At 47.3% G+C, this 60,948-nt stretch overlaps 1 protein-coding gene across 7 annotated transcripts; it reads right to left on the bottom strand.

Annotated features, from left to right (window-relative positions):
- Positions 1–8,360: 8,360 nt before the first annotated feature.
- Positions 8,361–25,010, bottom strand: LOC116938925 (uncharacterized). 7 transcript variants are annotated; one of them, XR_012934496.1, is made up of 9 exons: positions 23,927–25,009; positions 22,687–22,770; positions 20,969–21,141; positions 18,459–18,660; positions 16,543–16,669; positions 14,293–14,346; positions 13,728–13,758; positions 9,529–12,132; positions 8,361–8,444 (listed from the first exon to the last, which is right to left on the bottom strand). XR_012934496.1 is itself a non-coding variant. In XM_076060777.1 (8 exons), exons 2-8 carry the CDS (start codon positions 22,760–22,762, stop codon positions 12,070–12,072), a joined length of 726 nt encoding a protein of 241 aa, XP_075916892.1. In that variant the 5' UTR covers positions 22,763–22,770; positions 24,268–25,010; the 3' UTR covers positions 8,361–12,069. The 7 variants fall into 7 exon arrangements, 6 of the variants coding, with proteins under 6 accessions (XP_075916892.1, XP_032802546.1, XP_032802547.1 ...); XM_076060777.1 differs by having other exon boundaries at positions 8,361–12,132; positions 24,268–25,010; XM_032946655.2 differs by having other exon boundaries at positions 8,361–12,132.
- Positions 25,011–60,948: the final 35,938 nt, after the last annotated feature.

The raw sequence follows: 60,948 nt of genomic DNA, 5'->3' as shown, positions 1-60,948 counted from the left end.
ACCTATCATAAGCACACTATCACCACACATAATCCATAACACACATAATTCGTAATGTTCAATCGAGAGTAATCGTGTCCTTATCGATAATACGGAATTAAAGAGCAGAGTCGAATCGACTCTCTCTCATTCACGCTCACAACGCCTGCGTCACTGCATACGATTAATTGCGTCATTCCAATTCATAACACAATCCTAGTCACCGAGGCTCGACCTGATAATCCATAACGACCTGCATTATCCTAACCACGCCCACTCGCATAAATTAATACGATTATCTCTCGAATCAGCATAATTATGCACATAATTACACTAATTAACATAATTTCGGATGAATTATGCAAATTTTAAATTTCATTTAATTTTCATTATTTTCATCAATTTTCATAACACCTATATATACAACATTGCCCACCACGTGCACGCGCTAAAAATATCTGTATGAATAACGCCGTGCGTACACGTGTGAGTCTACCGTCGCTCACCACGTGCACGCGCTAAAAGTAGCTGTATGAATAACCCCGTGCGTACCCGTGCGAGTCTATCGTCGCTCACCACGTGCACGCGCTAAAATTAGCGCAGTTACGGCGCGGGCGCTGGCACAGGTAACAAGTTACTGCGCAGCCTCACTCGCCACCACGCTCAATTTACTAGGTAATGTTCGCGCGTCAATCCTCAGTGCAAACGCGCATGGGCGAGCGCAAACACGTGGGTACAGGTGATCGTGTTGATGAGGATATTCGCGCGCTAATTCCCAGCACCAAGGCGAGCTATTGATGACAAAGCTCGCGCGTTAATCCGTTGCGCAAACGCGCGCGGTTAGCGCGGCACAAGCCCAACGACAATCGAATCGAGGGTAAGATTTGCGCGTTAATCCGTTGTTCACACCTGCACGCGAATGTCCGCGATCGTTTATCAGTGAATGCGCGCCGATCGTCACACTTATGCTCGTACCCACGCCACTCCCACGCTCTCTCCACACCCCCAAAAATCACGCAGCGTTGGTATTCTATGCTTGAGGTTATTACTGGCGCGAATGCAAGAAAACACTACGTGATCCGCAGTCGAAACCACCCAGCGAGCAGCGTCTCACCTGGCGGTTCCCAACCCTCCTGACCTACAGTGAGGGAAAAAACTATTTGATCCCCTGCTGATTTTGTGCGTTTGCCCACTGACAAAGAAATGATCAGTCTATAATTTAATGGTAGGTTTATATGAACAGCAAGAGACAGAATAACAACAACAAAATCCAGAAAAAAACGCATGTCAAAAATGTTATAAATTGATTTGCATTTTAATGAGGGAAATAAGTATTTAACCCCCTCTCAATCAGAGTTTTCTGGCTCAAGGTGTCGTTTATACAGGTAACGAGCTGAGATTAGGAGCACAATCTTAAAGGGAGTGCTCCTAATCTCAGTTTGTTACCTGTGTAGTGGAGTAGGAAGGTGTGCTGGGGAAACTGCGCGATTGTATTGATCACACGGACAGTGTGGGGTTTATCTGTGGTCAGCCTGAGGAGACGCCGTAAACAGTGGGGTCGTGTTAGGTCAGCCAGGTGAAGAGGCTGGGGTGATGAGGTAACGGTCGGGCCAATTAAGCCAGAAGGGCTGTGATTGGTTGGTGCTGTTGTTGGGGCCGAGGAGGCATTGAGGTGTCTGAAAAAAGGCAGGTGGTTGAAGACGCGAGGCGTGCGGAGGCACACAGACCAATTAATTCGCGATAATGAGAATGGGGATACATTGGGGGGAGACAGTGAGAGAAGGGGAGATTGGAATTAGGAGCTGTGCGGTGAAGACGTGGAGTTCGGAAACAGAGTTTAGAAGAGAGTTGGAGCATGGTCATAGCGAAGCTGAAGCAGTTAGCAGTGGAGCGAGCATAGTGATAACGAAGCTGAAGCAAGACGGAGCAGTTAGCAGTGGAGAGAGCATAGTAATAGAGGAGCTGGAGACGAGGTGTGTGGAGACAGAGAAGTGAGATTGGGTTTCGCTGTGTGCAACGACGCTGTATAGCGGAGGAGCTGAGGAGGATAGCCAGCAGTGGAGAGAGCGTAGGAATAGAGTTGAAGACGTGTGGGCGGAGCAGAGCGACGTGATACTGAGAACCAACGTGGTGAGCGAGATGGGCGAAGCACGGCGAGCGAGCGGGGTGTCCAGGATACAGTGGAGTGTGGAGAACGTGTTAACAATGAAAATAAAGAAGTGGTTGAAGAAAGACAAAAGTTGTTCGTATAAAGTTTAACCACTTCATTTGGTGTCAGAGTAGCTACGAACCACGCCGAGATGTCAAAGAAGGTGGAAAAGAGGAAGAACGTGCCGGTGGACTCGTGCGACGACAGCAACGATGAGTACGTGCTGCCCGTGTCCGGCCAAGTGGCCGATACTCCCCCAGCGGGTCTGGTCGACCGGGAAACAACAGAACGAGACGGCGGTTCGAGCGGGGCCGAAGGCCTGGGACCATCGGGGGATTGGAGAGTCCTCATGGCCCAGTAGGAGGCCAGGATGGCGACGCTGATGGAGGAGCTCCACCACTTTATGACATCGAACCGCATACAACCAACGGTGTCAAGTCGATCAGCAGAGGTTGCCATGGCATCGGAGTGATTGGAGGAATCCGACGACGAGGAAGCGCAGCCGTCGGGAATGGCACGGCGACTTCATGTGCAGCAGTTCGAGGCCAAAGTTGGGGATTTGACGGCGTTTACATGACGATTCCGTGCGGCTTATGAATCTCTGGAGTGGACTGAGAGTGCCGCGCTGCGGGCACTGCCGACGGCCCTCGACGATGACTCTTTGGCGACATTTAATGGGCTCCCTGCCGCCATCAGGTCAACACTGGATGGGGCACTTGCGGCAATGAGAAAGGTCTACGAGCCGCGGTCGGTCGCCAAATGTAGATTTCAGCAAAGGAAGCGGGAGGCCACGGAATTTCCTCTTGCGTTCCGAAGCGCCTTGTTGGCCCTCGCTCAAGTGGCATACCCGGCAGATGGACCAAGAGGCCCTGGATTCCTTACTGCAAGAGAAACTTTTGCAGTTGGCGAAGGAGCTAAGGATCGTCCTTTCGCTCCCGGACAGCAACGATGACGACGACATGTCATCTCTGCAGATCGCCAGGAACATCCAAGTCAACCTCGACCTCCGAGATGAACCAGCGGTGGTGGGTGTGCAGCCACTGCTGATGAGCGCTGCCGTGGCCGAGAGCGCGGTGGCGGTGAACGAGGCGCCGCCGATTGCAGCGGCGGCCGGGGTGCCACCCGCGGGCGTGCTGCGTCGTCCCGAGGTGTATGGAGGTGGCACACCGCGAATGTGCTACAAGTGCGGGCAGAGAGGACATCTTGCCTGCGACTGCTGGCGGCGCAGGGGCGGCCCTCCAAGGGCGCCAACCAGCTACGACCGGAGATTTTTCCAGGACCAAGGATTCCGGGTGAGTCGCGATACATTCAATATACGGCCGCTCTTTCCACGTCACCCATCCGCGTCATCTCACCCGTTCCAATCAAATTCATATGTTGAGTAAGGTCGAGACATGTGGGGCGCGTTGGTGCATCATGTGTTGGGCGCCGCACTGGGGTCGTCGGATGTGATGGCACGTATTAAAGGAGTAATGGTCAGGGTTATTGTTGATACAGGGGCTTCTGCGACCCTTATTTTGTTACAAACTTTTCGATCGCTGCCGACTTCACCCCGGACCCTGGAACCGGTAGATGGGCCATGCATAGCAGCAAACGGTGGCAGCCTTGGTATTATGGGTTGTATGGTCGCGACGATTCAAATTGGGGAAGTGAGCGTTACGGGGAATGTTTTGGTTTCCACGGCCTTGGCGGTACCGTGTTTGCTGGGCGCGGATTTTTTGCAAAGGATGCCGCTTAAAATTTCGATAGAAAAGGGGTGTTTGGAATTGTCATCGGGGAAATGTATGAAATTTTGGGGACGCCTTCTAAGTTCGCGGTTGCGAACGCTGTGGTGCAGGCCGTGGTGAGCCGCACCGTTCGCGTTCCGCCTGCGACTCAAATGCTGGTGCCGCTGCGCTTTAAGAAACAGTTGCCGTTCGAAGAGCAACAAGAAGGTATATTGTTGACGCCCTCAAATGCCGTATCTCGGATGCCCACCTTGGTAGGGGCTTTGACTATTGTACCGACAAATTGCGACCCTTTCGTACAAATTGTAAATGCGGGACACGAACCGGTTGTCATTCAGGAGGGGACCACGATAGCACATGCAACGGCAGCGTCGGGTCCAGAAGGGGAGGTGTGTTTTGCAATGGGACAGAATGAGATGTTGTTGGGGGATGAAGATGATCCGGACTGGTTATGAGATCTTTATATGCAAAACCCAGAATTAACGCCTGTGCAACGGTCGTATCTACATGGGTTGCTCGTGGAATTTAAAGATGTGTTCAGTTCAGTCAAATATGACGTGGGTCGAACGTCGCTGTTGCGGCATCACATTGACACTGGGAATGCACCCCCAATCAGATTAAATACCCATCGTGTAAGCCCGCTGGAGAAAGATTGTATTCGGCGAGCCGTTAATGAGATGTTGGAACAGGAGATCATTTCTCCATCGTCCAGTCCGTGGGGAGCTCCTATTATACTCATTAAAAAGCACGATGGGGCCATACGATTTTGTGTTGACTACCGGAAATTAAACAAGGTTTCTGTAGTGGAAGCGTATCCGCTCCCACGTATTGATGATTCGCTAGACGCCTTGTCCGGGTTGAACATTTTTTTCGACCCTCGATCTATTGTTGGGCTTTTGGCAATTGCCCCTGGATGAAGAGTCTAAACCTAAAACCGCTTTCGAACGCCACAAGGGTTGTTCCAATTCAATGTACTTCAGATGGGGCTCCACTCCGCGCTGGCCACCTTCCAACGATTGATGGAGCTCGTGTTGTCAGGACTGCAGTGGGAGTCATGCTTAATATATCTGGACGATGTGATTGTTTTCAGTAAGGATTTTGACGAGCATTTGCAATGGTTGCGTGCCGTTTTTGGCAGAGTGTGGCGCGCTGGATTGAAATTTAAACCCCAAAAGTACCATTTGTTAAGGACGTCGGTTAAATATTTGGGGCACGTTGTTAGCGCGTCTGGGGCGGCCCCTGATCCAGAGAAGACGAGTTGCATGCGAACGTGGCTGGTACCGAAAACAGTAGGGGAGGTGCGTAGCTTTGTGGGCTTCGCGTCATATTACCGGCGATTTGTTAAGGATTTTGCTACGATTGCGAGGCCGTTGCACACGCTCACCAGCAAGGGTGTGAAATTTCAGTGGGGAGATGTGGAACAACGATCGTTTGAAGCGTTGCGGGCCGCGTTGGCGGATGCACCGCCGCTTGGATACCCGGATTTTAAGAAAACCTTTATTCTTGACACAGATGCCAGTGATATGGGCATAGGCGCAGTGTTGTCACAAAGGGTTGACGGTGTTGAAAAGTTGTGGCATATGGCAGCCGGGTGTTGTCTCCGGCTGAACAGAAGTATTGTGTAACACGCAGGGAGTTGCTGGCAATCGTGCGCTTTGAGTTTTTGATCCGCACTGACCACGCGGCACTACAGTACTCGTTGCGAGTTGACCAGCCATCGGGACAGATGGCCCGTTGGCTCGAGACCCTCCAGGAGTACTCTTTCATGATCCAGCATTGGAAGGGGATGCGTCATGTTAACGCTGACGCCTTGTCAAGACTGCTGCAACCAACTGACTCGTGTCGGTGTGCGGAGGGCTCACTGCGTTGCGGTCCGCCACTGCAGGACGTTCCGTCAATGTTCGTTGCAGCGGATTCAATTAGGCCAGAAGCGATTCCTGCGGTAGAATCGGGTTTGCTGGGGTTGACGTTGGGTCATTGGAAATGATTGCAGGTGGATGACTCCTCCCTGACCAGGATGAGGCTGCGTGCCTCTCGCTAAAGGGGATCGGAATATCGCCCCTTTCTAAAACTTATCACTGGTCTCCTCGTTTGCTGGGATGTTGAAGCACATAAGTTTTTCATTGTTCCGATTGTGTTGCGCGGGAAACTCATTAGTGATACGCATGACAAGTTGATGCATTTGGGGGAGAAGAAGACCGCGTTGAATTTGGGAAAGGATTTTTATTGGCCGGGAATGTATAACGATGTTCAGCGATATGTAAAAGCATGCCATGAATGTGCGCGGAGGAAGGTGCCGGCACGACCCTATCGTGTACCGTTGCAATCGATACAGGTTTCAACGAAATTGTTGCCCAAGATATGTTGGGTCCGTTTTCTGTCACCCCCCGGGGGCATAGGTATCTGCTCGTCGGGGTGGAGTACCTTACTCACTGGCCTATGGCATGGCCACTGGTGGACCAATCCACGGCGTCAATCGCCGAGGCTTTCTTGCAAGGTTATGTTTTGGATAAGGGTGCCCCGGAGCATTTGCTCACTGATCAGGGCAGAAATTTTTCGTCACGATTGATTTAAGGAGGTGTGTGATTCATTGGGGACCAAAAAGATTCGAACATCCCCATACCACCCGCAAACTGACGGGATGGTCAAGCGCTTGCATAGGGCGCTGACGTCTATACTTTGCCACCAGGTTAATACTGCACAGGATGATTGAGACCTGCATGTTGCGGCGACGCTGGCCGCTTAAAGACTGACCCTGCATGCCTCGACGGGGTACTCACCATTTTATTTGATGTATGGGCGCGAACTGGAAGCGCCGACCATTGTTAAATTGGGTGTCTACAGAAACAAGGGAAGTCATCGACGGTGCCTGCTCCTATGCAGGTGTCATTGGACCGTCTGAGATAGGCCCGGGAGGCCGCGTTGAGTAACACGGCGCGACGACAAGCCACCAATGAACGGTTGCATGGAACGCAGCGGCCTCGAGAGCCGTGGTGTGTTGGGGATAAAGCGTGGTTACATTGCCCCATGGTACCGGTGGGAACGTCCCTAAAGTTCCATCGGGCCTGGCAGGGGCCCGTTGAGATTGTTGAGGTTCTCCGAGATCAAAGTATACGAATTTGATTTGGTCATCGGACATGGTATGTTCACCCGTTGCGCCTTAAGAAGTTTGTATTGCCGGATGATGCGTCATCTCCCATCCCAGAGCAGCCTGTATTGGATGTGTCCGAGCCTGTGAGGAGGTCGCATGTGTACGCGCCTCAGAAATCTGCCCCCCGTGTGCCTGCAGGACCATCCCTATTGACTCGATGAGGGGGTTCGGGCAGGATTGCTGGCCGCAACTTCGAAATGCTGTCTGGCCCGAGCATGGACGATGGACAGTCCCGCCAGCGGATGGTCGCTGGGACAGGGACGGGGGTGTGTTGATGACCAGGAGCGGCCCTCACTTAACGGAGGAGCGAGGCCCGCCCTTGCCCCACGGTGTTCCGTGTAGGGGAAATGGGCCGGCAGCTGGAACTCGCTCCCGAGGACGGACCTTCCATTGACTTTGCGTGTCGGGGTTCTTGTACAAAGTTGTGTTGTTCATTGTTATGTCCGCGGTACTCCACTCCCCCAGGTTCAAAATATCATTGTAGCCGGTACGGCTAGATTTTTTTTTATCACGGGGGGGGGGGGATGATGTGGAGTAGGAAGGTGTGCTGGGGAAACTGCGCGATTGTGTTGATCACACGGACAGTGTGGGGTTTATCTGGGGTTAGCCTGAGGAGACGCCGTAAACAGTGGGGTCGTGTTAGGACAGCCAGGTGAAGAGGCTGGGGTGATGCGGTAACGGTTGGGCCAATTAAGCCAGAAGGGCTGTGATTGGTTGGTGCTGTTGTTGGGGCCGAGGAGGCATTGAGGTGTCTGAAAAAAGGCAGGTGCTTGAAGACACGAGGTGTGCGGAGGCACGCGGACCAATTAATTAGTGATAATGAGAATAGGGATACATTGGGTGGAGACAGAGAGAGAAGGGGAGATTGGAGTTGGGAGCTGTGCGGTGAAGACGTGGAGTTCAGAAACAGAGTTTAGAAGAGAGTTGGAGCATGGTGATAGCGAAGCCGAAGCAGTTAGCAGTGGAGTGAGCATAGTGATAGCGATTTGTGTTAAAGTCTACTGCCCTATACTAGTGTCGATCAGGGTATTTTTGTAGTTTCATGGAACGTTGCATAGGTCTAGGATTAACGAGGCATCACCGTGACCCTCCGTTGTCTTCGAGTAGCTCTCGAGGGGGGGTGGGTGCGAACAAGAAAAAGACATTGCTCTCATTTCTGTCCTTTCAATATTCGTCTTGCACCTTTCAGGAACCCATCCCACCAATGTAAAACCGGGGTTTGACTGGACGATGGCAGTTCGTCCGGTGGGTAAAAGTGGACTGCCAGGCTCAGTAGGAGGGTTTGTCGATTTTTGCCACCATTGTTGGAGGGGAAGCGAGACGGTTTGGAAAGGAGCAACCCGCACAATGAGCATTCAAAACATGGCACCTCTTTATTTGAACGGTACACCAACGGATCTCCAGTGCTCCACTTGGCTTTGCATCCATGAAAACGTGCCTGTTAACATTAACACATATATTGCACATACTAGAATGTGTAATGTGATATTCATCCTAATTACCATGTATAATACAGGTGGTCCCCACTTTTACGACTCTGCAATGCATTCATATAAACCCCGTGGTAGTAAATCGGGTCCTTGTTAATCGGACCCGATGTTCCCATAGACAGTAGAATCATCACTTGCCCATGTGGTTTTTTCCTTCCAAAGTCACATCGGGAAGCAGACTGATCAAATGCGTTCGGAATCGTTTTGGAAGATGCGTCGTAAATCCAGCTCAATTGATCCATGCATTGTATAAACATCATAGACTGTCAGACTGTCCTAAACTGGAGACAGGCTCTAATACGGTTTTCCTCACCACTATTCATATTACTATGCTCATACTAACTATAATATGCAATACTATACCAGTACTATGATTTAAAATATTGCTGCCATCATAGTTATCACCTACATTGTTGATGAAACTCGATTCAAGAGCTTCTTAGCTCATATGGCAATTATAAATAAACTTTTCATCTGTTCAAAACTGCACATTACGAATATATCATATAGATTCTACAATTTTAAATAACAATACATAACACAACACATTATAGAGCAAGACTGGCTCTACTATGTATATAGGCCTCAATAATGGCGGCCAACTTTGACAATCTGCACCTGCAATTATCAATAATGATAATTAACATTTATTAGGCACAATTCATCAAGGGATCTCAGTGCGCCATGAACGAAGTCGACATATAAGTCCGTAGTCCACTGGTCATACATGGGAAGTGTAGGCCAAGCAAAACAGATGAGTTTTAAGAGAAGACGCAAATGGGCAAGTGGGCTCGCCTCTCTAACCACTGGTGTGGGAGGTCATTCCGTGGTCTTGGCACAACGCATGCAAAGGCTCGGTCACCCCAGGTGCAGATGATAAATCAGCGGATTGGAGAATTCGTGACGGTACGTGCAGGTAATCAGTTGTTGAATGTAAAAAAAAAATGTGCAAGGCTGTTTAAGACCTTTGTATCTGAAATGTAATTGGAGGCCAATGCAGATATTTTATTATAAGGGTGGCAATGTGCTTACGGGATGAGGTTTGCGTGAGCATCCTGGCAGCAAAATTCTGGACCAGCAGTAGTCGGCCCAAGTTCTTCGTCAGAACCCCGAGTAGTAACAAAGCACTGCAATACTCTCTCAGAATAAAAGTGGATACATGATCAATTTTTAGTTTAACCGACTTCACAGGAGAAGCAGCTGTTTTAGAGATCAGATTAACAACCATAACACCATAGATCAAATTGAGTTGTACCTGCGGTGACTGCTATATCGGGGAGACGAAACGACATATTTCTGACCGAATTTGCGAGCACAAATCAGATTTGAAACACGGCAGAACAAATTATTCGGTCGTAGCTGATCACTGTTTAAACACAGCGGGTTTTCATGATATTGTTTTCTCCGATACCAAAATACTCAGCAAACCTCCCGGATACTACCATAGATTTGTCCATGAAGCCATCCTGATATACAAACATAGACACAACTTCAACCGAGAGGATGGTTTTAAATTGAGCAATCATTGGAAATATGTCATCAACCAAGTCAAACTTTAGCTGCCTTATAATTGTACAGCCATTTCCATTTCTTCCAGTTGGCTGCGCTCGTCTTTGATCACCGCTCGCCATCGCCTTTCCGTCCCCCTCTCCCCCTGCAGCATAACAAAAGGCGGCTTAACTTAGCCCCCCCCACGGCCCTTCCTGGTTCCTCCCCCCCCTTAAACTGTATATAATCTCGGGTATCTTAGAGCTCTCTTAACTTGATACAGCAATTTTGCTGTGACGGTTTCCACCTGAAGACGGAAGCTTGTGTTGCCTCCGAAACGTCGTGATATAATTTAGTTTTCATTTTTTTTATTGTACCTACGTGACTTTACCGCAAAAAAAACAAAGAGTGAATCCTTGCAGTCACGAAAGCTTCAAATCTAGAAATATTGTTTTAAGTTCACCAGGTTCTTCCATATATTATAGAAAGTAAAGCAAGTGTTATTCTATAATTAAGGATGGCTAAAGATTAATGTTAACCTTTTAACAAATAAAATAACTAAAGTAACTATCAGTATCGATCCTCCCACAAGGCCATGCGGGCAGATGTGTGGCATAGTTTGGCGCCAGCTATCGTAGAGCGTGGTTCTCTGCGGTAAGTAACGTCTTTAAAAACGACGGCGCTACTATGCCTCTCTCAATAACATTGAAGCTGAAACGCTGCCTGCGTTCCGAGATTTAGCGGTGAACGGGACCCACTGAGGAACGGTGGTGTCCAAAATGTGGGGAAAGCGTTGGCGCAGTGGTTAGCGCGCAGCGCTACAAACCCCAGCAGAGATCTGAGTTGGATTTCCCCTGACGGTCAACACCAGTGCCGATTATCTGAATCAGTTCTGGACTTGACTCCTAGGTCGACTTGGGTCTCAAATGAGTATATGGTGGTGGTGCTGGCCACCCCCTCATGGCAGTGCCGGCCACCCCCTCATGTGCAGTGCCGGCCTTCATATGTGCTAATAATAGCACTGGCCCCTACAGTCTGTAAAGGCTATAAGTGGGATCTTTGTCTTTGGGGCCTAAAGTACGGCCCATCAATCCTGAGCTAATCATGAACCAGCATTGCCCACGCGGTTTCTAATGCGGTTATCATGCCCTCCCAAACACATTCGTGTGAATGTTTGCACCATGAATAACGAGAATAACCACATGGTTTACACAGAGATGCAGGGTGGTCTGATTTGTATTCCAGGCCCCTTGTCACCAGTCTATAAGCATGGCTAGCTACGTGTGGTGAGAAATAAGTTCAACGTACGGATGTCATTGTCATGAATAAATAAATAAATACGATATTGAAGACGAAATAATAGATATGTTTGGCATTCAGGAGATCTCTTTGGCTATTTGTCTGACATGCTTTTTCCGTTGGGAAATCCTGAAAGAGCCGTGAAGTGTGTCTGATCATCTGTTAACAGTTCCCCAGATTTGACACAAGCATTTAATGTAGCTAACCCCAATGTGTTTGGAATCACCTAGTCTCGTGTCTTGGCATCTTCATTCTGGCTCTCTGTCTTCACTCCAAATCACCCTTTGATTACAACCACTGACTTTGAAGTGTGACTGTAATTTTACAAAATAATTACTGCTATTAAGTTACATTTTTTTATGTAATTGTGGAAGTTTGTCTGTCGGCTGGCAAGAATTGCATGGCAACCTAGCCACGTAAAATATATAAAAAAATTATATACTAGGTAAGGCACACTAAATACTCTAAACTCATGTTGATTCTCATGTTGATGCACCTCCAATAAGCACGGTAGGCTGCGTATGGTTCAAAAGAAGTTCAGTTCGACATAAAAAACGGAGGGCCCGGAAATAATCCATGCAATGACCATGGGGAGAAAGAGAGAGAGAAAACATGCGGACTACAAAATATACAACAGGCATCGTCAGGATCGGGAGTGAACCCACGACCTCCTGCATAACATGCGAGGGAGATAACATCTCACTGCCACCACAGATCTGCATGCAGAGAGAGAGAGACAGAAAGAGAAATGAGATCTGTAGAGGAACTGATTCCCAGCTCTGTAGATCACGGTAGCCAGCATTCTTCTTGGTGGCATTTTTGAAAGAAGCTCTTCCCTTCGTCATTCTGCTAAGGACAACCAGGAGGAAGAGAGAGAGAGAGAGGGGTGGCACAACAGTCAGGACGCATAGCGTTGTCGTTATACACGGTGGCACAAAAGTCAGGACACAGGGTTATTATTATACAGGGTGGCTGAAAAGTCAGGACACAGAACGTTACTACAGGATATTATATTTATGTTAACGAATGTTGAAGCTGATTTTCATTATTAACATTTTGCACGTATGCATGAATTATCTTTTGAAAATATTTTAGGATTTTTTTCTATTAACAAGTAGGCTTTTGCAACCAATATCCATAATATAGGATTTTGGGGTTAGATAGCTACGTACTTAGTGCTGTGTGGACGCAAATAATAAAATAATGCATTGTTTAAATGCATGCCTATATAGGCCACCATACTTCAAGAGGGATTACCGTTGGTACGGTTATTTTAATACACACAATGGACAGGAAGAGCAAGATCAAAGGGCTCGCATAATGCACATTCATAATGTACGTTGACTCAGTAACCCCCCCCCCTCCACACTTTGCACAAGAGCGCAGAAGTGTGGTCACCACATTTACGCCTCTATATAAGGAACAAATAAATCTGGCTGTCGCCTGATGAAGCTAGTTGTAATTACTGGCGAAACGTCGTAATCAGATTGTAAATGTTGTGGCATGGCTCGCCTACATACCGGTGTGCTGGACTAGTGACGAATTTGCATGATCTGTTTACGTGACAACCCTTACGAGTTGGCTGTGTCGGGTGGTGGCGGGTTTTAACGACACGTATATTTACGCGATCTAACCCAAATAAAACCTCTAATGGAGGGTGCATAACCTTTACACTATCACCCAGGAATACGAAGACAAAGGGACATAAATAATAACGAAAATAATAAGTAAAATGTTAACTTAAAGAACATTGAATTAAACTGTTTTATTGTCAGTGTTAAAATAAATTTCATAATCTTACTCTACTCCCCTGTCCTCTTACTCGGTTGTTCGCGAACAACACTTGCCCCAACATCCCTGTCAAAGGCTACAAGGCAAATCCTTGTCTGTAATGAAAAAATAAAATAATTTGTTCATTCATAATATAATCATCCCACAGAATAGAAGCGATGCTCGTCTTGCAATGGGGTTCCGTTTCTGACACCAATTTGAGTCTGCGTGTTCTCTCTCCCCCCGTGGTCGTAGTGTGGATTTGTATCCGGGTCCTCTGTTTTTTGCCACCACATTTAGAATCAACATGCATTTAGAGGATTTGGCTACTGCTATAAAACTCCACATGATGTTAATATAAATAAATGTAATATTAATAAATAACATGTAAAATAAAGTCACGTAAAAAGAAAATATGTTTTATTTTCAGGTACTTTAAGTCCTGGAAGGGGCATAATGAGTCCCAGGGACTTGTTACATCGAGCGGAGAATCACTCAGCCAAACAAAATTTATTCCACAGTTCGGCTCGTAAGTTATGAGCGAAAGTCAGATGGTTAAGAATAATAACGTCTTATGGCGCTCCATTCGCAATTGTGGACGTGATTAAGTGCAGATGTTCGTCAGCCAGGTGGATGTTCGTAAGTGTGGATGTTTGTAAGTCGGATGCCTGTACCTGTCTCGATGGAGGGATTGAGATGTTCCTTCTGTCTGAAACAAACAAAGCAGATGCTTCGGTTAAACGTGAGTCCAGCGACTCCTCGTGCACCACGCTAGGAGTAGGTGCGTTCCTGAATATTTTAAACTGCGTTGAGTTTAAACGCATTATAAGCAAAAACACTATTTCGCCATAAATAACAGTGACATGTCGTGACAAATAATTGAAGGCACGCCTCCATTGCGTTACTGCATCACTCTGTGCACTGTATCACTGTACCGCTCAGCCACGCAGCGCAATACAGTAGTTTGTCATCGACTGCTTGGAAACCGCATCATTACCATGTGCGATCCACGTTATAATAGCGCGTGAGTTCTGTGTTATGACGGTGCGCATGCCACGCTAATACTGTGCACGACTGCTCAATTATGATGTTACTTAACTTCCATACCCAACAAGGACACCAAAGTAACAATTATTATTTTCTGTTTGAACAAACTCAGGTCTAATCGAATCTGTCACCCTGTATAACAACCCGATTTGCCCTGACTGTTGGACAAATCCTGGCTAATGTGGAATGTACTTATTCGTTTGCTTCTCTTCATCTCCCTCCACTCTCTTCATTCTTGATCTCCTCCTGCACATATCGCGAGCAGAGCACAGAGTAGCAGCGGTCACAATGAGAGAGCAGAGATCAACAAACATCCACAAGCATCCACAGACATCCACAAGCATCCACAGACATCCACAAGCATCCACAGACATCCACAAGCATCCACAAACATCCACAAGCATCCACAGACATCCAAAATATTCCACAAGCATCCACAGACATCCACAGACATTGACAGACAGAAAACATTCACAAGCATCCACAGACATCCACAAGCATCCATAAGCATCAACGAGCATCCACACGGGCATCACTGACTTTGTGCAGTGTTGGTTCTATAGGGAGTGTTGTTTCTATGGGCATTCTTGAGTCCATGGGCAGTGTTGATTCTGTGGTGCGGTGTTGAGTCTATGAGTGGCACTGTTGTGCCTTTGGGCAGTGTTGTGTCTATTGACTCTTCTTCTTTGGTTCTTTCGGTAAAGTCACGTAGAATGAGAATAAAATAATAAATTGATAAAATAAAATAACACAATAATATTCTCACGACGTTTCGGCCACAACACAAGCGGCCTTCATCAGGTGAAGGGGGCGAGACTGTCTGGTAGACACAATTTTTGGTGGACTCGCAGTAAAACACGACACAAATCTCACAGCGCGTGACTTTACCGAAAGAACCAAAGAAGATGAATCATTGCAGTCACGAAAGCTTTAAATCGAAATCTATTGACTCTGTTTAGTTTATAGTGCATTGTTGAGTCTATGGGGGATAGTCTTGAGTCTATGGGGGGCAGTGTTGAGTCTATGGGCAGTGTTGAGTCCATCCCTGCACACTGATCACCATATTTCGTTGCTTTCCTACTTCTCCAAACTCCTCGAATTTGTCGTTCACATCCGACTCAATCCTACACCTCTTCTCTATCCCCTCCAGCAGTCTGATTTCCGTCCACTCCATTCCACCGAAACTGCTCTCCTCCCCGTGCACATCAACTTGGCTAACTCACGTCACTCAGACCTTTCATCTGCCATGATTTCGCTCGACCTGTCTGCGGCTTTCAACACCCTTGATCACTCCATCCTCTTATCCACTCTGTCTAACCTCGGTATCTCTGGTGCCCCACTTCATTGGTTCCGCTCTTAGCTCACTTACCGTTCATCCACTGTCTATTTTAACCGTGGTTCTTCCTCCCCCACCCCCGCCACGGTTGCCATCCCCCAGGGTTATGGACTTGGTCCTCACCTATTCTCCCTTTCCACGTCCCCCCTCGAGCCCATCCTTTCTTCTTTCAATCTCTCTCATTACCTATTTGCCAACGACACTCAAATCTTATTTTCCTTTCAGGCTCTTACACCCGACCTTTCCGACCATATCTCATCCTGCCTAATGGCCATCCAAGCATGGATGACACAACATTTCCTTTCCCTTAACCATTCTAAAACCACTGTGCTCTACTTCCCCGCCTCCCGCTCTCCTCCTCTTCCCCCCTTCCATATCTTTCCCCCGGCTCAGTCTCACTTCCTTCGCTTCTGTACAAATTATTGGCATCACCTTTGATTTCTCATTTGCCTTCACTTCCCACATCGCCAATATCACTTCCATGCCACTTCCATCCTTTCAAGATCAGAAAAATGTGCCCCCTCATCACTATCACTGTTGCGAAACTTCTTGTGCACTCCCTTAGTTTTCACTCGTCTGGATTATTGAGACTCGTTCCTGGTCGGTCTCCTTGCCGACGCCCTTGCCCCTCTTACCTATCTTCTCTCATTTCCTTATATGTCCCATCACACCTGCTCCGGTCACAAGCTGCCTATCTTCTTGCGGTCCCTCCTCCACCCTGTGGCCGATCTCTCTTTCGCTCCTTCTCTCTGCTTGCTTCCTTACACTGGAAAAAAACTCCTCCACATCCAACTCTCCCCCTGGCTCTCTTCTTTTCGCATTGCCCTCAGTTCCTATCTCCTTTCTCTTGCCTTTTATTTTCCTCTTCCGCCACCCTAACCAGCACAACCTAGCGCCCCTAACCCCTCCCCAGCCACAGCCTCCACCTTTGCTCCTTCCACCCTAGTCACTACCCCATTCCTATCCCTTTGCCATTTTGTACTATAGTCGGTAAGCATTTTCAAGTGCTTTGGCGAACGGTGCTTTATAAATCCTAAATATAATATAATGGGAGGCAGTGTTGAGTTTATCGTCAGTACCGACTCTATGGGCAGTGTGTGACTCACCGTTTTTTAACAGCGACACAGCTCGCCAGGAGAACGGCAATCGCCACGATCAGCATGATGGCAGCAATGACTCCGACCCTCTCAGAGGCTGAGGGCGAGGCCATAGGGCTGTCCATCTTAGAAGTCACTGCATGAACAAAATACAAACGGGATCCCCATCTCCTCCTAATGCTCTTGCCACACAGGGACAGCTGACATTGTGTATATATGTGTGTATGTTGATTGGTGTGGTCGTGTAGCGGTTTGTGCACTGCGCTACGAACTCGGCGACACAAGTTTGATTCTCACTCATGGCCACCAACAACAGTAACAATTATCTGAACCAGTTGTGGGCCTCCCCTAGGTCGATTTAGCGTCAAATGAGTACGTGGTGTGATAATTAAACTTCGTTACTACGGAAACAAAGGCGGCAGGACATGGTGCTGACCACCCACCCCTCGTGTGCCATGCCGGCCTTCATAGGTGCTCGCTTACAGCACTTGTTAAAGGCTATATGGGAGATGTTAGATACTGCCGTCTTGATCGTCAGCATTTTATTAGCGGAGAACATCACAAGTCCTAGGAATAGGTTTTACCCTTTTAACTGGCACAAAAACTGACACCTTTATTCAAGGCATCATGTTTGCAATGACCACAACACAAGCAGTCAAAATGCAAACAAAAAAGACAACTCTGATAATAATATGCACTGTCTTTGAATTTGATTGGTGCAGTGCATATTATTATCAGAGTTGTCTTTTTTGTTTGCATTTTGACTGCTTGTGTTGTGGTCATTGCAAACATGATGCCTTGAATAAAGGTGTCAGTTTTTTTGTGCCAGTTAAAAGGGTAAAACCTATTCCTATATCTTGTTTCTGGCAAAGGAGGTCTCATAATGTTAATGCTCACCCCGAGCCGTCAATACTCTGATAGTGCGCTGTTTTTGAGTTGTACGCCTTTTGGCGTCTTCTGGTCCAACACCAATGGAGACTAGGCTCTAAGAAAAGCTGTCTCGGGTGTGGATCAATCAAATTCAAGGACAGTGCATATTATTATCAGAGTTGTCTTTTTTTGTTTGCATTTTGACTGCTTGTGTTGTGGTCATTGCAAACATGATGCCTTGAATAAAGGTGTCAGTTTTTGTGCCAGTTAAAAGGGTAAAACCTATTCCTATATCTTGTTTCTGGCAAAGGAGGTCTCATAATGTTAATGCTCACCCCGAGCCCTCAATACTCTGATAGTGCGCTGTTTTTGAGTTGTACGCCTTTTGGCGTCTTCTGGTCCAACACCAATGGAGACTAGGCTCTAAAAAAGCTGTCTCGGGTGTGGACCAATCAAATTCAAGGACAGTGCATATTATTATCAGAGTTGTCTTTTTTGTTTGCATTTTGACTGCTTGTGTTGTGGTCATTGCAAACATGATGCCTTGAATAAAGGTGTCAGTTTTTGTGCCAGTTAAAAGGGTAAAACCTATTCCTATATCTTGTTTCTGGCAAAGGAGGTCTCATAATCACAAGTCCTGTGCACAGACTGTGTTGACTTGTTGATGGGTGGTTTGAGTGCAGCAGACCCTCCACGGCGTGCCACAGAGCACGGGGGTCACGAGCCGACTCATTCACGTACAGAACATAGAACTGTCTGCAAAACTCAATAGTATGTCGGTTAGCAGATCTGCAGGTGGCTCTGTAAGCGAGTAGTTGGACAGTCTCGAAACCCGAGACATTGATGCTCCAGGGGTCCCCTAGGTTAAATAAAACATATACTGGTAACTTCTCACTCATCCCGTGACCTACTCTAAACCCTGAGAGTCACATCCTCCTCCTGCTCTCTCCTAGTGCAGCACAGGCACCCATGACAGTGGTCGCCAAGGGTGTCCCTTTGGCTAAAGTTATATATAAAGCAACTACTGGTGACTCCTCACTCACTCACTGACTCACCGGAAGATGGACTCAGGACCCTGAGGGTCACGTAGGCCTCTCCTTCGTAGTACATGTTGAGTAGCAGGACGCTGCAGCAGTAGGTCCCGGAGTCGGACTCGCGCACATCAGACAAGGAGATGGAGGCGTTGCAGGTCGAGAAGTCTCCGATCCATGCAGCTCGCGGGATCATGGGCCAGGGGACGCCGTCCATCATGAGGATCTGGGCCGGCCGGAAAGAGGTGAAGAAGTGTTTATATATATAGAGATAGATATATAGACGTGTAGAGAAGCATGGTGGGCACGTAGAGATACATAGAGACACGTAGATATAGAGTGAAATAGAGAGACTTTTGACTTTTAAAACAACGTTTATTGCCGCCAATAGCAACAGCACTCGAGGTGATCCCAATACGAAATACAGTCACCAGAAACAAATAACACAACCACGATAAAACGCCACGCCGACGAGCGAGCACTTTAGAAGGTGAAGATGAGGGTGTCGTTCACGCTGGTACAGAGGGCTTTTCCGGCCCCCCAGCGTTCGAAGAAGAGAGACGGAGAGAGAGATATCTGAAGATACGTAGAGACACGGAGAGAAAGAGAGCTAGAGAGAGATGCATAGGGAAGCGTGGGGACACAACGAGAGAGAGAGAGACCCATTAGAGACACGTAGAGATAGACATACACGTCGAGACAGGTAGAGAGAGACCCATAGAGACATGTAGTGAGAGAGAGGGATAGAGACACGTGCAGATGCATAGAGAGAGAGAGAGAGAACCCCATAGAGACACGTAGTGAGAGTTAGAATGATAGACGCGTAGAGACATGTTGAGAGAGAGAGACCCAAAGAGAAAAGTAGTGAGAGAGAGGGATAGAGACACGTGCAGATGCATAGAGAGAGAGAGAGAACCCCATAGAGACACGTAGTGAGAGTTAGAATGATAGACGCGTAGAGACATGTTGAGAGAGAGAGACCCAAAGAGACACGTAATGAGAGAGGAAGATAGAAAGATACGTCGAGACACACACACACAGACCCATAGAGACATGTAGAGAGATATCCATAGAGATGCGTAGAGAGACAGAGAGAGATCCATGGAGACACGTAGCGAGAGAGAGATAGAGGCGTGGAGATACAGACACATAGATATTTATAGATAGAAAAGCTTTGGGGACACCATCGATTGTGAGGATCTGGGCCAGCAGGACGTGGTTGAGAGATGTTTTGGGTCTCCACGGTGACTAGGAGATGTAAACTACCTCGCCTGTTTTAAAGGAAGTCGTGGATTTGATTTCGACACTCACGATGCCTGTATATTTGGAGTTTGTGTTTCTCTCTCGCCGTGGTCACGTGGATTTTTCTCCGGGTTCTCTGGGTTTTCCTTTCCACATTTAGCATGAACATCGTGCCTTTAGACTAGTTGGCTGCTATATATTTCCACGTGATAAGCCATTTCGTTGAGCTATCATTTGTGAAAGCCTGGTCGCTTTTGAAAAAAACTATTAGTAAAAGAGAAATTACTTCAACAAGTGCAGCACAGTGAAGAAACATAATTGTACAGATATTTATAGAGTACCGGAGATCAATATAACGTATTATTAATTAATTAATTGCAGTGTGTTTATTGCTTTACTTTATTTTTAGCTTTCTGTATTAAATAATAGTAAAAAAATCCAAAGTTCGTTATCATGAAACTTAATTTATAGAATATCCAATGCATATCGAGGTATTGCTGTACTTAATGATTGTTTGATTTTTTTTTATTATACGGGATTATTGCATTCTTAGTTAGGGTCGAGGAGTTATATTTGAGGGACCATTTTTTGCCAGTATCATACGTACTTATCAAATACTAACATTATTATTACGAGGTCGCTTCTGAAAAATGCTACATAGCTAAGTGGGAATTACCTGGTAAAATAAAAGTTTAGTTTAGTTGGTATAGAGAGTTATAGATTTGAAGCTTTCGTGACTGCAAGGATTCATACTCTTTGGTTTTTTTCGGTAAAGTCACGTAGGTAAAATAAAATAAATGAAAACAACTAAATAAAATCACGACGTTTCGGAGGCAACACAAGACTCCGTCTTCAGGTGGAACAGTCACAGCAAAATAGCTGTATCTTTTGAGGAAGGTTAGTGTCTCGATGAGCTGTGACTTCTTGTCTCGTCTGTTAAAAGCTCTAACATATAGGTGAAATTCCTCCCCGCAGAGGGCATTAATTCTAGGGGAATTTCACCTATCTGTTAGAGCTTTTAACAGACGAGACAAGAAGTCACAGCTCATCGAGACGCTAACCTTCCTCAAAAGATACAGCTATTTTGCTGTGACTGTTCCACCTGAAGACGGAGGCTTGTATTGCCTCTGAAACGTCGTGATTTTATTCAGTTGTTTTCATTTATTTTATTTTACCTACGTGACTTCACCGAAAAACCCCAAAGAATATGGTATAGAGAGAGTCTATGCATCTCTATGCATCTCTACGCGTTTTTATATAGGTCTGCGAGTCTCTCACAAGTCTCCTCTTACCTTGTCCCCTCTCTCAACCATATCCCACTCCACCACGGTGCTCTGCACCCCAACGGTGCCGCAGGGGAAGGAGCATCCGAGCGTGGCCGTAGCCCCGGCTTGCACCACCACCACACCCGGTGGGCCCTCCACAGCAAGCTTAGCAGCAGCTCCCACCTTGCAGAGCACCGCGCCTGGCACGGCCAGCCAGAGTTGGTGGGAAGGAGGGGGAGGAGGAGGGGGTTGGAGAACAGCACAAGGACAATGCAAACAAACACTGATGTGATGGTAATGTACGCAGTGCCCCTTGGAAATGATTGGCCTACACCAGAGCTACAGCCTCCTTGCCTCAGCAATTATAGTCCAGAGAACAACGCCAAAGGGCGAGCAGTACAAGGACAATGCAAACAAACACGTTTTTATAATATCGTTACACATTCTCCTTAAAACTGATTGGCCTATACCACAGCTACAGCCTCCTCCTTAATGGTCTTGTCTCTGCACCAGTGTTAAACCAGGGAACAATTCCAAAAGGCGAACGGTACAAGGACAATGCAAACAAACATATGTATGTTGACATTTTTTTCCACCATACGTAGCCAACCGTGCTAATCAGAGGTGCAGGGAAGGCCAACAAACTAAGGACAAAATAGCAGTTCCGAAGAAATGGGTTTGCAAATCTAGTTATCGGAAGGAAGAGCGTTCCAGATGGCCAAAGAAGCGCATCTGAAAGCGTGCGAAGATGCGGTGACCATCTGCGTTCGATCGATAGCCAATAGCCACTAGCTGCGAGGATGACCATAGTTCGTGTGATGATGGTTTATCATCAAAAATGCATTGATAATAACGAAAGCATTTGATAATGTGCGATACTGCCAAAAAATGGTCCCACGGATATAACTGCTGAACCCGAGCTATGAATGCAATAATCCCGTATAATAAAAATGACAATAAATAATTAAGTGCAGCAATACCTCGATATGGGTAGTATATTCTACAAATCAATTTTCGTTACAACGAACTTCGGATTTGTTTACGACTTTATTACACAGAAAGCTAAAAATAGAGTAAAAAATAAACACACTGAAATAAATAAATTTTACATTATATTGACCTCCAGTACTCTTAGAATATCAAAAAAATTACGTTTCTTCACTATGCTGCGTTTGTTTCAGTAATTTATCTTTTAATACTATACGTATTCTTGGGTCTTTCGGTAAAGTCACGTAGATAGGTTAAAAGAAAAAAAAAACTACGTTTCGATCGCAACACAAGCAATCATCATCAGGAGAAAAATTAGCGGAAAAGCTGCTGAGGCAGGATGTTTTAAATGTTTGAAATGGGTGTACGGTTTGAAATAGAATATTATTTTCTATAAAAAAATACTTAAAAACTAAAACTATTTTGTATTCTACCAGGTGTAAGGCCAACTGAGTTAAGCAGCTCGTTTCTCTTCACTTAGAATCGTCACCCATTTCGAGTAATTGACTCCATTAAATGTCCACATGGTGATGATATACCACGTAGATGAGCTATACTTTTTGACCGCCAGGTCGCTTCTGAAAAAGTCACACAGCTCGGTGGGCGGTACCTGGTAAAATACAGACAGAACAGAAATAAAAGTGGATGGAGGGAAATCCGACGTATTAATCCTTGTCATTACCGTAAACACGTTTTGAAAACATTTTTATCGCATCGTGCAATTATTTTTCAATAGATTTTTGTCGTCTTAAACTTACAAGACAAGAGTAGAGCTAGGGTCTGCAAGGTTTGGCCAAGGTTCAGCCTTGATTGGTACAGCCTCGCGAATGCCATGGCGAGATCTGTGAAGAGAAGCGATGACAACGCTCGCATTAGCTCCATTGTAACGAGTTTGAGCCACCGCCCGAAACGTCAGACTTGTAGGTAGTGCGAGTGGGCGGGTGGGTGATTGAGTGGGTGATTGAGTGAGCGGATGGGTGGGTAAGTGAATGGCTGAGTGGGTGGAAGGGTGAGTGAATTGGTAAGTGGGTGGATGAGTGGGTGGGTGAGTGGGTGAGTGAGAGAGTGTGTGTGTGGGGAGCTGTGGCGCAGCAGCTAACGTGCTGCACTACGAACCCGATATCTACCTGAGTTCAATTCCCGATGACGGTCACCAGCAACACCACCAGTCAAGGCAGCGATTACTTGTACCGGTGCTGGGCCTCCACTAGGTCGACTCAGCCTCAAATGAGTAACCTGATTGGGCCGATGTGTATTAAATAAATATCCTCACTAGGGAGACAAAGGAGGTATGGTGCTGGCCACCCGCCCCCAGGATGTAGGGGCAACAGCACTTGCCTCTACAACCTGTTAGCTATACGTGGGGATCTTTGTGTGTCATAGGTGCTGCTATTCGTTGGTAACAGCAATTGCCCCTACAGCTGGTTAGAGGCTATAGGGGGATCTTTGTTCTTTTAAGAGCAGCATATGTGTGATCGATAAGATAAAAAAGTATCAAATGTCTTGCTAGTTCGCATTCCACACTGTACAATATACGCCTGACCTATGATGCACCACGCATTCTTTCAATATTACGGGTAGGCACGCAAATAACTTTACAGACTCAAAGCAAAGAGACCCATAAACTCACCCCACAGAGACCCAAAGACTCACCACACAGATACCCGTAGACTCATCATACAACGACCCATAGACTGACAGCACACAGATACTCAAAGACTCACCACACAGATACCCGTAGACTCACACCACACAGAGGCCCATAAAGGCACATAGAGACTGTGAATATATTCAGTGCTGCGTGCATCGCAGCGATTGGTATTTCGCAATCCGAAAGGCATTACAGCTCCTCCGATTAGCACGGTTGGCGACCTACAGTGCGAAATAAGTTCAATATACGTCCAAAACAACAATAATTATAATAGTATGTTAATGCTTGTATATGAATAATAATAAAAAAACATAGCGCCTGGAGTAGTCAATCACAGCTTCACTCACCTCACTGAAGAAACCGGCTCTGCTAACCACGGCAGGATGAGGAGGTGTCAATAGGTCTCTGTGATGAGTCTATGGGTCTCTGTGTGGTGACTCTATGGGTTTCTGAGTCTGTGGGTGTATGTGTGATGAGTCGATGGGTGTCTGTGTGATAAGTCTATGGGTGTCTATGTGAGTATACGGCTCGTTGTGTGACTCTATGGGTTCCTGTACTACCCTTTGAGTCAATAGCTGAGAGTGGACAAGCAAGCGGCTGCGCACATAGACTCTCTCTCTCTCCGCGTGGAAGATTTCGCAAGTTGCTCAGTCAGATGATGAACCGGAAAAGTAACATGTCTGCATACCTGAGGATGAGCATGAAAGAACGCGTGAGAGATTGCAGGCCGATGTGATTCATCCTATACCTAGAGGGTGGGCCCCCAGGAGGGGGCCCACCCCCTCCTGGGGGCCCATACCCCGTGTCGCCAAGGCGATCGCTCGTCACGAGTGCTCACGTCACATTGAACACAGCTGACTCTCAATGGGTTAAAGTGATGTATTGCGGGTGACTGAGTGAGTGGGTGAGAAGGAGGTACAGCTGGTAAATGAGTGGGTAAATGAGTGAACTAGCGGGTGGGTGAGTGAATAGGTGATTGAGTGGATATGCGAGTCGGTAGATAAGTGGGTAAGTGAGTGTGTGTGAGTGGGTGGATGAGTAGGTGTGTTAGTGTGTGTGAATGGGTGGGTGGTTGAGTTAGTGGGTGATTGGGTGAGTGGGTGGTTGAATGGGTGGGTGAGTAGGTGTGTGAGTGTGTGTGAGTTGGTGGGTGGTTGAGTGGGTGTGTGAGTGGGTGAGCGAGTGGGTGGGTCAGTGGGTGTGAGATGGGGTGAGTGAGTGGGTGGGTGGTTGAGTGGGTGAGTGGGTTTGTGTTTGAGTGGGTGGATAAATTGTTGAGTGAGTGGGTGAGTGGGTTGGTGAGTGCTTGAGTGGTTGGGTGAGTTGGTGTGAGATGGGGCGATTGAGTGGGTGAATGAGTAGTTGGACCTGGGATTGGTGAGTGGGTGAGTCCGCTCGTGGGTGAGTGGGTTAGTGAGCGCGTGGGTTTTGTGGGATGGGTCGGTGGTGTGGGTGGAGAGGATGGGGTGGACGGGAATGGTCGGTGGGGTGAGTGGGTGGGTGGGTGTGCTGAATGAGGTGATGTGGGCGTGCTGGGATAGGGATGTGTGGGGGAGGGGAGGAGCAGAGTCCAGAGTAAGGACTGAGATACTGGGGTCAAGGGGTTATAGGGCCAGGGTAAAGTGGCTATAGGGCCAGGGTAGAGTGGCTATAGGGCTAGGGGAGAGTGGCTATAGGGCCAGGGGAGAGTAGCTATAGTGCCAGGGTCGAGTGGTATATGAGCAGGGGAGAGTGGCTATTGGGCCAGGTGAGAGTGGCTATACGGCCAGTGGATAGTGGGTAAGTGGGTGGGTGCGTTGGAGAGTGGGTGAGTGAGTGAGTGGGAGAGTAATTGGGTAAGGGAGGGTATGGATGGGTTAGTGAGTGAGTGGATGTTGAGGAGGAGCCATACTCCTGGCTCTGCCAGGAACGATGGTGCAGGAGTTAGAGCGCTGCACTATGAAACAAGCGGAGACCCGAGTTCGATTCCCGCTCATTGCCACCAACACCATCAGTGACGATTATCTGAGCCGGTCCTGGGCCTCCCCTAGGTCGACTAAGCCTAACATGATTACCTGCTTTGGTGTGCAGTAAACATCGTCACTGGGGAGACAGTGGCGGTCCGGGCGTGGTGCTGGCTACCCGCCCCCTCTTGTGCAGTGCTCGCATTCATAGGTGCTGCCACTCGCTAACAGCACTTGTCCCAACAGCCTGCTGTAGTCTATAGGGGGATCTTTGTCTTTGTATATCTGTGCACGATCCACCAACCCTCGGTTGCTGTGCTCACGATGAGTCGTAGTTTTGCTTAATCTTAATTGGTGGCTTTCCAATGCAACAGGCATGCAGCGTTAGAAGAAAACAGATTTGGTGATATCTCCGACAGGCCAGACCCAGGTACCATGGGTTGACAACTGTGCCAGGCTATATGCAAGAGGTGATCACGAGACAGACCCAGGTGGCATAAGTTATACTGCTGTGCCAGGTTATGTGCAATGTGACTGGCAAATGCATCCCTGTGCTCCCTACTGACAAAAAAACAAAAATACGCCGTGTAGCCTTTACAGACTGTTGGGGCAAGTGCTGTCAGTGAGTAGCAGCGCCTATGAAGGCCGAAACGATACACGAGGTGGTGGGTGGCCAGCACCACGCCGGCCGCCTTTGTCTCCCCAGTAGCGATGTTTACTACACACAGCACCAGGTACTCATTTGAGGCCGAGTCGATCCAGCGAGAGGCCCAGCACGGGTTCAGAAAATCTCTTTCACTTGTGCTGGTGGATGTGGCCGTTAGCGGGAATCCAACTCGGGTTCATGCCGGGTTTTTAGCGCAGCACAGCGCGCTAACCGCTGCCCCACCGCTCCTCAGAACAGATGCTCAGATAGCACAACAGCGCTTTGGTCTATTGCCTTCTAGTGGTTGTGTACCTGCACAGCGCTACATATTAACATATAGCCCCTATTTCTCCGTTAGCCATTCTCTTCATGCGGTGTCCTGATTTATTGGCCAACCTGTATAACAATAACCCTACGTTTCCTGACTATTGGGCAACCCTGTATTATATTAACCGATGTCCAGTATGGTTAGCAAGGTACAGCAACAAACAATACCAAGAAAACCGACACGAGTGGAAAATAGAGAAAAGGTAAGCAAGTCACGGGTGAGCGAATAAGTGGGTGAGTGAGTATGCGAGTTGATAGATAAGTGGGTAAGCAAGTGGGTGGGCGAGTGGGTGAGGGAGTGTGTGTGAGTGGGTGGGTGGTTGCGTTAGTGGGTGATTGGGTGAGTTAGTGGGTGGTTGCATGGGTGAGTTAGTAGGTGGATATATGTGGCGGAGTGGTTGAGTGAATGGATGACTGAGTGGATGGATGGAATAATGGGTGAGTAGGTGGATGAGTGGGTGAGTGAGTGGGTCAGTGGGTGTGAAATGGGGTGAGTGAGTGGGTGGGTGGTTGAGTGGGTGGGTGAATGAGTGACCGAGTGGATGGTTGAAGGGGTGAGCGGGTAAGTGAGTAAATGAGTGGCTGGGTATGGGATGGTGAGTGGATGGGTGAGTGAACGAGTGGATGGGTGAGTGTGTGGGTGGGTGAGTGGGTATGTGAGTGTCTGGGTATGTGGGTAGGTGGGTAGGTGGTCGAGTGGGTGAGTAGTTGTGCCAGTGGGTTGGTGTTTGAGTGGGTGGTAAATGGGTGAGTGGGTGATTGAATGGGCGAGTGAGTGGGTGGGTGAGTAGGTGGGTAAGTGGTTGAGTGGTTGGGTTAATTGGTGTGAGATGGGGCGAGTGATTGGGTGAATGAGGAGTTGTGCCTGGGATTGTGAGTGCGTTAGTCATTGGGTGGGTGAGTGCACTCGTGGGTTGGTGAGTGGGTTTGTGAGTGCGTGGGATTGGTGGGATGGGTAGGTGGGGTGGGTGGAGAGGGTGGGGTGGATAGGAATGGTCAGTAGGGTGAGTGGATGGGTGTGGTGGATGAGGTGATGTGGGTGTGGTGGGTGAGGTGAAGAGCAGAGTCCATGGTTAGGGTTGAGATACTGTGGTCTATGGGCTATAACTCCAGGGGAGAGTAACAAAAGGGCCTGGGGAGAGTGGCTATAGGGTCAGTGGATAGTGAGTGGGTGCGTGGGAGATTGGATGAGTGGGTGATTGGGTGGGAGAGTGAATGGGTGAGTAGGTGGGAGAGTGAGTGGGTAAGTGAGGGTATGGATGGGTTAGTGAGTGAGTACTCCTGGCTCTGCCAGAACCGATGGCACAGTAGTTAGCGCGCTGCACTACGAAACAAGCGGAGACCCGAGTTCGATTCCTGCTCATGGCCACCACCACAAACACCATCAGTGAGGAGCCGGTCCTGGGCCTCCCCTAGGTCGACTCAGCCTAACATGATTACCTGCTGTGGTGTGTTGTAAACATCGCCACTGCAGAGACAGTGGCGGTCGGGCGTGTGGCTGGCCACCCGCCCCCTCCTGTGCAGTGCTAGCCTTCATAGGTGCTGCCACTCGCGAACAGCACTTGTCCCAACAGCCTGTTGTAGGCTATACGGGGGATCTTTGTCTTTGTATATCTGTGCACGATCCACCAACCCTCGGTTGCTGTGCTCACGATGAGTCGTAGTTTTGTTTATTCTGAATTGGTGGCTTTCCAATGCAACAGGCATGCAGCATTAGAAGAACACGGATTTGGTGATATCCTACGACAGACCAGACCCAGGTGCCATGGGTTGACTGCTGTGCCAGGCTATATGCAAGAGGTGGTCACGAGACAGACCCAGGTGCCATAGGTTATACTGCTGTGCCAGGTTATGTGCAAGGTGACTGGCAAATGCATCCCTGTGCTCCCCAATGACAAAAAACAAAGATACGCCGTATAGCCTTTACAGACTGTTGGGGCAAGTGGTGTCAGTGAGTAGCAGCGCCTATGAAGGCCAAAATGATACACGAGGTAGTGGGTGGCCAGCACCACGCCAGCCGTCTTTGTCTCCCCAGTAGCGATGTTTACTGCACACAGCACCGGTTGCTTATTTGAGGCCGAGTCGATCCAGCGAGAGGACCAGCACGGGTTCAGAAAATCTCTTTCACTTGTGCTGGTGGATGTGGCCGTTAGCGGGAATCCAACTCGGGTATCTGCCGGGTTTGTAGCGCAGCACAGCGCGCTAACCGCTGCGCCACCGCTCCCCAGAATCGATGCTCAGGTCGCACACCTGCGCAACGGCCTATCGCTCTCTTGTGGTAAATTTGTGTACCTGCACAGTGCTTCAAATTAACAAAGAGCTCCGAAGTTCTCCATTGAACATTCTCTTCATGATGTGTCCACCCTGTATAACAATAATCCTACGTGTCCTGACTATTGGACCACCCTGTATAATATTAACCACAGTTCAGTATGGTGAGCAAGATACAGCAACAAATAATACGAAAAAAACGACACCATTGCAAAATAGAGAAAAGGTAAGCAAGTCACGGAACAGAAATCAATTTATAAATATGAACAAACTATAGCAACTATTTAAAAATATGTTTTATTTGCATTTTTTCAGCTAAGGCCGATTGAGCTATATAGCTATTGTTGTGAAGCGACCTGGGTATCACAAATGACAGCTAAATGAAGTGGATTATCACGTGGAAATTGATAACCATAGCCAAGTACTCTAAACGCGTGTTGATTCTAAATTCGCAGGTACAATCGGAGGACCCAGAAAAAATACACGCGACCGCGGGAAGAGACAAATGCAAACTTCAAACATATAGCAGGTGTCAGGATAGTAATCAATCCCACGACCTTTAGTATACCAGGCGAGGTAGTTAACATCTCACCACCATGCAGCTCTGAAGTACAAATTGCATGAGTACATACTATCCTGCTGATTTTTCAACACTAAATGAAAACTTGGGGCAAGGCAGCAGAACAACAAAAATAACAGTCCCAGACCACAATAAGAACAACAGTCCTAAACTACACCAAGACAACAACAGTCCCAGACTACACCAAAAAAACAACAGCATCAACAACGGTCGCAGACAACCACAACCACAACAATCACAGTCCTAGACCACAACAACAACAGCAACAACAGTCTCAGACCACACCAAGACAATAATATCAGTCCCAGACCACAACAACAATAATAACAACCACAGTCTCAGACCACACAAAAAAAACAACAACAACAGTCCCAGACTTCACCAAGACAACAACAGTCCTAAATCACACCAAGACAACAACAACACTCACAGATCACACCAACAACAGTCCCAGACCACATAAAGACAACAACAGTCCCAGACTACAACAAGACAACAGCATCATCAACAGTCACAAACCAAAACAACAACCACAGTCCCAGACCACAATAACAAAAACCACAGTCCCAGACTACACACAGGAAACAATAACTGTCCCAGTCTACACCAAGACAACAACAACAGTCCCAGACCACACAAAGACAACAACAACAGTCCAATACCACACAAAGACAACAAAAACCACAGTCCCAAACCATACCAAAACAACAATAGTCCCGGACCAGAACAACAACAAGAGTGCCAGACCACACAAAAATAACAGTCCCAGACCACAGTAAGACAACAACAAAACAGTCCCAGACCACACCAGGACATCAACAGTCTCAGACCACAACAACAGTCCCAGACCACAACAAGACAACAACAGTCCCAGACCATAACAACAAACACAGTCCCAGCCCACACCATGACAAGAACAACAACATTCCCAGACCACATCAACAGCACTAGGCCACACCAATACAGCAAAAACAACAGTCCCAGACCACACCAAGACAACAACAACAGTCGCAGACCACAATAACAACAACTACCACATTTCCAGACTAAACCAAGGCACCAACAACAAATGCAGTCCCAAACTACAACAATCCCAGACCACAACAACTACCATAGTCCCAGACTACAACAACAACAGTCCCAGACCACACCAAGACAACAAAACAGTCTCAGACTACACCAAGAGAACATCAACAGTCCCAGACTACACAAAGACAACAACAACAATCCCACACCACATAAAAACAACAACAATCCCAGACTACACAAAGACAACAACAACATCAACAACAACCATAGTCCCAGACCACACGAAGACAACAACAACATTCCCAGACTACAACAAGACAACAGCATCTACAAGTCTCAGACGACAACAACAACAACCACAGTCCCAGACCACAACAACAACAACAGTCAAGACTACACACAGGAAACAACAACAGTCCCAGTCTACACCAAAACAACAACAAAAACAGTCCCAGACCAAACCGAGACAACAACAGTCCCAGAACACAAAAAGACAAGAGTCACAGACCACACCAAGACAACAACAGTCCCAAACCACACCAAGACAACAACAACAGTCCCCGACCACACCGAGGCACCAACAACAAAAGCAGTTCCAAACTACAACAACAGTCCCAGACCACAACAACTACCATAGTCCCAGACTACAACAAGACAACAACAACAACAACATTCCCAGACCACAACAACAGTCCCAGACCACACCAAGACAACAACAACATTCCCAGACCACAACCACAGTCTCGGACCACACCAAGACAACAATACACTGCGTTTATTATATATCTTTCTTAGTGTTCTCTAGGTAATACAATAAATTAGGTTACTTGACTTTTTTGTTGCATTATTCCAAGCTATATCTCTAGTTTTCACGAATTCAGAAATGTTCAGATCAAACACACGGTGGACTATCGCCATTTATTCTGAACTTTTTTTATTTTAAGACTGGGCACGTCTTTCAATGATCCTTGGGATTTTTTTCTTTAATATATGTCCAAGCACTGTCAACAATCGGGATTGTTGCTCACCTTATTCCTTTTCGATTTAAAGCTTTCGTGACTGCAAGGATTCATCTTTTTTGGTTCTTTCGGTAAAGTCACGTAGAATGAGAATAAAATAATAAATTGATAAAATAAAATAACACAATAATATTCTCACGACGTTTCGGCCACAACACAAGCGCTGTTCTCCAAACAGTCTCGTCCCCTTCACCTGATGAAGGCCGCTTGTGTTGTGGCCGAAACGTCGTGAGAATATTATTGTGTTATTTTATTTTATCAATTTATTTTTTTATTCTCATTCTACGTGACTTCACCGTATTCCTGCCAACATTGAGAGTTGTCACGTACTGTATAGACGCTCGAATGTCAAACATTTTGAATAACCCTTGCACAACGATCTGACGAGGTGTTTAAAATAGTATTTTTTTTGTTTGACGAATGCCAACGTTGTTGGCGTTGAAAGGTACGCGTTGCGACACGTGTCTCCTTAAAACATATTGGCTCTCAAGTGCAAACCACGGGCACACGGTCTGTCCCAGCGCACGTGTGCGTTGTTTAAAGGGGTCGTGGTTGTTGCTGTTTCAAAAAAGGGTGATGATGTCCAAATTTCGCAGTGTGGCGATGAAACCTCCCACGCATCCCAAGGTCCGCTTGACAATTTAATTATTTGTGCTCAGCGAACGCGACAGATTCCGTGACAGAACACTCGCATTTTCGTCCGCCAGGCTTGTATGCCAGACACCACGGTTACCTTGCAACAACCTCTATTGTGACAACTCTGTTGTTTTTTTTATTTACAATTCATTTGACGTCAATTACATTACATTTTCTTTTACAAGGTTATTTGTTGGTAAACCTGCATGCTATTTATTTGTCTTAGCCTGTTGTTATTATTATCGTTGGAAAATACAATACGCGTCTGATTGTCTGTTAACAGGTTTCTGTGTGAGTCTATGGGTATTTGTGTGAGTCTATGGGTCTCTGTGTGAATCTATGGATCTCTGTGTGACTCTATGAGTCGCTGTGTTAGCCTATGGCTGATAATGGAGAAGCAGAGGTGGGTATAGTTTTTCTCTCTTTTCGTGTCAGAATCCGCAAGTTGTGCTCCGTCAGATGAGTTACTGGAGAAGTCACATGTCTGCGTGTCTCAGGACTGGAAAGATAGAACGCAGGCCAATGTGAGTCTGTTTGTCTTTAATAGTTCCCAGAATTCCCATTCAATTTGGATCCAAAGCATTTAATGTAACCCCCTGAAAGTAATTGTAACCACCTCATCTCGTCTCTTGGCATCTCCATGCTGCCATCTCTATCCTAATTTAAACAGACTTGTATTAAATCACTACAGTTTACAGCGTGGATGCTTTCATTATCGCTTTTGACGGGTTTTTTTGTTTGTTTAAATCTGTAATTGTGGAATGCTTTGAGATTTTCTGCCGGGTCGAGGCGCTCTTGAAAAATAGCTTCTTAGCTCAATGGACTTTACGTGGGTGAGTTCGTGGGTGAGTAGGTGAGTGGGTGAGCGGGAGAGTGAGTGGGTGAGTGGTTGAGGGAGTGGATGAGTGAGTGGGGGTGTGGGTGGGTGAGTGATTGAGTGTATGAGTGAGCCAGTGAGTGTGTGAGTGTGGGCTGCTAAGTCAGTGAGTGGGTGGTTGAGTAGATGAGTACCTGGCACAGTGCATAAAAAAACATCACCACGAGGGAGACAAATGTGGCCTGGCGTGGTGCTGGCCACCCACCCTATCGTGTGCCATTCTGGCCTTCATAGGTGCTCGCTAACAGCACTTGCCCCAACAGCCTGTAAAGGCTAAACAGTGGGATCTTTGTGTTTGTAGATGAGTGAGTGGGCGAGTGCTGTATGTGAGTGGGTGCATAAGTGGAGGAGTGGGTGGGTGTGTGTGTAAATTGGTAAGTGAGTGTGCCAGTGAGTGTGTGTGCGAGTCGGTGTGTAATGATGCAATTCTTTAATTTTACCTGCAAGCCGAGTGGCGCCCTTTAAAAATGGGTTTTTGCTGTGTAAATACACTCCTGGTTTGATTCACCCAAGCATTTATCCACTCAGTCACACACTCAACCACTCACTCACCCACTCAACCACTCACTCGCCCACTCACTCACCTACTCTACCATTCACTCACCCACTCAACCACTCAGTCACTTACCTATTCACCTACTCGCTCAACTACTCACCCATCACTCACACGCTCAACCATTAATTGTCTGCCAGGCCGAGTCGCCTTTGTAAAATAGCCTCTTAGCTCAATGAGCTTTACTGGGGAAAACACTTCTAATTACCCTGAATCCTCCGGGACTGGCATCTAGCCTTCCTTAACAGCGGTGGATTGATGATGGCTGGCTGATGATGATAATGATGGCTTAACTGCCTGAGGTTAAATCACTGCATTTTATCATTTCCCCCATTGTAGGAAATTGCCTTTTGAGCTGCCAATCGACGAATTCCATAATGCTGTGGATATTGACTGTCGTCATCATTGATTGTAAGTACTGCGTGTCGAGAATACTGATGATAGATGGCGTTTGTAGATGCTGGGCAGTGATGAGTCTACAGGCGTGTTGAGTCTACGGGCAGAGTTGTGTCTCTGGGCAGTGGTCAGCATATGGGCAGTGATGAGTCTATGGTAAGTATGGAATCTATGATCAGTGTTGAAACTATTGGCGGTGTTGAGGAGTCTATGGTCAGTCTTGAGTCTATGGTGCAATATTGCGTCTATGTAAAGTGTTGAGTCTATGGTCAGTGTTGAGGAGTCTATGGTACAGGTTGAGGAGTCTATGCTGCAGTGTTGAGGAGTCTACGGTGCAGGGTTGAGGCGTCTATGTTGCAGTGTTAGGCGTCTATGGTGCAGTGTTGAGGCATCTATGGTGCAGTGTTGAGGAGTCTATGATGCTCTGTTGAGTCTATGGGGCAGTGTTGAGGAGTCTATGGTGCAGGGTTGAGGCGTCTGTGGTGCAGTGTTGAGGCGTCTGTGGTGCAGTGTTGAGGAGTCTATGGTGCTGTGTTGAGGAGTCTATGGTGCATTGTTGAGGAGTCTATGGTGCTGTGTTGAGGAATCTATAGTACAGTGTTGACGCGTCTAAGCTGATGCCAAGTATTCAACTCTCTTGCCTACAGCTGCTTATGCTGCGGAAGACATCGCTGTCCACACAGATGCTCAGATTAACGTCATAGAGGGGAGCGACGCTCTTCTATCGTGCATTTTCGACTGCACGCCCCATACAGATGACCACACCGTGGTGCAGTGGTGGAGAGTCATCGAGCCCAACGATGAACAGGTATGATACGATCGATACCATGTTAATAATACAATACCATACGATCGCCATAAGATTAATAGCATACGATCGATAACCATATTATTGATACAATACCCATAGGTCGGGCAGCTAATCGCTCAATTGACGAACGTTCACTTTACAAAATTTCGCCTGAACGCAAATGGAAAAAAAAATGTACAAATTGCGGACGCTTTTTTTTGTTTGATTAATGTAACGGGATTTCCGTAGGAAGGAAATTCCTTGTCGCATGCGCGTGCGAGATCGCCAAACGAGAAGCCACCCGGGAGGCTGCATCATCCATCCACCACTACTGCACATCTGTGACAAAGAGCTTCATAGCTCATCCGATTCCCCCTCCTCCTTCAGTGTCAATACAGGTTCTGATTCTGAGATACATAAAGGCTGATATAGTTACATAGAGACCCATGGATACACCTAGAGACATATTGATACATAGAGACACATAGAGACCCATAGAGATACATGGAGACATATAGGTGAATAGAGATGCATAAAGACCCATAGAGACACATAGAGACACATGGAGACATATAGGTGCATAGAGATACATAAAGACCCATAGAGATACATAGAGATGCATAGAGGTGCATAGAGATGCATAGCGACACATAGAGACCCATAGAGATACCTAGAGACACATAGAGACACATAGAGATACATAGAGACCCATAGAGACCCATAGAGATACATGGAGACATATAGAGATACCTAGAGACACATAGAGATGCATATAGACCCATAGAGATACATGGAGACATATTGATACATAGCGACACATAGAGATCCATAGAGATACCTAGAGACACATAGAGATACATAGAGACACGTAGAGACCCATAGAGACCCATAGAGATACATGGAGACATATTGATACATAGAGACACATAGAGACCCATAGAGATACATGGATACATATAGAGATACATAGTCCTACTTCACTTTACAGCAAGACTCATCAACACGAGACAATGGATCTCAATAGGAGCCCTCACCTGGTTATATAAAGTACGGCAATCACAAGAGACACTGAATCTCGACGGGAGCTCTCTAAGGTGGTTATCTTTTCTTACTTTAATTTATGTTGCACCTCAACCAAGGCGTTGGACAGAGAATTGTCAATTTTATATTGAAACGGTTAGATGAGGTGAGTTGATGAGCACGATGGTGGTAGCACGTCATGAGTATGATGGTGCATGCACTATACGACGATGACAGTGACAATGAGTGGCTGGTGATGAGTGGTTGATGAGTGTGCGAGTGTGATAATTGGGGAGCGGTGTGTTATATATGTCGGGTCTAGAAAAATTAATATAAATAATAAGAAATAAATTAGAAATAAAAAAATGTGTAATTATGTTAATTTATGTGATTATTCAAATTGTTATATGCTAATCAGGAAGGTGTAATTGTATTACGTTATGCGAGTGCATGCAATTATGCTAATTTGTTAAATTATGATAATCAGGCTCTGCCTCGTTGTCCAGGGTTGCATTATCAATCGGGATAATACAATGAATTGTATGAAGTCATGCAAGTGTCATGTAATTATGCTGATTAAGCTCGGCTTTGTTGTCTCGGGTTGTATTATCAATCGGGATAATACAATGATTCCCGCTTTAACATTTACTGATATGTCTTAGTTTTTTTTTATGACAGGTCTCAAAATTCAGATCTCTCCGCAGGATACAGTTTTTATAATTAAGATTATTATGCATGAACTTAGGAAGGCACCACTCAGACTCTTCTGTGTTAAGCAACTTTAATCTCTAAACAAAAACATAACACTCTAATATGCGAACTCTTATGCTTGGAATGTCAACACAGTACTCCTGAAGATGTTCTCCTCATTGAGCCGTACATTTAACCCTCAATTATTACGTTTGTTAAAAGGGGTAACAGAACAATTGGTTAATTCCTCAGAGTAAAGCGAGCATACACGGCGATGGGAAAAAGTCCTTAACAATTAATGTGACAATATTCATACGAACAGCAATAAAAAAACATGTCTCGAAAGCAAAAGTAGACCTCAATGAATTCATTGGTAAGATTATGCAATTAACAAAATGTCTTGGAACAATGGTGTGTGGCAGTGTGCCTGCTTGTCTAGCAAATGTTATCAATTGGCTAAGGCTTCAGTAAATTTGCGGGCAAGATTCTGTGATCAAAAGAAAGAGTTTAACACATAGATGTTTCTAAATGTTTAGTTTAATCAATGAATTCATTGGTACAGTTATGCAATCAACAAAAATAATGACTAAACAACTTCTAAACGACCGTATCTATGTAACTCAATGGGCAAAACACAAGGATAACTTTTGGAGTACTCTTATTAGTCCCGATATGTGCATTATGTGTGTGTTGGTGTATCGTCTCCTTGCTCAAGGAGACGATACAGACGCCGAGGTGAGGGGTTTCTGGTACCAAAAATGTCTTGGTTCCCTACTGAGCGATGAGCCGTGGGTGTGTGAGTGTCTGCGTGTCATACACACGGCTCTCTCTCTCTCGAGGCGGCAGCTGCAGCTGCTTGTCCACTGCTGGATGAGCTGAGTCGGCACGACGCTTGTCTTTGAAGGTGCTCGATCGTGCTCGCAGCTCGTCCGCTGGCCGCTGACACCCCCGCCCAAAGGCGCTGGTTGCGCGCTCTCTCCTGCCCCGTGCTCTCTGGCGATGTGAGAGTGCGCTCGCAGCTCGTCCGCTGCTACTGGTCCTCCGCGATGCTCGCTTGGTCGATGCTTGGCGATTTCTGCCCTTTCTCCGGGTTGATTGCTTGTCGTTGCTCGTCACTCTTTCTCTTTTGCTCTCTCCTTGATCGTGCAGCTGCTGGGTGGGAGCTGGCACTCAATGTAGAATAGAACTTTGAGCGATACTTTGTCTGTCCGCGCCGAACTTGTACTCGGTGACACATCGCTACTCTGCAAGCCTCGCCATCCTTGGTCGATTGCAGGGCCCACCCCCGGAGCTTGCCGCAGCAAGACTCAACTCTTTGCGTTCACTTCGTAGACTCGTGGCTACTGCCGATGCAGCTCTCTATCGATGTGCCTGTCACGGGGGCAGGTTCCCGGAGCCTGCACTTAATTGTGTGTGTCGTGTCTCTGCTTATATCTGAAATTCTCTCCCCTCGGTTCGCCCTCTCACAAAGGACCGGCATTCCTTTGATTTTGCTCTTAGCTTGTTGGGGAAGTTGTGTGTCCGGTGTACTTGTGTGTGTGTATTTTGTGATTTATTAAGCAATCTATTAACTCTCATTAAGGTCTGCTCCTGTCACGGTCGGGGTGTTACATTTTTGTCTCTCTCAAAGAGGGGCGCTGTGGCCTTTGAAGTCGTGTTCTCTCGTACTGGTTGGAAGTTAAAATATTATTTTACCCCTTATAGCTTGATACCGTACCACTTTTTTTGCAGTTATGACTCTCTAAGTGACTCGAGGTATGTTTGGAGCAGTGTTTACAGTACTTCCATCGTGGTTTGGAATCTCTTCATGGTGTTTGATATCTCGAGGGGAGGTGCCCTCCTTATGTATATGTAATTTATTGCTACAACGTGCTTCTGAAAGACAAAGGCGGTTGGGCGGCTCTCCCTATGGAACACATTAACTTGGTCACGTGTGATTGACCTGTTTGAGCTTTATTCTCGAGTCATATTTTGATATCCTGAGGTTGGAGATGTAACTAAGTTTTGACTTAAACTTCCGTGACTGCCAGAATTAATTCTTTGTTTCTTTCGGTAAAGTCGTGTAGATAGAATAATAACAAAAAAATAAGGTTAATAATATTAAAATAATATACGAGAAATAGCCCACCAATGTAGATTGTAGCCTGGTTCTTAATCTGAGTGCAATCTATAATGTCGACTTATTCTTATAGCCAAGCTTGGAACTTTTACTTGAACTAAAATAAACCAAAAGCTGTGTATAGATTTCCCCAGAATCTCATTAGCAACCCCCCCTCCCCTCTTTGCACCTGGGTTTTTGTATTACCTTTTATGGCTACTTCCTTGCCTGGTGTGATTTGTCGAAGGCAGCTGCTGTGAGGGGTGAGGGTGGTTGTTACATTTTTTTGTGCCTCATGCTACACCCCGATTGATTATAAAAAAAATGGCAGAATTATTCTTAATATCAATTTTGGAAAATGGCCTATATATACAACAGGTGCACAGCGGTTAGCACGCTGCGCTACAAACCAGACAATCCGGAGTTCGATTTCTGCACGCGGTCACCAACACCAGTGACGATCATCTGACCCGCTGGTGGGCTTCCTCTATGTCGACTCAGCCTCAAATGAGTAGTGTGTAGTAAACATCGCCACTGGAGAGACAAATACGTCCGGTCGGGCGTGTTGCTGGCAACCCACCCTCTTGTGTGCCACAGTGCCGGCCTTCATAGGCGCTGCTGCTACTCGCTACGAACAGCACTTGCCCCCTCAGTCTGTCAATGGGGCGCCGCAGTGGCGAGACGGTAACTCCCTCGCCTAGTATGCGGAAGGTCGCAGTTTCGGACCCTGACGCCTGCCGTATTTTTGGAGTTTGCATATCTCTCTTCCCATTGTCGTGTGGATTTTTCTCCAGGTCCTCCGGTTTTTCCCCTCCTTTTTTCCAATCAACATCACGCTATGAGAATATTTATCTAGGCTATACATTTCCACGTGGTGAGCCACCTCGTTGAGCTTTCATTTGCGATAGCCAGGTCGCTTCTGAAAGAGAGCGACTGCTCAGTGGGCCCTTACCTGGTAAAATAAACATTGTTGAGTTTAGTTGTTGAATGATACACGTGGAAAATCGTTGTCCTACCAGACAGTCTCGTCCCTTCACCTGATGAAGGCCGCTTGTGTTGTGGCCGAAACGTCGTGAGAATATTATTGTGTTATTTTATTTTATCAATTTATTATTTTATTCTCATTCTACGTGACTTTACCGAAAGAACCAAAGAAGATTTGTCAAAGCTGTTTGTCAAGAACGGCATACAGGAGACCAACCACGAGCGGGTCCGATGGTCCGTCGACTCGGAGGCGTGCGATGCCCCCATCGTGATGCGCGAGGTGCTCGCGGAGGACTCGTCCCGGTATCGCTGCCAGGTCTTACGCCTGCCCTCCTACAAGCAGGGCCGCTCCGTGGTGGAGCTCCGTGTCTCACGGTCCCAAGGTCAATTCGCCGAGCTCCTCGTATCGTCATATAGCATGGGGTGGGTGGGTTTGCTGACGTGGATTTGTTTCGCCCCCCGCCGCCACCCCTCACGTCAGTGATGTTGCTTCGTCGAACCAGACCAGGATATTAGATTGAGAGCAACCATCGTCATCACTATGGCAACAACACCAATAACCTGCAGCTTCCGCCATCTCTTGTTACCGATACTGCCTAGCCTCCAGCTACGACAAGGCCTACCCCAACTGCTATCACTACCCCTATAACTACCCATGTCATTAACCATACTCAAATAAAGATCCCCCATATAGCCTAAACAGACTGATGGGGCAAGTGCTGCTAGCGAGTACCTATGAGGGCCGGCACGGCACACGAGGGGGTGGGTGGCCAACACCACGCCCGGCTGCCTTATTTTCCCTAGTGGTGAAGTTTACACATCACATCAGGTACTCATTTGAGGCTGAGTCGACCTAGGGGAGGCCAATGACCGGTTCAAATAATCGTCATTCGTGTTGGCCATGAGCGGGAATCAAACTTGGGTCGCCGGGTTTATAGTGTAGTGCGCTAACCACTACACTACCGCTCCCCACTACACCAACCCTTATCAGAACTCCTAACACAATCCCGACCCAGTTAGTTAACATGATGACCATTGCTGTTTACGGTTGTTGTTGTTCTTGTTGGTGTGCGGTTTGCTCCTTTCCATGAAGAGCTGTGCATCCACACTCCTTCTGAAGTCACGGCCAGCGTGGGGAGCGACGTTCTTCTGCAGTACTCCTATCTTTGCAAAGGCCACAGAGACGAGTTCACTCTGGTGCAGTGGTAGAGAATCTTCTGTCTGAGTCTATAAATCCCTCATCTTGCTTCTCTTATCGCTCATTACTCTGTTCACCCATCATGTCCACGGTGTTGATGGTTGTTGGTGGTGGCAGTGGTGGTGTTGGTGGTGGCAGTGGTGGTGTTGGTGGTAATGGTGGCGGTGGTGTTGGTGATGGTGGAAGTGGTGTTGGTGGTGTTGGTGGTGGTAGTGTTGGTGGTAGTGTTGGAGGTGGTGATGGCTGGGTAATGCAGCCTACATACCCCGCCAACACATGCCGAAGCAGATTCTGTTTGGCCGGATAGAGGGGGCTAAACAGGGACAACACCGGGTAGAAATGAGATGGAATGATGCAGTAGAGGAGAATATTGGGCAGTTGGAGGCAGTCACCCTTCATCAACAACGGAGGGCACTGAGGTATGTCCCATTGCCTCCTTGTCAGCGAGCATTCAACACTTCACCTGGCCTCAAAGCACTAACACTGGTGACAACATTGCCACTTAGTGGCGAATGGTGGCTGCTGTTGTTGATAGTGGTGGTGATGGTGGTGGAGGTAATGCCTGGCAAACCAACCCCCCACCTCCTCGGTAGTGCTGGATGGCACCACTGTGGTGGCTGTGAGCAATGCCATGGGGGAGGGCCAATTCCAATTGCCTCCCCCCTCACGGCGCTTGTAGTAGCCACCACAGCAGCCGACAGGGACTTTGGAAGGGTGCGAGGGGCTGGTAACCCTCCACCTTCAATTTAATTATCACTAAACCAAATAAAAAAGATTCAACTAATCTTGTGCTGGAGGTTCCGGGGGATCTGGCGTTCATTTGGTGGAGCCAGGAGACTGAACCCACACCCTCTAAAAATGGCAAAAAGTCACTGAGTGACCACGTGGAATGTTCGAATACTAATTCCAGAGGAGAGGCGACCATTTCTCTGTCTGGAGCTGGACCAGAACCGCCTTGGATCAGTGGACTGATTCTGGCTGCAGTCACTATGAGGGGTGGCCAGTGCTCTACTCGAGGCAGAACACTGTCAATCAACAGGGAGTGGCTCTTCTTCTAAACAAATAATTTAAGGGGCATGGGAGTGTGGCAGTGAGGTGTTGGAAGCTGTAAGCCCCAGGCTATTGTGGGCTTGCTTCTCCATCAACGGGAGGCTAGGAATAGTGGTGGTGGTATGCCCCCACTGAAGATGGACATCAGTGAAGGGATGCAGGTAAGGCCAATAAGTCTTTGATGACCTCCTGTTACAGGTGTTAGCTAAAGTGGCCCCTCGGGATAGAGGTATCTATTTCGGTGACTTTAATTTGCAATTTGGTAGTGACGCTGGCACCTGGTTTGGAGTAATTGGAAGGCAATGGCCAGATTAGCTCAATAACAATGGTAGCAGGCTGCTATGCAGCCCATGGGCTTGTAATTACCAACACGCTCTTCAAGCATTGGTGCATCCACACAACATCATGGATTTTATAGTGACACAACAGCGGATACGGGCCCATATCCTTGACACCGCACCTCCGATTAGCACGGTTGGCGACGTACGGTCTGAAAGAAGTCCAACATACATACACCAGGACCAACAGTTGAGCTAATCTGCCCAATGACCATCACCTTGTCATCTGTAAAAAAAACCGTCTACCGTTCTATCACTCCGGTGGTAGGTGTACATCCAGGACCCCACACATTTACTGGCACATTCTGTCGCCCACTCACTCATCCACTCAATCACTGGTGCACTCACACACTCACCCAGTCACTGGCACACTCACATGCCCACTGGAAGGCTCACAAACTTAGCCATTCACTAGCTCACTAACGCAACCACTCACTGGCACACTCACTTGCCCACTTACTCATCCACTCACTCACTCATCCACCCTCTGGCACACTCACCCACCTACTGGCACACTAATTCGCCCACTCAATCATCTACTCACTGATGCACTCTCACTCATCCACTCACTGGCACACTCACAAACTCATTGGTTCGTTCACACACTCACTGGTATACCCACAGTCACCAACCCACCCAATCAACTGCTCACTCATCCACTCAACCAATTATCCATTTTCTCACCCACGTATCCACTCAACCACACATCTACTCACTAAATCACCGATCCACTCGCCCAATCATCCACTCACCCACCCACTCAACCAGGCAATCACCCACTCAACCACTTACTCATCCACTCACTCACTTATCCACCCTCTGGCACACTCACCCACCTACTGGCACACTCACTCGCCCACTCAATCATCTACTCACTCATCCACTCACTCATCCACTCACTGGCACACTCACAAACTCATTGGTTAGTTCACACACTCACTGGTATACCCACAATCACTCACCAACCCACCCAATCAACTGCTCACTCATCCACTCAACCATTTATCCACTTTCTCACCCACTTATCCACTCAACCACACATCTACTCCCTAAATCACCGATCCACTCGCCCAATCATCCACTCACCCACCCACTCAACCAGGCAATCACCCACTCAACCACTCATCCACTGGCTCAACCACTCACCCACCCACACAACCACTCATCGAATCACTCAACCACTCACTCAAACACTCTTACACTCACTCACTCACCCACTCATATAGAGACTCATAGAGATATAGAAACAAAAGGATCATAGTGAATCGTGGAAATTCACGGAGACTCACAGAGACCAATGGAGGCCCATAAAGTTACAGGCCCATAGAGATGTAACTGACCTCGTGCCCCTACTGGACATCTGTGACAAAGAGCTTCGTAAGTCATCAAATTCCTCCACCTCCATTATAAATACCGATTAAGATTCTGATCTCCAAATGTATTGTTGTTGTTATTGCAGCTAAGCCTACAACAACCACCGACGTGATCCATCAATCAGCTCATTCAGCTTCAAGTGGCATGGCGGAAATGGTAACCATCGGCTTCCTGATATCCGTGGTCCTGGTAGGGGCCTTTGTGTTAATGGGATAAAAATTTGGCGACAAGCTGCCAAAATGGATTCCTCTGCCTACAACATGGCGGTGAGTTAACGTTTTCCAAAATCAACACCAGCAATGGATTTGCTCATTCCCTTCCTATTCCCTCCACTCGCCCCTCCACTCTGTCTCGTCCCTCCTATACCCTTCTCTATCTCAACACTACATCATAGACTCAAATCTGCCCATATACTCAACACTGCCCATAGACTCAGCACTGCCAATAGACTCAACACTGCACCATAGACTCAACACTGCTCATATAATCAACACTGCACCATCGACTCAACACTGCACATAGACTCAACACTGCCCATCAACTCAACACTGCACCAGAGACTCAACTCTGCCCATAGACCCAATACTGCCCATAGACCAAGCAGTGAGTGAAGGTACACTGCCACTGCAGTACTGTAAATGACTATCACGCAGAAATGACTGTCACACATGGCATATTCATATAAATATGGTATAAACACAACACATTGCAAAATAAACTTAAAACAGTTTAACATGTAGGCTTTCGCGACCAATATTATTCATAATAAAGGTGTTTGGGTTGCATCGCGTTATTTATCAATGTGTCGCAACCCTCCACCACCCGACATGGCCAATCAGCGAAAAAAGTGTCACGTTGACAAAAGACAAATAGTTCACTACTTTAGCCCACCGGTGTGTTGAAGAGTGAATCCACAACATTTACAGTTTGAGTACGACGTTTGGCTGGTAATTACATCCAGCATCATCGGGCAAATCGCCAGAATGGTAAAGCCTTCGCTTGCTCCCGGTCTTAAATCGAGCAGCAGCAGGGTGACGTCATCATTTAACTCATTTCAGGTGCAGTGATTTGAGGCAGAGGGGGGTATTGCAATTATATAATCGATTGGTAATCAGTTAATTGTTATGATTAGTAATGAGTTGTAGATTAGTAATTAGTTGTAATGTGTGTTATTGTGATTATATGCTACGTTAGTAATCCGTTAATTCAGTGGTTCTTAACCTTGTTGGAGGTACCGAACCCCACCAGTTTCATATGCGCATTCACCGAACCCCTCTTTAGTGAAAAATAAAATGTGATTTTTTTCAAATTCAAGACATAGATATGTTTTTTACTGGTACACAAAATGAGCCGTGCATGAACATTACCTTGTTCAAAGAATAAAACCAACACAATGCATAAACTCACAACAAATTACATACCTGGAAATCAATGTGACTTCTGCTGTTGCCTTTGAGAGATCAGTTCAGATATGCGTGGCTTCACCTTGGCAGGTGCCACTCTCATGTCATTTTCACAGCAAAGTCTGTTCCTTTTCTTCGTTTTTATGTCCAGCATCCTCGAAAAGGATTGCTCACAAAGATATGTTGTAACAAATGGTATAAAAAAATCCAGGGCTTTCTTAGCAATAACTGGATACTGGTTCATTTGTCGACACCAAAACGTTGAGAGCGTTGTTGTTCTGAAGAGTTGCTGTTGAACCTGGCTCTGCTGAATTTCAATGATTTCGTCGAGGAATTCATCATTGACATCTGCTGTTTCAACAGCAAACGTGAACGGCTGTCTCACCCATGCTGGATATGACTCTCTTGTAGGGAAATATCCGTCGAGAGACTTTGCAAGCTCATCTAAGTGCGTGGCAATTGTTTGCTTCAGTTCCGTGGATACAGAAATATCTCCGATTCCAGACACATCTTCGATCTTACTTGCACAGTCGTCCAGAAGCGGGAAGTTTGCGAAGTTATTGTTCTCTGTTCGTCGTTTCCATAACGGTAGCTTTTTTTGAAAAGCCTTCAGGTGTTCTTCCGCTTCCATGATATTGACTCCACCACCCTGCATCTGCTGATTGAGATGATTGAGAGCTGCGAATATATCAGCCATGTACGCTAAAATGAGAATGAACTCAGGATTTTTGAAGCAATCTGCATGGCAGTGTTGGTGCTCTTGCAAAAACAGGGCTAATTCCTGTCCCAACAGGACCTCTATTTTCCGATAGAGAGTAGATACCATATAAACATGATAGAGGTATTTTATTATTTGAATTAGATCGCATAGATGTTAATGTGTCGTTAAACCTGCCACCACCAAACAGTAAATTAATAATGTGTATCACATTAATAAAACATGCCAATTAGTTACTAGTTCAGTACACCGGTGTGTTGGCAACAGCCAGAATTGATTAGAAACATGCCTTGCCGCTGCGTTTTTTTTCATCAGCCACAATTTAACAGGGTTTCAAAGTTAAACATCCACTAAAAACACTCGAGAATAACAAAAGCTGCATGCCAAGTCACATCGGAAACCAGACCGATTTTGTTCAAACTTGTTAGGAGTCGTGTCGGAAAATGCATCGTATATCGAGTTTCTGCATTGTAAATTGATCCAGGGTGGCGTTAAACAACCGTCGTGAATGTGCGTCCATGTAAAGCGGAGAGACCGCCTGTATATATGAATTACAAATTGCCTTGTAACCTGAGTGTGGAGAAAAAATATATATGAATAAGCTCATGGAGTGTGGAGCTGTAAAGACGACTTCGACGCACTTGTCCGGGTTCGGAATTCTTTATTAAGGAGCCACGTGCTCACTCTCAAACCAGCGAAGACCCCGCTGCAGCAGCCTCGAGTCTCGCGCCCCTATTCCAGAACCTTTTCACTGGCCCTATACCACTTCGCTCTACAGGTTGACTCCACTGTCCTATTACATCATCCGGTAATGCCCCTATTCTCGATCAATCTCGTGGCCACAAGTCCACTCGCACTGTAGCTTGACTCCACTGTCACTACATTACCCGCCGCCCTCTTAAAAATTTAGCCGTCCCAGATAATACTAAGAAAAATACTCATATAAGCACACAACTTTATCTGTGATGAACGCTGCACTTTCCGTCGTTTTCATGCAGGGGGTGCTGCAAACCTGCATGAACGACGGAGGCGCAGGGACAGACTTTCAATTACGTTGGAATCGATCTGCAGACGGCGGTCTTCTCGCATGGCCAGCTCTATGTCGCCTTATCTCAATCCCGCAATCCCAAACAGGTGAAAGTCTGCATCGAACAGAACCCCCACCAAGGCCATCTACTTAACGACGAGAGAAAATTCACACAAAATGTCGTTTTCAATTAAGTCTTCCAGATGTAAAATTATATAAGCTTTTAATGAAGAAATAAAATTATCTCATTCAAAACATAATACAATTCAAAAATGTTTCATTTTAAAACTTGAAAACGGAGCATCGCGTGCTTGCGTGAATGCGTCGTTCGTGTGCAATTTTTTGTGACTTTCCTGGCTGAAGGCCGTAAATGGTTGTGAGGGGTGCCGCAGGCACCCGTGAACAATCCCTAGTTTACAAATATTTCAACACTTATGGCAGAATGACAATACACCTGCGTCCAAGAGAAACTGCCGCACGATTATAGCAACGAACACCAACCAACATGACATCATGTGTGAGTGGTGTAAGCCATCTCCCAATGAATGAACAACTGCACACGAAGGGGCAAAACAATTTTGGGATGTGGGAAAATAATGTCCATCTTCGTGGTATGGAGAGCCTTTAATGTGGCCGTTTACTTCTCGACTGGGTACTTGACGCCAGTCCATCACACGTAGCGGAGTCTTGTGGGCCTCTATGACTCGGAGGGAGGCATTCTGTGGGCAGCACAATGCATTTTTCGGGTGGCACAGTTACTTCGGGCAGCTGCCCTGGCATGTCGGACACTCCAGACCTCAGCGGGGATGGACCTATGGTTTGAGGCACGATGGGTGAACGAACTAATGGCCACGCCCCACCTGCACTCGCATGCACTGTGGCCAATTCGCCTCTACAACCTCGACCAGCCCTCAACATGGGCGGTGCAGTTTTTGCGATGTACATAACAGCACCTGTGGGCAATACAGCCATACCTTATCCCTAATTGTCCAAGGAAGCACGTTTGCGCAACGCCATATATTCCTCTCGTTAGCGGCCTGCGCCCTGGCGACATTTACCTTTGCCGCCGCACGTGCTTCCCTCACCCGCTTGAGCATAACCTGCAGCGTCACGGGTACATGCCATCGTTTATTGGGGGCTTTTCCCAGTTGAGCCTCTATGGGGGGCTCCTGCTCCCGCCTGTCCATCAGAAAAAAAGGAGAGAACCCCATAAGCCGCCAAAATCCCTGGGACATGTTGATCCCAATCCCTTTGCGCCTCATTTACTGATTTACAGAGCATGGATGATATCATTCTGTTCAATCGTTCCACCATTCCAACTGTCTTAGTTCCATTTCATAGTTCCATTTATTTGGTATAGCCCTGTGAGCCATTCGGCTCTTGAATCGGGTGCAACCGCAACAAACAAAAAAACAAAAACATTAACAAGAAAACATCTTAAAGTGATTATGTGACTGTGCAAACAGAAAATCCAGGAACAAAACATTAAAATATTCCTGAAATAGCACCGTACACCAACGCTGTGTGAAAAAATCCCAGTGGGATGCAAGTCGAACAACAACAACAACCACAAGACAACTAAGATTTAGGCCATCAGTCTAACTCCGTACTACAATAAACAAAAACATGGCCAAACCAAAAACACTTTTCGAAATCACCAAAATAAAAGCCATAAACGCAATGTAACATTGATCATAGGGACTGTGACCGAATTTTTAACAATAAACTACATAAATAAATTACAAGGGCCTTCTTCCGGTTTTTGTACGGCAATAAGGAATGTGAAGCTGGTAAATGAGTGAAGACCTGAGGTCAAATTTGTTCTTTGAAACAGAGAGGAGATCCAGTAGGTAGTCTGCGGATTTTTTTGGAAGTACATCGTGAATAAATAAGATGGTATGGAGATGTCCTATTTTTTTTAGTACCCAATGCATCACACACTTCTTGCAAAAAACTTAGATGCAAAATTCCGACTTTGGTCAGTGAGGAGCTGTTCTGGGGCACACTTGTCCATAATGTTACCATGAAGGAACGCATCTGCGATGGACGCAGCTGATTGGTCAGGCAACGGCCAAGCCATTGGCCATCTGGTGAAATATTCGACGCCCACGAGGAGAAACCTGTTCTCCCTTTGCGAACATGGAATGGAACCCAGAATATCCAGCGTTAACAATTCATTTATCTTGGACACTGTGATGGACTGTAATGGGGGCTGTGACTTTTGCAACGGAGGTTTCCGGCGTGCACATTCCGTGCAACCCGCGATTAAGTGATGCACATCAGCCGACATTCCTGGCCAGTAGAAATCGCGTTGCAAAGTCAACAGCGTCTTACAACGACCCAGGTGCAGCAGCTTTGTCTCATGCACCGCACGCGATAGCTACCTCTCAGGGCTGTGGGAACGACCAGGCATCGTCGTTGAGTGATCCCATCCCACCGCTTCAAGAGTCCCCCATGGTTAACCAATGGAGAGACTCCCGAGGAGGCAGGGGTATCCCGGTTCGCTTCTGCGCAATGTCGCAGGGTTAACAGACTGGTATCATCCATTTGCAACTGCCCCCATTCTACATGTGTAAGCCCCAGTGTGCTGTCTTTGCGCACTTCTGCCATGGTGGGTTCTTCACTTTGAAGTGGAGCCATGATCGCTGGCGACATGGATGCAGCCAGTTTGCACTGGCCAGCGCCTGAAGCGCACACACACCGTTACTCGCGAGGCAACCGAGACCATGCTTCCGTGTTACTGTGCCTCGCACCCTTCCTATATACAACTTGGAAGGAGTACTCCTGCAGTATTTCCATCCAGCGTGACAGCTGGCCGGAAGGTTGATCTATGCGCAGAAGTACTGCAGGGCTGCATAGTCAGTACGAACCACGAATTCCCTGCCATAAAGGTAGGGCTGTACTGCTGCATGAAGTAAGCCATTGCCAGCAGCTCCCGCAGGGTAACACAATAGTACTGCTCTGCCGGTGACAAGACGCGACTACCATAGGCAATAACTATGTCGACCCTGTTCTTCACCTGAGACAGGACAGCCCCTATACCCAGGTCACTGGCGTCCGTATCTAAGATGAATGGCAAGAAGTCAGGGTAAGCCAAAAGGGGCGCGTTTGAGAGTCGGTCACGTTGTATGACAAAAGCGACCTCCTCACCCCATTTGAACTTCTGAGTGGCTTCCACCTCTGGGACCTCCACCACGCTCTTCGTTGCTCCCACTCTCGCCAAAACCATGTCGAGATGCACGGTGAGCTGCGAGACGTCCCTCCACTTTCTTCTATTTTCCTGTTTCATGCTGCTGTCGGCTGGCCTCCACCATCCCTGTTACCACCGCGGCTCCCTCCTCACCTGCGGGGTTGGTCACCCGTTGCCCGGAGCTTGCTGCAGGGGAGTCTCGTCCTTGTCAGAAGTCGTTGTCGGTGGGTTCTCGCTGCGGCTATGCCGTGGCATGATGACACCCCACTTCTGACACCAGTTGTAACGATGACTTCGACGCACTTGTCCGGGTTCGGAATTCTTTATTATGGAGCCACGTGCTCACCCTCGAACCAGCGAAGACTGCGCTGCAGCAGCCTCGAGTCTCCCGTGCATTCCCCTTATATACAGTGGGTGGGCACGCCCCTGTCCCGTGGCCACGCCCGTATTTCCGAACCTTTTCGCTGGCCCTAGACCACTTCTCTCTACAGGTTGACTCCACTGTCCTATTACATCGCCTGGCCATGTCCTCATTCTCGATCATTCTCGTGGCCACTAGTCCATTTGCACTGTAGGTTGACTCCACTGTCATTACAGAGCCATCAAAAACCGGGTGAGGTTCGATGGTGAACCCTGCACGTTACCCGCTAATGTGGGCGGGGCAGGCGTCCTAGGGGGTCCAGCTTTAACATATTAACATCTGCACATACCCATAATTGCTATCGCAGCCATGCAAATGTAGATGGGTACACAAGTACGACAAGGACAATGGGTAAACGAGTAAGCCAAGGGACAAGGGAACCTTGGTTTAGAGGTCCCTGTGTTGGCTACGGTGTGGAAAGATGAATGTGGAAGACACACGATGTTGTTTATTTATCTCTCTATCACTCTCTCTTACTCTGTCTCACTCATTCGCTCTGACACTTGGTTAATGTTGGGACTGCCATTCCCCACAAATCTGGGGAAAAGGTTTTTAGGCCAAGTTATTCCAAGTTAGATAGATAGATCCTTTATTGTCATTGTCACTAGTACAACGAAATTTAAAGTGCTCACCAGTTAGTGCATCATTCATAAATTTAAATAAATAAAACAAGAAATACAAATAAAATAAAAGATAATCAATATATTTCATATATAAAAACTGCCCAAGTATACCTACATACCCACATAAAGGTACATTTTGTCATTGCACATCTCTATTTTGCAGTGAATTGTAAACAGTATTACTTAATAATTAATTAGCAGTATTGAGTGTGGTAATTGCTGTAGGATAAAAGCTGTGTTTGAATCTGTTTGTCCTTGTTTTGACTTATCTGAATCGTCTGCCTGATGGCAACAGCTCAAACAGAGAGTGTCCAGGGTGAGAAGAGTCCTTCATAATGTTCTGCGCTTTTTTGATACAACGGGAGCTGTGTAGTTCTTCCAGTGTGGGGAGAGGGCATCCAGCGATTTTTTGGGCCGTGTTGATGACCCTCTGCAGCGCTTTCCTCTGAGCCACTGTGCAGCTGGTGTACCAAACACAGATGCAGTATGTAAGAATGCTCTCGATTGAAGCTTGGTAGAAGGACACCAGCAGTTTCTGTGTGATGTTATTCTTCCTGAGTATTCTCAGGAAGTAAAGTCTCTGCTGGGCCTTTTTCAGTAGCTCAGAGGTGTTGGCGCTCCAGGTCAGGCCCTCCCCAATGCGGACTCCCAGGAAGCGGAAGTCTGCCACCCTCTCCACACAGTCCCCGTTGATGGTTAGTGGTGGAGTGTCCGTTTTCTTTCTCCTATAGTCTATTATGAGCTCCTTGGTCTTTGCGGTGTTAAGGAGCAGGTTGTTGCCCCTGCACCACGCTGTCAGCCGCTCCACCTCGTCCCTGTAGGAAGACTCATCCCCCCCATAAATGTGCCCCACCACTGTGGTGTCATCAGCAAACTTCACAATGGTGTTGCTATGGTGGACGGGGGCACAGTCATGTGTGTAGAGGGAGTAGAGCAGGGGGCTCAGTACACAACCCTGGGGGGAGCCAGTACTGAGGCTCAGGGCTGTGGATGTATGACGGCCCACTCTGATCCTCTGTCTGCGGCCCGAGAGGAAGCTATGTATCCACGTGCAGGTGGAATGTGGAAGCCCCAGGTCGCCCAGTTTTACCACCAGTTTGTGTGGCAGGATGGTGTTGAACGCAGAACTGTAATCCACGAAGGGCATCCGCACATAGCTCCCCTGCTGCTCCAGGTGTGACAGTGCAGCATCTAGTGCTGTGACCACGGCATCCTCCGTGAATCGGTTCGCTCTGTAGGCAAACTGGTGGGGGTCAAGGCTTCGGGGCAATGTTGCAATGATGTGACTCCGGACCAGTTTTTCAAAGCATTTCATCACCATTGGCGTCAGTGCAACTGGCCGGTAGTCGTTGAGGCTGTAAATGTGGGTTTTTTTCGGCAGAGGGACTATGGTGGAGGACTTTAGGCAGGGTGGTACCGTGGACTGTTCCAGAGACAGGTTGAAAATCCTTGTGAAGACTCCAGCCAGCTCGTCAGCACAGTCCCTCAGCACACGTCCCGGGACGCCATCAGGTCCCGCAGCCTCACCTCATCCTCATCTACTGTGAGGTTCAAGCTGCTGTGGACCGTGGGGTTTGGTGATGCTATCCCTGGTGGTGTCACCTCAAAGCGGGCAAAGAAGAGGTGCAACTCCTCTGCCAGAGCGGTGTCACCATCAGCAGCTCCGAGGTTGGCCCTGTAGTTGGTGAGGTGCTGGACTCCCTGCCACACCTGCCTGCTGTCGTTACTGTCCAGGTGTTCCTCAATCCTCCTCCTGTAGTCTGCTTTGGCCTCATGGATGCCTCTCTTCAGGTTAGCTCGGGCTGTACTGTAGAGAGCTTTATCTGGGGATTTGAATTATGTGTTCCTCTCCTTCAGCAGCTGCTGGACCTCCCGGGTCATCCAGGGCTTCTGGTTGGGGTAGACCCGAATGCGTTTGTCCACAGTGACAGTGTCTATGTAGTTTTTAATGTAGCACAATACACTACTTTTACATGGCAGCATTAGCATTCAGCAGAGCAAGTATCCTGACGCTGTGCAGATTATAGCAGGGGATTTCAACCATGCAGACTTAAAGGCAGCACTCCCTAAATTCCACCAGCATGTTAAGTGTGCTACTAGGGGAACTAAGACTCTGGACATGGTCTACACCAACATCAAACTAGGCTACAGGGCTAGACCACTATCACACCTGGGCCAGTCAGGCCATTTGTCCCTGCTTTTGATCCCTGCATACGGCCTCATCAAGAAGACGGCTCCTACCATCACAAAAACTGTCGCCACCTGGCCTGAGGGTGCCACCCAGCTGCTACAGGATTACTTTGATAGGACCAACTGGGGGGTCTTAAAACATCAGGACCTGGAGGTGTTCATCAGATACCTGATGTACGAGGTTCAATGCTGATCGAATCTATGGGGGTCCTCAGTTGAAGTATGGAAATGGCTGTGCCCAATCCCATGGAAACGACCCCTTCTCGTTAGGAGTAATTCAAAAGTTGATGGACAGTTAATGGGCAGTTGAGGGAATCCTGCTCGACCTCTCCCTGATTGGTAGAGATTCAGGGAGCTAGGGCCCAGAGTCGGTGTAGAGCTGTAAAGGGGAGGGACAGGGCGTGGGGGGTGGAGGGTGCACTGGAGATTGGATGTGTGTGAATGAACGAGAAGGTGTTGAGTTCCATGAGAACAATCTTCTAGGTTCTTAGCCTTTTATATTGTGGGTAATATGTTGTGTGTGTCTGCGAGTGAGTGCTGTTGTTATGCAGGTAGCTAACTCTATGAGAGGCGTCAGCTCTCATTGCGGTTCGCCCCGGGAGCTTCGTCGTGCCCATACAATTCTAAGCCAATTCACGGGGACTGCGATGTAACTCGGCCTGGGGAAGGTCGGCCGATCTCCGGGGAAACCGTGGGACATCCCCACGAGCGGGCCCTCGGGTAAAAAACCCAGGGTGCTAGGTGACCCCCCCCCCCACGAGGCCCTACGTGGGTGTATGTGTGTGTTTAGAGGGGGTGTGCGTGCGTTCGTTTGGGGGGTTGCGAGGGGATAGCAGCGCCGGCTGAGTTGCTCGTTGCTGAGGCACCACACAATCGTGATTCGAAGTTTTTGTGACTTCAAGGATCCATACTCTTTGGTTCTTTTGGTAAAGTCACGTAGGCAGAAAATAAAATAAATTAAATCACGACGTTTCGGGCGCAAAACAAGTGTCAGTCATCAGGTGGGACAACCACAGCAAGAAACAATTGCTGAAGTGCACAAAAGGGCTGCTGCGACAAGAGGCCATTTAGGCATATATGTATAACCTCTTGCTGCAGCAGCTCTCTCGCTATATTTCTCCTGCCTCAACAGCTTGCCTGCTGTATTTTTTCACCTGAAGACGATCTAAACGTCGTGATTTTTTTATTATTTATCTATCTACGTGACTTTACCGAAAGACCCAAAGATTCCACCTGTTTCGTTCCTTAAATAGAGGCGTAGATGTGATGACAACTCTTGTGGGCTCTTCTTGCGCGAAGTTGGGGGGGATTACTGAGTCAACGTCCACTATGCATGCGCATTATGCGGCCCATTGATCTTGTACTTCCTGTCCATTGTGTGTGCTAAAATAGCCATGCCAACAGTAATCCTTATTGAAGTATTGTAGCCCGTATAGGCATGCATTTTAAATATATATTATTTTATTATTCGCTTTCAAGCAGCACCAAGTCTGTAGCTATCCGACTGGTTAAAATTATTTTTATTTCTCTCAAATTCTATAGATTCTATAATTAGTCTTGGCCAGGTGTAACTAGTTTTGCACACAACTTCAACATTATCAAAATTAATTGAGTGTCCTTGTTGGCACGCGTGTTCTGCGGTACGAGAGTATGCAGCGCTAAGTGGACTTACCAATGATTACTACCAGATAGTGTCAAGATGGGCCTCTCTGGACGAGGCTCGTGAAGGACGTTACTGGGCAGCTGGAGGCAGACGCCCTGCAGCAACAACTGAGGGCAGAGAAGCGACGCTCACAACAACGAGCGGAGCGCCGGGCGGCTAAAACACAGTATGTTGGCACAGTAGGGGGCTCAGGTGGGTATGTCCCATGACCTCCTGCCAGCTGGCGTTTGAGACTTCACGTGGCCTTAAAGTGCACATTGCATGGCAAAAGCGCCGTGGTGACGTCCGCACCGCTTCGTTGCGAATGGCGTTTGTTGATGCGGTAGTGTAGTGGTTAGCGCACTATGCTATGAACCAGGAGACACAAGTTTGATTCCCGCTCACGGCCAACACGAGTGACGATTATTTGAACCGGTCCTAGGCCTCCCCGAAATCGTCTTAGCATAACTGAATACATGGTGTGGTGTGTAAATATCGCCACTCGGGAGACAAAGGCGGTCGGGAGAGGTACTGGCTACCCACCCCCTCGTGTACCGTGGTGGCCTTCATAGGTGATGCTCACGAACAGCACCTGCCCCAGAAGCCTGTTTTGGATTTAAGGGGTCTTTGTTTTTGGTGGTGTGAGTGGTGCAGAAGGAGGAGGCTTCTTACCTCCCTGGCATACTTTCCCACACCCCTGGAGCCCCCCCTACAGCGCGGTGAGAGAGCAAGGGGGGTGGGGTGGCTGGGCGTGGGATCACGGTCACTGCCACCTCAACCAACCCCGTAATGAGACCATAGGACCTGCAGATTCATCGAAGGGTGAGCGACTGAGCGTGTGGGTGAGTGATGGGTAAGTACGTGACAGAGAGAGTGACTGAGTAATCACTGACTGAGTGTGAGTGACTGAGTGGATTAGTGACTGAGTGATTGAGTGACTGAGTGGGTGAGTGACTGAGTGGGTGAGTGAGTGGTGGAGTGAGTAATCGAGTGAGAGACTGAGTGGGTGAGCGATTGAGGAGGGTAGTAACTGGGTGAGTGAGTGACTAAGTGGGTGAGTGACTGAGTGAGAGGTGCATGCAGCACCCTGAGCGTGCAAGCATTTGGGGGAAGACTGGACTGTGTCTATATATCACACTCACTATACTGTCTATATATCGCACTCACTGGACTGTGTCTATACATCACACTCACTGGACTGTGTCTATATATCACACACACTGAGCTGTGTCTATATATCACACTCACTGGACTGTGTCTATATATCACACACACTGGACTGTGTCTATATATCACACACACTATACTGTCTATATATCGCACTCACTGGACTGTGTCTATACATCACACTCACTGGACTGTGTCTATATATCACACACACTGGACTGTGTCTATATATTACACACACTGGACTGTCTATATATTACACACACTGGACTGTGTCTATATATCACACACACTGTGCTGTGTCTATATATCACACACACTGGACTGTGTCTATATATTACACACACTGGACTGTGTCTATACATCACACACACTGGACTGTGTCTATACATCACACACACCGGTCTGTGTCTATATATCACACACACTGGACTGTGTCCATATATCACACTCACTGGACTGTCTATATATATATCACACACACTGGACTGTGTCTATATATTACACACACTGGACTGTGTCTATACATCACACACACTGGACTGTGTCTATACATCACACACACCAGTCTGTGTCTATATATCACACACACTGGACTGTGTCCATATATCACACTCACTGGACTGTCTATATATATATCACACTCACTGGACTGTGTCTATATATCACACACACTGGGCTGTGTCTATATATCACACACACTGGACTGTGTCTATATATCACACTCACTGGGCTGTGTCTATATATCACTCACACTGGATTGTCTACATATCACACACACTTGGCTGTGTCTATACATCACACACACTGGGCTGTGTCTATATATCACACACACTGGGCTGTGTCTTAATATCACACACACTGGGCTGTGTCTATATATCACACACACTGGACTGGGTATATGTATCACACACACTGAACTGTCTATATATCACACACACTGGACTGTGTATGTGTATCACACACACTGGACTGTCTATATATCACACACACTGGACTGTCTACATATCACACACACTGGACTGTGTCTATATATCACACACACTGGACTGTGTCTATATGTAGTGCCGTGAATTCACTCAGACGACAAACGTCTCTTTTCCACCGTCACTTTTATTCCATCGTTCCGTACACACAGTAATTCTCCTCTTCGCGCTCCGCCAGCTCGGACACTCCGATTCACTTCGGCATCGTCCGTGCTTCCCCTTCCACACACAGTGGTTCTTCTTCTATCTCCTCACACACAGTATCCTGTCTGTCTATTCACACACAGTGACTCTATCTGTTCACACACAGTGACTCTACCTATCTATTCACACACAGTGACTCTACCTATCTATTCACACACAGTGACTCTATCTATCTCCGCTAACGCTAACTCTCCCTATCGCTATTTACTGTCTCTTGGGTTCGGCTCTCTATCTATTATTCCGTAACATTGCCAGCTGTTCTCTTCCTATCTCTCCACCTCTCACCAACAACTCCCCAGCAACAACTCTCCCACCGTTCAAATCACCTCGCGTTTTATCCCCTCTCGCATTAGCCTTAATTAATTGCCACGTGGCTCGCTGGCCGTTTTCCCGCCAGCTCGCACCTGTCCCCTTCGTCAGACTTCGAGATGCCACCACTTAACACTAACAGCCTCTCGACCAATCACAGCCCTCGTGCCACGACTCCCTAATTACTTCGGGTTGTTTACGCCACCCGTGACTCGACCACCTGTTCGATCTCATGTGACCCGTTCTCCTTGTCTGTCTGTATGTACTGTATGTGGCCAATTCCTATACGTATCGTTTACTCCACAACGTATATATCACACTCACTGGACTGTGTCTATATATCCCACTCACTGGACTGTATCTATATATCACACACACTGGGCTGTGTCTATATATCACACACACTGGACTGTGTCTATATATCACACACACTGGACTGTGTCTATATATCACACACACTGGGCTGTGTCTATATATCACACACACTGGGCTACTGGGCTGTGTCTATATATCACACACATTGGACTGTGTCTATATATCACTCACACTGTACTGGACTGTGTCTATACATCACACACACTGGACTGTGTCTATATATCAGACTCACTGGGCTGTCTATATATCACCGACACTGTGTATATCTGTATATATAATAACACTGAGACAGTGCATGGATACACTGGGAAGAGCGGTGGCACAGTGGTTAGCGCGTTCTGCACGCCGGCGAATCAAGTTTAATTCACGCTCACGGTCACCCACACCAGTGACGATTTTATGAACCGGTTCTGGGCCTCCCCTAGGTCCACTCAGCCTCAAGGAGCACCTGTGCGTAAACATCGCCCACGAGGGAGACAAAGGCGGTCGGGCGTGATGTTGGCCAACAACCCCCTGGTGTCCCACAGTACCGGCCTTCATAGGTGCTCCTTGTGAACAGCACTTGCCCCAACAGTCTTGTAAGTCTCTACAGGGGATCTTTGTTGTGGATGGTCCTGTGTCTATATATCACATTCTGGATCATGTTAATATTCTACTGACCGGGCTGTACAAATCGTGATGTTGACGATGATGTGTGTGTCTGTACAATATATCTCACATAGACTGTGCACAATTACACATGTGTAGTGACTAACTCAGAGACGAATAAGAGTTGGAGGCACTTTCTTTATTAACCAGCACCATCGGGATTTAACACTTCATAATAAGTCTGTCTGTGATCAGCGACGTTACTCAGTCAGGACAGTTGGTCGGCTGTCTGACTCGTGACGCCCCGAAATGGTGAAGATGGAGATGATGACAAGAATGATGGTCAAGACGACGAGAAGAATGAGAAGAAAAACGGTGAAGACTTCAGCAGCACGACGGGGATCCCACTCCAAACGACAGCCCCGAGGTCCCGCACAGGGGCCCTTCTTATACTGTCAACGTGGCCTGGCTCCGCCCCTGGCCACGCCCCCTCTGTGACCTTTCCCCTAGATCCTCCTCTGGTGTATGACCTATCCTGCTGATGTCAGAGCTGCTGTAAGCTGAAGATCCCCTTCACCACCAGCAGCCAGCGCTATGCTGCTACATTACTGATTCTATGCCACTACACATGTGTAGTGACATATATTGAGTCACTACGGCGTTTACCGCCACCTACTGATACAAGACTAGAACTGTGCATGTTAGAGCCACTCTCTGGCACCAGAGTTTGTATGGCATGGAATGGGGCCCTAGGGGGCATGGTTGTGGTGACTATCAGAGAGAGGTCAGTTAAGGACATGACAGTCTGGGTGAACCTGAGAGGGCACTTGACCAGGACAGAGTAGCGAAGTGGGCCAAAAGGTGGTGAGAGGGACACGTGATATATGGCCCAGAACCTTCTAGTAGGATCCAGAAGGGGGCGTGGCCGAGGGCAGAGCCAGGCCACGATCAGGGGCATAAGAGAGAGGTCCCGAGAGCTGATCGGGGCTGTCTTCTGGAATGTACCCCTAGTAGTTGCCAGCTATGTCGTTATCCCGTACGTTTATGTGGTCACCCTGTTGGGGTGTTAGAATAAACGTGTTGCCTCCAAAGTCAGGTGTGTGTCTCCGTGGAACCCACTGCACATGTATGGGCTTGTATTGTATGCATTATACTGGCTATGAACGCATATACAGTACCCTGATACCATATCTCTGTATTTCAATGCATCTCTATGCGTGTCTATGTATATATCAATGAATCTATACGTATCTCCACGGGTCTCTATGTATATCTACCTATGTCAATGCATCTCTGTGCATCTATGGGTATGTGTATCGCTATGTGTCTCTATGTATCTCTCTGTATGGTTTAATTAACACGGTAATTACGAGCAATCGCCTTGGCCTATCGTACAACAGTACAGGCAACTATCGAGCAACACCGTAAGCTATAGCATTACTGTATGAGCTAAATATCCCATTACATGTGTTGTGGTGCAAATGGTGACTCGGAGACAGATCTTCATGTAAAGACTTGCGCCGGATATTTATTAAGGGTTTAGATAACTTCCCCAGGGGTAGGGGTCCTATACTGAGTCCTTCACACGACCCTGCACTCTGTCTGTACCTAGCTCGGTTAGCTCCAGGGCTCTCTCCCTGGAGTTGGATCGGGGGTTCAGCCAACACCGACCGACCGGGGAGAGCAGCACCTCCTATGACTACTGCCAGCTTCTCTCCAGACTCCTTGAGCTCTACCCCTGGCTGGCTCTTCAACCGTTCTCTATCCCGGGATCCCACAGTGACCCCACTTTCGTCACGGGGTCCCCCTTAAGTACCTAGAGGAGACATGACGTCATCGCCCCGCCCAGCGTGCATGACGTCACGTCCCATGACATCATCGCACTGGACTGCGCGCATGACATCACGTCCTCATATTACTCCTCTACACATGTGTTAAATGTTTATTCTTTAAAGTTATATTTAATCTGAAATCATTATTAATATTTGTCATAGATTACTCTATGGGCCTCTATGTCCCTCTATGAGTCTCTACGTATCTCTATGAGTCCCTATGAATCTCCATGATCGTCAATAGGTTTTTACCCTTTCTGGCAATAAAACAGGTGTTACGATGTGAAAACACCAAACTTTTTTATTGGCAGAAAGGGTAAAACCTATTGTTATAGAGGGATACATGTTCATAATAAAGGTTTTTGGGTTAGAGTGCATAGGTATAAATGTGTCGTAACCCTCCACTACCCGACACAGCCAGTTAGTAAGGGATTTATCACGTAAACAAAACGCCAATTAGTTACTATTTCAGCCCACCGGTGTGTTGGAGAGTAAATCCACAACATTTACAATTTGAGTAGTATGACGTTTCGCTGGTAATTGCATCCAGCTTCATCGGGTGATTTTGCCAGAATTGTGAAGCAGTCCACCTGCTTCCGGTCTTAAATAGAGCAACAGGACGACGCTATCACATGAACCCACCAGGTGCAGAGATCAGAGGCGGAGGAGGAGGGGGTGGTATTGTAATTATATAATAGATTACGTCCTCATATTACTCCTCTACACATGTGTAGTGAGTCCAACTGAGTCGCAGACGTTGTTTCTTTTAGAGGCAACACATTTATGGTAACACTGTAACACAAAGGGGGTACTGCCCCTTTACCAGATACAACCTAGGGTGGTGACCACCCAGCTAATTACTCTATACAGAGGAG

The sequence above is a fragment of the Petromyzon marinus genome, chromosome 5, assembly GCF_048934315.1.
Source record: "Petromyzon marinus isolate PM22_M1 ecotype Great Lakes invasive population chromosome 5, UKy_Petmar_22M1.pri1.0, whole genome shotgun sequence".
Lineage (NCBI taxonomy): Eukaryota > Metazoa > Chordata > Hyperoartia > Petromyzontiformes > Petromyzontidae > Petromyzon > Petromyzon marinus.
The sequence above is the reverse complement of the archived record's forward strand: the minus strand, read 5'-3'. Positions and strand labels throughout refer to the sequence as shown.

Excerpts from the sequence above, each read along its gene's own strand:
- LOC116938925 (XM_076060777.1), bottom strand. The coding sequence starts at position 22,762 with ATGGCATTCGCGAGGCTGTACCAATCAAGGCTGAACCTTGGCCAAACC. Across the intron at positions 21,142-22,686 it reads CCTAGCTCTACTCTTGTCTT|GCGCGGTGCTCTGCAAGGTG; the intron begins GTAAGTTTAAGA and ends TGGCCGTGCCAG. Across the intron at positions 18,661-20,968 it reads TGGTTGAGAGAGGGGACAAG|ATCCTCATGATGGACGGCGT; the intron begins GTAAGAGGAGAC and ends CGGCCGGCCCAG.